Source organism: Drosophila montana, unplaced genomic scaffold (genome assembly GCF_035044405.1).
Source record: "Drosophila montana isolate Dmon_TW-CO22-7 unplaced genomic scaffold, ASM3504440v1 contig_3200_1, whole genome shotgun sequence".
Taxonomy (NCBI): Eukaryota; Metazoa; Arthropoda; class Insecta; order Diptera; family Drosophilidae; genus Drosophila; species Drosophila montana.
In genome coordinates this window covers 1,649,590-1,710,537 of record NW_026998080.1, presented here as the reverse complement: position 1 = coordinate 1,710,537, position 60,948 = coordinate 1,649,590, and the positions used below count along the sequence as shown (strand labels likewise).

Below are 60,948 nucleotides of genomic sequence, written 5' to 3'. Positions count from 1 at the left end.
GATTTAAAAAAAAAACTAGTTGAATTTACATGTGTGTGTTTACACAGGATATCAGAATATATATATATACACATACATACGTACATACATATATATTTAAAGATAATCATTTGGTGAAATGCACTTGTTAATTATGCACAGATTGAAATCAAAAAACAAACGAGATCTTTGTTAAAAATTTACAATATATAAAACATTGACAATAAAATTTGAAACTGATTTTCGGTTTGTACCCAAACGGCATTGAGAATTTATGAAACGTTTTACATTGAAATTTGTTGAATTGTAAAGGAAACGCAGTGAAAAGCTGCTGACTTACTTATTTTTGCCAGGGATTAACCAAATGGTATAGAGCAATCCCCAAAACTGGCCGTACAATAACTAAGAATGTGCATAAATCTAAGTGTAACTACACGGACACAACTCACACACACACACACGCATAACCAACTAAATGCTATAAGCAAAATGTCATACATATATACATACTATATACTTACATATATAAATGTTGAAAAATAAATGTATAAAACTATAAAATGCAATAGTCTTGTCTTTACATTATTCTTTATATAAATTGTATAAAAAATGGGGTTTGAACGGGAAATTTTGGTCAGCAAACACTTTGGACTTAAGTAATAAATTCTATTGAATATGCATTTAAGCTTATTTCAGGTAACGCTTCACCACATCGCGCATGTCGCCAATGACCTGGCGCTGATCGGCGGCACCGACTACGGCTGTGCCGGATACAATCCAATTGGCGCCAGCCTTGGCACAACAATCGATGGTTTTGGGCCCGACACCGCCATCCACTTCGATATCCAGATTGGGATAGTTGGTGCGCAGCCATTCCACTTTGGGCATCATGTCGGCCATAAAGGATTGGCCACCAAAGCCTGGCTCCACTGTCATAACCAGCACAAGATCCGCTATGTCAATATACTTCTCAATTTCCTGCACCTGCAAGCAACATGTGCCTCAATTTCAGAGCGCGTGCAAACATAACCTCAATTTACCTTGGTGCCCGGCTTAATGGCCAGGCCCACCTTCATGCCGGCCTCCTGTATCAGTCGAGTAACCTTGCACACATCCTCAACAGGTTCCACGTGAAACGTATAGAGGTTAACGCCTGCATCTGCCATTGGAGCTATCCATTGCTCTGGATTCTGAACCATCATGTGCGTCTCAAAAAACGCCTTCTATATAGAGTATATACAAACATATAAATCGAAGGTAAGACGAAAAACTACACCACAATTTATACGAGCCACAAGCTTACCTTGATATTATTACGCAAACACTTCACCATGGGATGGCCGAACGTGAGATTTGGCACAAAAGTGCCGTCCATAACGTCCAGATGTAAGTAATCCGCACCATTGTCCAGCAATTTCTGGGACTCCGCTGCCAAATTGGCCAAGTCGGCATTTAGTATAGACGGACCGATTTTGGCTTGAATAGGCATGTTTCTGGCGTTTTTGCAAGCGCAACTGTGCGGTCGCGCCTCTTGGCAAGGGGGCAAAGCCGTTGTGTCTGTTAAGGTCAAACTGAGGGGAGCTGAAGCTCGAAATTTTGACGTTTTGAAACGTAAACAAGCCAAACGAGGGCGGCACAAATCTCGTGACGTTAACACGTGAATGGCCGAAAAAATTGGGTACATGTTCAATTCAAAGTTTTCAATTTGTTCATTTTTGCGCTTACAAAATACTTTACATGAGAATGTCGTTTGGAGTGCTTAGATACAATGAATACTACAGTTCGTCCTTAACGTGTACACCCGGATATTCCTTATTTTCGATGGTAACGCCCTTGCAACGCTCCTGCTCCACCAGAAAGTCTTTTGCCTCCCAGGCCTGCGCACCGTCTTTGAACAGGAATATCGCTCGATTGTCGTCGACCATGTAACGTTCCGCTTGGATGTGATTATTCCATAAACTGGTCTGCCAAAGCTTGGTGATCTCTTCGCCTTGCTCTCGTGTGGGATTGCCGGTGACTGAAACAAATGTCATTAGCGTGCGGCCCTTTTTCGATACTTTGAGCAGGTCTTCAGGGTTTTTGCTGTCCAAATTTGAAAAATCTAGTTTTGGCTGTGGCCGCAAATGCTCCGGCAGCTCATCCGGCTCCAGTGGATCCTCATCTTCCTGCAAAAGCCAATTTTATTATAGTGATCTTGATTTATTTAAAGCTTTACGCACATCCCACTGGTCCAGCAGTCGCTCCAAATCGGCTTCGCTGTAATCACGTATATCTTTCTTTGCCCACTCCGGTTTCTCCTCATCCTTGAACTTCTTGGACAGCACAACGGGCACAAGGGCCAGCATAAGCAAAATAAACCTTGTTTGCATTATTAAATTTGATTTTATTTGCGCCCGCAACTCAACACGTCAGCTTGCTAAATTGGCATTCACCAGGAACTACAACATGCCGATACTCATACATCTGTTTAATAAAAATGGCATTCTGAGGCAAGCGCGAACAAAACAAACGCTAATGTGGTTTTATTAAATGTTGCCGCATTTTTAAAACAGCGGAAACCATGTAATATATGTATTTGTGTTTGTAGTTACCCAGCGTGGGAGAGTATTTTGTGTAATGAGAGTTCGCCCAATCAACCATGCCATACGCTGCCTGTGTTAAATTGAAATGGGGAGAGTGTTAGAGAGAGCGCGCGCTGCTGTACTTATTGAGCGACTCTGGCGACAGTCACCTTAAAGGCCCCACAGCACAGCTGTTGCCTTTTAGAGTTTAGTTTTATCCCATCGCTGGTCGGTGTTGCGCGTGTTTTTTTACTGCGCAGTGAAAATGTGACACTGTGCAAGGTAAATTTTCTTTGGTGTTGTTGTTGTTTTGTACCATTTGGTAATTTAAGATAAAGCCTTGCATATGCATGGCAAATAAAAGCCAGTGAAATAAAGTGCGCAAGAAAAAGGAATAATAGAGGTGGTTTCATATCGGTTATAGTGGTGTTTTCACACACACACACACACGCACACATACGCTAATTAACGTAATACTTGAAAACAATGCCAAATGCTTTGCTCTTTTTGTTTTTATTGTTGTAATGCTTGACGAATCATTTAAATACAGTGGCTGCCTATTCTGTTGGCATGTTTTGGTTGTTTTCTCTGCCGATGGTTGTTGGTGATGACATCATCTGCGCTAAGTTTTATTTTTTCTCACAAATCCATTTCCATTCTGTTTCTGTTCTAATGTTTAGAAAAGGCTAAATTCATACAAACCGAGAGCGTTCATCAAATCCACGCACACGCAAACACAAATTAGTTAAACAATAACAAACACATACGAAAAACTAAAAATCAATAAGCAGCCGATTTCTTGGCTGCCAACAGCTGGACTTGAAAGGCGCTGAAAACGGCACATCTACGACTACGACGCCGGCGACGACGACGCAGACGGCTTCAGGATGGTATTCGAGGCCGTGGTGGTTGATGTGCTCAACAAGGTGCTGGGTGACTACATCGAGAATTTGGATCACAAACAGTTGAAAATCGGCATCTGGGGCGGTGAGTTTATAACTAAAAAAAAATACTCCCAACTGCCTACTAAAGTGAGCACAATTAAATGTCACGCAACTGGCGCATTTGGATTAATTAATTACCAAACACCACGCTATATATATTGCTCTTGATCTCATCATGTCTGCCCGCGACCTTATCCTTCTGGCTTTGCACAGTGACCCAATTGCAAAATATTTGCATGGGGGCGTGAGAGCAGCGAGAATGCGCTCTCCCGTGTCCGTTTGTTTGTGTGAATGTGAATGCGTCTGCTCTTTGAGGCTGTTTATCTGTTGCTTCTGCCGCTTCCTCACCCCCCCCTCTATCAACATTTATGTGGTTTCAGCAGTATTTATTTACTCTTTTGAAAGGTATTTGAATTTTGTTACGATCCCACAGACAATATATATGTAGAAGACAGCCATAAGGCTGTCATAAAATGGAATCTTGAGCAATTTTAGCATTTATACATCTAACATATGGTATAAATCCTATGTGCTTACAGCTTCTATAAGTCAACTAGTTGGGAAATAGAGGTTATTTAGGCTTCTACTTGTTTCGTTTCTTTCTAGTTTCGTTTCACCCTTATCTCTTTATAGCCTTGTAGTTGGTATTATAAATTTGACATATCCGACAGTATTTTCATTAACTATAAAAATTTTTTTTTTTTACATATTGATGAAACTCTGTTTTTAAGGTGTTCACTATTCCCTTGACCTATCTGCAAAGCCTTAAACCATTTGTGTAGAAGGGTATTACATTTTCGGCGCGCTAATATATGCGTTCTTACTTCTTCAGTCTGTAGCTGTGTATTATTTCTTGGTTTTGCTTATATGACGAGAAACAGAACATTTATCAACCAGTTGCTTAAATTACACGATAAAAATATATATAAAACGCAACGTTTGCCTTTTCAGTTGATGTTCATGACATGAATGTGCCAAGCTGAGATATATGTATATGAAGTTATACTGAACTGTTTATGTAGCCTAAACAAAATGTTTTATTAAAAGGTTGACCTAACTTCTACATAGATTGATATGAAAATGCCTTAAGTAATAAATATTTATATTAGACAGTCAACACAAGTTTTACATAGACAGATACATAGACAGAATGGTATTCAAATGTTTAGTTACTCTAAACAACTTTTTCGATTATAAAGCTGAATTAATCCAACCTCTTATGGGCCCTGCCCATCCTAATGTGGCATGTAAGCCCCAAGAAACTGGTTTGTTTCGTCTGTTTCAGTTCCAATGACAGCCAAACACATTTGAACTTGAACTTGATGACATAATGCGGCTCTGACAAATTATATCTTTGTCAAATAAAAGTTTTTATTATATGGGTTGAAAGGTTATAAAATACACAGCAGCAGATGCATAAGTATAAAGCTAGCCGTATGGAGTATAAAGCCATATGTACATTTGACATATATATATTAATTAATTAATTAAGAGGTTAGATACTATGATGAAATAGTTTCTTAAATTTGTGTTGGAAAATAATTCCTCCAGTCAAGAAACTTTCTCTTTCTCCTCAGACAGATGTACGAATCTATATGTATATGTATATACTCATTCATGCTAACCGTCAACACTCTATAAGAACATTTTCTTATTTAGGCCGCTAACTGATAAGAGCCAGTCGCTGGCGATAAGAGCTCAAAAGATTCGAAAGAAAAACAATCGTAAAATAGTATATTTCCCTTACGCTGTAATACCTTGCAGTATATAAAACCATATATATTTAAAAACAATAATTAAAATTCGCTTTTACTGTATATATGCATTATTATAAATATGCACTTGCATATACCCGTATTTAAATAACAAAAAATACCAATTGAATGAGTTTTACAAAGTACAAAATACAAATTTATACAGGGTTTATAAAGTGTAGTATATAAGCTCTACCAATTACACATGAATGGCACAACAAAAGCTCGTCGCAGGGTATCTAAAATTCGCAATCAAGATTAAGACGTTACTGACTTATGAAATTAGTTAATTGCTCAGAAATAACATTTGCTTAACACTCCAATGTTCTTATCACGGCAATTGTATATAATATTGAAAAATCAATTGTTATTGATTTATATAGGGGACTATAACGTAGGCGTTGTATTTCTGCTCTCCTGATCGTTAACTAAATTGACCCATATACGTAATTTAATAATAAAATATGCGCTGCCTGAGGTTAATCGCGCTTCTTCGCATTCCGGGCATAGCAAACAATCGAAATGCCAGACACGGCTAATTGGCAGCCGTTATAAAGCCATGTGTTAATGATATGGTACGGTATATAGATATATATGTAGGCATTCAATATAAAGAAATTGTGGGCCATACTTTTACCGCTAACTCTTTGTTTATATGCACAATTTTCAACGCATTTGCTGTAATAAATCAATTTGCCAATCGCATAATATAATAGAGTGCATAATGACTAATTGTTGTCTATTTGTATAAATATATATATTTCTTTCTATTCTTTTAGGCGATGTGGTCTTGCAGAACCTCAAGATACGCAGCAATGCGCTGGATAGCATGGATCTGCCCGTTCAGCTTATCTATGGCTATTTGGGTAAGTCAAATAATTAAAATAAAGTTAACAAAATGTTCAACTAATGCCATTCACTTGTTATTTAGGTAAACTGGTGCTGAAAATACCCTGGAAAAATTTGTACAGCCAGCCAGTGATTGTTGATATTGATGATCTCTATGTGCTTGTTACGCCCAACAATAATGTGCGCTATAATGCCGAAAAGGAGGCCAAATATGCGCTTGCTTCCAAAATGGCTGTACTGGATGCTATGGAGGCAGAACGCAAGAGGGAATTGCAGAAGGGTACCAAAAATACAACATATTGTTAATGTAAAAAGCTAAATTATTTTACAAATTGTTGTTTTTCAGACCAGCCCCGCGGTGATGCTGGATTCACAGAGAAACTGACCGCACAAATTGTCAACAATTTGCAAATAAAAATCTGTAATGTTCATTTGCGCTACGAGGATACCACAACGACGGGCAGTCCGTTCTCCTTTGGCATCACACTACATGAGCTGGAGCTCTACACAACGGATAGCAATTGGGACAAGTGCTACATGACGGAGCGTTTGCCCCAGGTTTTTAAAATTGCGAATCTCTCCTGCCTGGCAGTTTACATGAACTGCAAGGCTGCGCTCTATGCGGAACAGAACAGGGACACACTAGCTGAGACGTTCAAGGATCGTATAGCACGCAAGGACTATAAGCCCGCAAGCTACTTTTATGGTAAATGACTCAGTTGTACATCACCTTATAGCAGCTAACAGTTTGTTTTACCTTTGCCTAGTTCTGGGTCCCATTTCCTGCAATGCCAAGCTGAAGCTTAACATGAATCCAGAACTGGATGTACCGGCTTTTGAGAAGCCCAAGATTGATTTAAGTTTGGAAATGGAAACCCTAAATGTGGGTTTGACCAATACACAGTTCCACAATATTCTGCAACTAGCTGATTCCATGAATCGCATGCAGCTGGGTCTGCCCTATCGCCAATATCGACCCTACAATATACGTAAGTGTACCGGGCTGATATTCCCATGGTTCTCTTCTTAAATTCTTCTTCTTAACTTAACATCTACACACACATAGCTTACAAGGGTCACTACAGGCAATGGTGGCAGTTTGCAATAACCGCCGTGCTCGAGCATGATGTGCGTCGAGTGAATCGCACCTGGAACTGGGAGTACATCAAAGAACATCGTGAACTCTGCAATACCTATGCAGAGGTGAGCATTGAATACAAGTTTTAATTTAGAAAAACCTTCTAATAACATGCCATTTGCTTGAGTAGAAATACAAAGAGCGCGAGCTGAATAAAAAGCCGCCCAAAATTCTGTTGGAATCGGTTAGTCTGCTGGAACAGAAGCTAGATGTTTTCAATCTGTTGCTAATACGACAACGCGTCAGCATTGACATTGCCAAGTCACAAGAAAATGAGCCAAGGGCATCCAACGGCTGGTTCAGTGGCTGGTGGTCCGGTGATTCTGCCAAGAAAGACGAATCCGACGACAATGGTGCAAATTTCGGTAATATAATTGCTTTAAATATTACAATCCCTACGTTATCGAACATCTTTTTATAGTACGCAAATTTGAGGCAGCCATGACGCCCGAGGAAAAGGCAAAAATGTATAAGGCCATTGGCTACGAGGAGAACGCCAAGCCAGGAGATGTTCCTGAAAGTTACGTGGCCATAAAAATGAACTTTAAGCTCATTGCACTCGAGATAGGCCTGTACCAGGAGCTACGTGAAGTCGAATCAAGACAGAACAGCTCATTTGACTATTTCAATTTGCCATCCATAATACTGTTGAAATTTTCAATGGCCACGGCATCGATTGCACAACGACCAGCCGCTGAGGCTATAAGCCTGACAGCCGGCATGAAAGAGCTCAAGATGACGGGTCTCACTCGTGAGAATTGCACACCCATGCTTGTGCAGTCCATAACAACCGATGAATTCAATCTTTTGGACATATTCTTTGAAACGAATCCCCTAGATAAGGAATGCAATCAACGTGTCAAAGTTATCGCGCGTCCTTTACAAATCATATACGATGCCGAGACCATATTGAATCTCATTAGCATCTTTCAACCACCAACCAATGTAAATTTATCCAGATTCGAGGAAACGGCTGCCACTAAGCTAGTCGGCATCAAGGAGCGCTCGGCCACGGGCATGCAGTATGTTATTGATCAGAAATCGGTTTTAGATGCAGACATATTGCTGATGCCAAACATTATAGTGGTGCCCCATGGCGGCGCCTATGTGGCCGAAGAGAAATCTCTGATTGTGCTTAGCCTTGGTCAGGTGCATGTGACAACGAAGCCCCGCCATCGCACAGACCAGATTAAAGCCATGTACACTCAGGGCCAAGAAAGAGATGAAATATTAAAAAGTGTAATGGAAAATGCCTACGACAAGTTCGTTGTGGAAGTTAATGATGTACAAATTCTGGTGGTGCGTCCGGAAGAGCAGTGGCAACGTGTGCTTAACATGGCCGTCTCGACAGAATTGCATGTGCTGCAGCCCACATCGATGCAGATAACCGCCGCGTTATGCGTTTTCGACAATGATCCGCGTATGCCCAAGGTCAAAATCGATATTGAATTGCCAGCGGTGCAGTTGAACTTCACCGAGGATCGTATGCTGGAGGCAATTGATGTGGCCACTAGCATACCGGTGCCGCAGAGTAATACCGTAAAAGCCGCACCGATTCTGACACGCTCGCGCAGTTCAATCTCGAACTTTTTAAATCGTGAAATAAAGAAACGTTCCACACCGCCAGCTCCCTCAAATACGGTGATCGAGGAGGAAATCATACAGTACACCAATGTCGAGCTAAATTTCTCGCTAAAAGAGATCTCCCTCACACTTTTCCAGTCGAACGCGATTTGCGAGACATCATCCGGCACAAGCACTGCATTCGCAACACCAGAACAGGAGAATGTATCCAGTATGGACACATTTGGCACAACATTGGAAGAAGTTACCACAGATATGCTAGTGCGTCGCTTCTCAAGACCTTCGGAGCATATACTTTCGATGAAGGTGCTTCAGGTAGAAGCATACATGGCCCAGCGCACCTACGAAACAGTTGCAACCGCCAAGTAGGTTATATATAGATTATAAAGTTGATAAACCCAAAGTTAATCTATTGCCTCTCCTCTTTCAGATTGGGCAGTATTAATGTAAAGCACTTCGACTGTGTAGATAATACGGATCAAGTGCTGGACATCATTGACACGCCCGGCTACGCTAGGGATTTGAAATATCTGCTAACAGTCTCATATACGCAGGCCGATAAAAGCTCACCCGAATTTACCACAAAATACAATTCCACCGAGCAGTTGGTGGTGGCCAATTTTGAGATCTTGAACGTTGTGCTGCATCAGGAGTGCCTGCAACGTCTGTTGAAATTGTCGAACAATTTTCAGAAGCGTCTTGATGTGATTTATCGAAATTTAAAGCCACGCGATCGGTATGCCTCAGCCGGCGATGGTGACGGCCTGAAACACAAGCTGCACGTCATAATAGAGGATACCGAAACAATATTAACCACACAAGTTAATTTACGTCGACCCAAGGGCCCCAAGCGGAACGCTGTCGTGGATAGCGTGAAAATGCGCATGGTTTCGAATATCGAAGAGATTGGCCTCAAGCTAACCACACGCCGTCGCCCCCTGGCGGCGATGCATATAAAGAACTTTGTGTCGAACGTGACTCTAAAGGAGTCCTACACCGAAGTGAACATTGGCCTCAAGGATATTATGGTGCTTGATCTAAATCCTTTAACAAAACATACGAGAGTGAGTCGACATCTATTTTATATTAATAGATTTAGATGATGAACTATTTCGAAATCCTACTTCTAGATATTGAGCATTGTGGGCCAGGATGCTTTCAATTGCCAGGTGGTGCTCTACAATAAGGAATTCACGCATGACTACAACTCGGATGATATAAAAATTACAGTGGATATTGGCTGCATGAAGATAATGTTCCTCAACTGGTTTGTCGCTGGCGTTTTGGTAGGCTAGAGTGCAAACAATTCAATCTGTAGGTATTTACATTGCTTTTCTTATTTGGCAGCACTTCCTGGGCAATTTCCAGGCGGCTCAGCAGGCGCTAACCCAAGCCAGTGCCGCGGCTGCCCAATCTGCGCGTCAAAATGCAATCGATGCCTATGAGAAGGCGACGCGCATAAAGCTAAATGTGCGCATCAAGGCGCCTATTATATGCGTACCTGTGGACTCCCAAAGCAAAAATGCACTGGCCATTGACTTCGGTTTGCTAGAGATAACGAACAACACCAGTGAGGTGAAAGTACCTGATAGGGATGAGAATGCCGTCATCGATGAGATAAAGGTGCAACTGAAAGATGTCAAGATTACCAAGGTGATCATTTTGGATGAAAACGACGATACCTCTGTTGATGGTGAGCAATTGACTCAATAATCAAAGAATTTTTATAGCTTCGGGTATTATTATTTACATAATCATGATAATTGTCATTTCTGCTTAAACACAAATTAACAAAGATGTGGACGCTCTTCTCGGCATGAAGACCTCACTAAATATGATGGATCCAATGAGTTTTACGTTAAGCGTCACGCGCAATCTGTCATTCAGTTGGTATAGGGATATACCAGAGATCAATCTATCGGGTCATTTGAAGTTTGTTGAGGTAACGTAGGGCTTTCCAAGAACAAGAATGTTATAAATATTTGTATTAATTTAAAAAAACGAATTGCAGCTAACACTCTTCATGGAAGACTATGCACTAGTTATGTCCATATTGAGTCGTAATCTGGGCGAAGGCGTCAAAGAGTTTCCGCCGAGGGAACCTGCGGTTCTTGAAAAAGCTTCGTATTCTACCGTGTACTCTGAATCACGACCGACAAACCGATCGCCCACCTCAAGCCTGCCTGAAAAGATTTTTGAGACGCTCAAGTTTAATTTTCAATTTGATGGTGTAGTCATAAATCTCATGGAGGGTAAGTTCAATCAAATCAATCAAATTCTTAGCTAATTCTAAATCTCATTTAGATCATGGTAGCGGCTTGGCCTGCTTTGGCATCTATTTTCTGTCTGTGAAGGGAACCCAGCTGAACAATGGCACGCTCAGTCTTTCCATTGTCCTTTGCAACGTTCAATTGGATGATACGCGCACTTCGAACAGGAGCAAAATACGACAGTATCTTAGCTGCAAGGATTGGGATGAGGTGAAGTCCAGAAAGGCAACAATCGTTGATACCTGTCAAAATGAGCCCAACTACATGGTCGACGTTACGGCCATTATAAAAGAGAACGATATCTTTGGTAATTTACTTATAAGCACCATTTAAGAGACTTAATATTAAACACATGAATATATGTTTTTATTGCAGCCGAGGTGCGTGTACGGAGCTTCGATTTGATCGTCTGCATTGATTTTCTGCTAAAGCTGACAACGTTCCTGACACTGCCCACTGAAGATCAGAAAGTGCCGACGTCCATTGTTACTCCAATTGTAGACACAGCGGCACGCGGGACTGCACGAATGACAGTCAACACCCTGTCATGTATGAACAATATTATATTATCTAATCTATTTGGATACCTTTCTCGTCATAGTGCACCTCTAGTTAATAATTTCCACATTTTACAATAATTATCTGGTTCTCTTTCTACTATTGCAGCTGGTGGCGCTTCAGTGAAAAAAATGAATCTGATACTTCACATCGATCAGCCTGATATTATATTGGTAGAGAGCCTGGACGATCTGAATACCAATGCAATTGTCTTTAATGTGAGTTTTGAATATTTCGAAATTAGTTGCTTGACAGTTTATATATTTGGATTTTAACAGGCAAAAGCGCATCTCAATTACCGGTCGATTGGTGACAAGCAGCTTATCAATGGCCAAATTGATGGGCTCAAGATATATATGTGCTCCTTCTTGCCGGAGCGTCGCGAGTTAACGCGTCATTATATTCTACATCCGGCTGTTATTAGTCTTCAGGGCTCCACACCCGAAGAGGAGGGCATGCACATCAGCCTGAAGCTGAGTGACATTATCATCAACATATCGCCGGCCACCATTGAGCTTTTGAATAAGGCGTTTGTGAGCATTTCAAGCGGTGCCGCTAAGAAAGCGGCCATTGATAAAGATGCTGTGGATTATTCAAAAATCTGGTATCCGAAATCGTTCCATTCAAGAACCTATTGGTTTACGAAAGTTGAACGTGCCATCGAAGCCATAGACGTGGATCCTCTAGGCGAGTATATGGGTAGACAGAAGACTGAGAAATGTGTGATTGAGGTGCCCAGCATTACCATTGTGATTGAGTCGGGCATGGGCTACTATACAAAGCCGCTTATTTCACTGGACACACGCATGACGGCTGTATTCAATAACTGGAGCCGCAATCTCACCGCCCACGGCTCCCTAACGCTCAACATGGTAGGGACTTCTGTTATGAAACATTTGAAATTCATTTACTAAGCATTTAAGATTTGCAGAACTACTACAATCAATTCCTGGCTGAGTGGGAACCCATTATTGAGCTTAACGAGGTGGTGGGTCGCAACGGCATCAGCGAGTATATACCATGGGAACTGCAGTTCGATATGGACATTGAGACGTCACAAAACGAATTTGATGAACTAACTGAGGAGCAAACGATGAACATACGAATACATTCCAACGAGAATCTGGAGATAACCTTGAGTAAAACATGCGTGAGCCTGATCAGCGAACTGACCGAGGCCTTCTCGCAGGCCATCGACAGTAAGGGCCTGATCAAGCCAGACGTTGTGGCTCCGTATATTGTGCAGAACGATACGGGCTTTGACATAACATTGGATCTGAAGAAAGGTATCTTTACTCTACACGAGGCGCATCGCGGTGGGAATGCCGCTAACAATTCAATAATTCTGCATTCGCAATCCAATGAGCAAATGGTTAATCCTGCAGACATACAGGAGTGTACCATTTCGTCTGGCGGGCGCGCTTACCTGCAAACTAAGGACTTGAGCACAGTGTCGGAGGACCAGGCCGAAGATTACAATCTCTATTTGGAGGTAGAGTATATAATGTGCTAAATTATTATTGATTTTAGATTAAGAGATTTCAATTCTCTTGCTTGCAGATCCCCGATCTCAAAAACTTTGTTGAGCTGCCCGTTAGCAAGGCCGACACGCGTTACTTCCCGCTGAAGCGCAACGTGCCGCAGGAGCAGTGGGCCATTGTATCACAGGTCACGCTGGAATATGGCACCACCATAATCAACATACATGGCGTTATAAGCGTGCGTATTTCGGCTAATACATTTGTAATCTTCTTAAATATGTTTATTTTTGTTCAGATCGTTAATCATTTCACCACACCAATCAGTGTGCATCGGCGCAGAAAGACTGATAACAGCGTAATACTCGTGGGAGTCGCGAATCCTAATGAAGTTTTTAATTTGCCGCTGCACGCTATCTATGCGGAACACAAAGAGCTATTCTTTGCGATTAAGGGGTACAAAACGTCAGTTCAAGGATTCCTCTGGAATGCTTATCCCTCGGATGAAAACTATTCGCATCAAGTGCAATGCGATCCCATCGATGCCTTTGAGCCGCTCAACATTAATGTCAGACGGAAAAAGCATGAGATTTACTTTGAGAACACCACTAAGTATCGGCTGCTGAGCGCATATTATACGATTCACCTACGTCCGCCACTTTATCTCCTCAATTCCCTGCCCATTGGAATAAAAGTCTCTGTGGCCGGTTGCCTGGGTCGCCAAAGTACCCCAGCTCAGCTAGTACGCGACACAGTTCATCTTCCAGGAGGAGAGCGCTTTCAAAAAGAGGACTTTCTTGACTATGGCGAGAAGGAGGTCAATCCCGGACACGTGCTGCATTTGCCGACAGTGCGTATGTTCGAGAAGGGCAAGGAATCAAAAAGTGTGCTTGTGGTGCGCGTAAGTATTGTCCAATGAACACCTCGTCACCTAATTGTGAAGCCGGCTAAAAATCATATTACATTTGCTTACAGTTATTACAATATCTTGAGAAGGATTGGTCATATGCCACTGAAATTTGCAATGGCGATAGCGGAGTATCCATTTGGACATTCGCGTCTTACGATTCTGAGTTTAAAATGGAAATGGATCTCTATGTGCGGTAATTTAATTATTGTGCTTTTAGTTTAATTTCAAATTTTAAAACATATTTTAATATTTAATTAAAATTTTATTCGACAGCTCTAATAATCGGCATGGAAGTATTGTGTTGACACTGTACAGCCCTTACTGGATGATCAACAAGACGGGCATGATGCTCACCTACAAAACGGACTTCTCGTCTGTCGAGGTGCTGTATCATCCGCCCGAGTATTCCGGTCCCATACTGTTCACCTTCCGCGACAAGCTGTTCTTTGACAAGAAGAAGGCCTCCATACGCATCGACAGCGGCGAGTGGAGTGAGAAGATACCGCTGGATGTGGCCGGTTCAATTGGTGGCGTCACCTGTGTTGCTAACGATCAGAGCTATCAAATTGGCGTGCACAACCATTTGACGCACAACTCGCTGACCAAGCAGATTACGTTCATACCCTTCTATATAGTGCATAACAAGTGCAAGTACTCGATCGAATTGCAGGAGCTTAAACGTCCCGGCGATCCTTGGCTAATACTGAAACCCCAGGAGTACAAGCCGCTCTGGCCCAAAAACGACTCCACGCACAAGCTAATTGTACGCGTGGGCGACCAAACAACGCCGGCCTTTGACTACACCGAGGTGACGTGCACGTTGCTCAAGCTGCACGACAGCCGCTATGGCGGCGTCAATGTGGACGTGCAGACCACTGAGGGTGGCATTTATCTAACATTCACCGAATACCAGCCATCCGAGGCGCCTGGCCTGATAATCAATCACACCAGCAAGGATATTGTCTACTATGAAAAGAACACAAAAACCGAGAATATTTTGAAAGCCAAGCATAGCGTTCTGTACGCCTGGGGCGATCCAGCGGGGCCCAAGCTATTAATCTTTGGCAAGGACAAGCAGGAAACCGATCTGAAACGCGATCAAATCGATAATGTTATGTAAGTATTGAGCGCAAATAGAAGATAGCGGCTATATTTCATATATATTCTTTACACAGCCTACAGGACGGCAGCAAGGCCTATTGGGTGTCCTTCCTGTACGGAATGCAGCGAGTGCTGCTCTTCACCGAAGTCGAAGCGATTGCCAAGCGCACCGAGAGCACCGCTGCCCTGCAAAATATCACTCGTAGCATAGACCTGCATATACACGGCATTGGTTTCTCTTTGGTTAACAATGAGACTGGTCTGGCCATACTCTATTTGGGCGTTACCAGTTCGGGCATTATATGGGAGTCAAGAAAACCAAATAAGAAACGCTACAAGGAATTGACCATACATGAATCAGAGCTCATCGAGGCTGAATATCAGCGCTATCTGGTGCATAAGGCAGTCAAGGATGTGCAGACCTATGTTTTGGATAACAAATTTCCGGTACGTGCAGCAACAACTTTTATTATATATACTTATATTTATTATACATAATCCACGCTCTCTTGCAGATCAACTTTGGCACAATGACGCTTGTCAAGCACGTGGATCGGCGATTGCGTCGCAACTTTTATCCAGCCATTTGGATGTCAATGAAATCATCACCGTTCCAAAATCAATTGCACGTGAAAATTAATCGCATACAGGTGGACAATCAGTTCCTTGATCCCATATTCCCAGTGGTATTGGCGCCCATAGCGCCGCCCAAGAGCGTGGCCACAACCACAACAATGAAGCCCTTCATTGAATGCAGCATGGTGCAGCGCATAATACCCAATTCGGATGTCAAGCAATATAAGTACGCGACTATATTGATACAGGAGTTCCACTTTAAGGTGGATATAGTCTTTTTAACGGCCATTGCTGAGATGTTCGCCACTGAGGCGACCGATGAACATGCAGCCAAATTGTTCCGCAGCGATGTGGACTCCATTGAACTGCCGCTTTCTACATTCTTTGAGGAACATTCGCAACAGGAGCAAAAGAATTTCTATGATAACTTGCATTTGAGTCCACTGAAGATACATGTTAGCTTCTCCATGGCTGGCTCCGATACCAAAGCTCTGCCTGGTTTCCTCGGCAGGCTGGTCCAGGGTGTAGGCGTAACGCTTACGGATGTTAACGATGTCGTCTTTCGTTTAGCCTTCTTCGAGCGCGAATATCAGTTCTTTACACAACATCAGCTCGTTAGCGAGGTTACCTCACATTATACGGGCCAGGCACTGAAGCAGCTCTATGTGCTGGCCCTCGGTCTCGATGTGCTGGGCAATCCCTATGGCCTGGTGGTGGGTCTTAAGAAGGGCGTCGAAGATTTGTTCTACGAACCGTTCCAGGTGAGCTATAAAAATGATACAATATGTGGTTCATCTTATATCCCTCTACTCTTCCTTGCAGGGTGCCATCCAAGGTCCAGGTGAATTCGCAGAGGGTCTAGTGCTGGGTGTCAAGTCTCTCTTTGGCCACACCGTGGGCGGCGCTGCTGGCGCCATGTCCAAGTAATTCTTAAGTTTAGTATCCCTTAGATTTTTTGGCTTATTTATTTTTGCTCTTTAACTAGAATCACTGGCGCCATGGGCAAGGGTCTGGCCGCCTTAACCTTTGACGATGACTATCAACGCAAACGACGCCAGGGAATGCATAACAAGCCAAAGAATTTCCATGAAGGACTAGCGCGAAGCGGCAAGGGTCTGGTCATGGTGAGCTCCAGCACATCCACGATTAAATAAATATCCAAGTAACTCATATATTGTTCCCGCAGGGCTTTGTGGATGGCGTGACTGGAGTGGTTACCAAGCCCGTCACTGGCGCACGTGAGGAGGGCGCTCAAGGCTTCTTCAAGGGTCTGGGCAAGGGCGCCATTGGTTTAGTAGCACGCCCAACCGCTGGCGTCGTTGATTTCGCCAGCGGCAGCTTTGAAGCAGTCAAGCGCGCCACCGTTGGCAGCGAGGATGCCAAACGTTTGCGTCCGACGCGCTTCCTGCATTACGACAATGTCCTGCGTCCCTATTGCTACAGCGAGGCGCTGGGCAACAAGATGCTCAAGTAGGTTTCTATTAACACTAAATACAAATGAGGCATTCATAGTTCCATAAAAAGCTGCATAAAGTAGACTTTAATAGATTTTTCTCTGGTTTCAGTATGGACAACCTTTTGAAAGTTCTTCCATTCGTTTGTTTAGATTTATAAATTGTGGAAATTTAACACGAGTATTAAGCGCCAATTTTAAAATTCGGCTCTTCTTCATTAATTTTAACCGTTCAATTGATATTTTTGGTAACAAAATGCCTTTTAGATAACAGATAAAAGATAACACATAGTATTGCATATCAGAACACAGTGTTGCGTACCGCGAACGGAGTGTATTTCCCAACCCTATCTTTCTAAATCTATAGTTAATAACTAAACTAAGGTCTACTTCATACAGATTTTCCGGGAATTGTGAAGACTCCATATAAATAAATATATATAATAATGCTTATCTCACTTCGTTGCAGGGAGCTGGATAAGGGCAAATATGCGAGCACCGACATCTTTATACACTGTGAGGAGATTGTACAGAAACTAGAGTATCTGATAGTCACCAACCATCGCATGCTCTACACACAACGAAACGATATGTTTGGCGTTTGGGTGGTAAGTGAACCCTTCGCTTTATGCCAATTGGGCAAATTATTCATGCACGCTCTTCATATTTGTTTAGTCCTTGTGGTCGTATCAGTGGGATGAAATTGAATCGGTTCGGTCCACCCAACGCGGCGTACAATTCAAGGTGAAACGAAACGAAGGCAAACGCGTCTTGGGTCTGTTCGCTTCGAAGGAATCACCACACAAGCTGGTGCTGGTGCCCGATGAGCGCAAACGCTTGGCTCTGCTGGAAGTAATGGAATCTCATCAAGAGGATAACACCAATTTGCGTTTACCCAGTTCACGATACACAACTCGTTCGACTACGTAAATCTAATAACTAGGTCTATTTTATAATCTCGCTTTGATAAACCCAGTGTAAAGCTAGCTCAACAGCATGGCAGAAACTACCTCTACATTTCAAGCTGTTGTGCGGCTAAAACACATACTCAAACACAAACACACACACACACACACATACACACGCACACACCCCACTTCCCCCCACACTCATATACATTTAAAGTATGTATATTAACAATTTATGTTTTGATATTAAAATTTTATGTCAATGTTGAAGATAAACATGAAAATATGCGTGCACGTGTTTTTGTCGCTATCCTTAATTAAATATATATATATATATAGATGTGTATAAGTGCTATATATGCGTGTATGTTCCAGCTGCGGGACACCTGTTACACCTCACAGCTACACCTTTTTGAGAAAGCTGCTGGGCGTCGTGGCCAGCGGCATGATGGGCTCATAGTTGTTGCAGTTGTCGCTCTCGCAGAAGGAGGTGAGCGAGGCCAATGCATTGGCAGCCAATGCCTCCACGCTGAACATGGTGGACAGGTGGCCGCTGCTCTCGAACTGATTGATGATCATGTTCACCTTGCTCTTGGACTCCGATTTGAGGCAGGGAGATGTGGGATTGCTGCTCGGCTGTTGTTCGTTTGGCGCCCCATCGTAACTGTTGCTGCCATCGCAGAGATCGAGTCCATTGAGCAGATTCTCCTTTTCGCTCTGCTTGCACTTGGCATTTGACGGTGTGCTGGTGGTCGGATTGCTGGCAGCGTTGGCCGCAGAGCGTGCGTTCGGGCTCTGACTGGACTTGTTCAGCCGACTGAGAAACCAATTGCGCGCCAGCTTGTCACAATCCTTGCCGGGCGTCTTCTGTGGACTCGTTTGGGGTGTCTGCGATTTGCGCTGTTTCTTCTGCTCCTTGAGTGCAACTGGACTGCCGCCCAGCGTGGGATTGGTGAGCGAGAGCATTTCGGGTTCATTGTTGCCGCATGAGTAGGTCTTCTTGACGGCCTTCTTCAGGCGCTCCGGACTCGTCAGCTGACTAGAGAGCTCGCTGTGCACCGTCTTCACCTTGGCCTGAAAGTCCATGGCCAGGCTGCCGTGCAGGCTGGATGGTTGCGGCTGTGCCTTCAGCTCAGTAGCAGTAGCAGCAGCAGCAACAGCACCACCATTGAGCAGCTCAGCGGTTTCCACCTCGCCGCAGGCCATTCTCTCATCGTCCATGACCAGCGGCTGTGGTGGACACTTTGGTATGTCATATTCGAAACGTTTGGCCAGCGCACTCGGACTGTTGCACTTCTCGGGCAGACGCGGGGGCGTCGTTCCCACCTCACCAAAGTTATATATGGGCGATGGCTCCTCGTAGATGCTGTCGTTGATTGTTCCCGTTGTTGTAGCTGTGGGCGTGTAGCTGTTCCTCTTCATAACTGGCGGCGTGGGCAGCTTGCGCAACGTTTTGAGCGTCGCCTGGGCAATGGCATCTCCCCGGATGGCCGCCTCAATGGCATGTATCCACTCTTTGGCATCGACCTCATTGTTCGCCTGATACACAAACTTCTTGCCGGGATCAGCAGTTGTGATCTGAAAGCAAACGTCACGACGTTTACCCTCACCGAAGTGCTCGATCTCAATGGCTGAGCTCTTCAGGTAAAGACTGCTGCTGGGCCGACAGGAAGTTGGACCATCCGCATAGCAGAGCATCCAATCGTTCAATATGCCGCAATAATATTTCTTGCTCTGGTCAAAGAACAGACGCTTCTCGATCCGATGCAATTGCCCGTATTTGATGGAACGCTGCAGCGCCAAGTGACCAGCCGGCAGATCCGCATACGGGCAATTGATGAACAGCTCGTGTGCAAAGACCTGTTGGGTCTCCTCCTCGCCGGGCGCCTGGCAAACATCGTACAGCTGCTGCGGCTGCGACTGTTCCAGTTCCGAGTGCTGCGTTTTATCACTGTTCAGCGATGGATTGCTGCTTATATCGATGTACTCCCGCGAGGCGGACACTGCAATTAAAGTCAATTACTGTCTGCTGCTCCAAGATAACTACATAAACATATAGCCAGGCACTTGGCACTCACATGAGTTCCTCGACGAGCTTGTCGGTGCCAATGATGCTGCTGCTGCTGCTGAGGACAACATCTCCAGATAGCAACCGGTCTCAGCGCCCACTTTGTTCTCCACAGATTCGCTGCAGCCATTCAATTTAATGGAGCTGCTTGATGTTGTTGCTGCTGGTGTTGTTGTTGTTGTTGTTGCTGGTGTTGTTGTTGTTGTTGTTTTTGTTGTTGCCGCCTGCTCGTCTGCAATGCTGGCCAGCAGCTGGTCGCAGCGCTCGAGCAGCTCCTGCGTCTGCTCGGCGGCTGTGACATGAAACAAATTCGAGGTGTTCTCATACTCGGATGTTGCCAGCGAGGCTCGAAAGTGGGCACGCACATCTGCCATGAAGAAGAAGAAGAAGAACGATAAGCATTAAGAGCTATAGAGAATTAGTTGAGCTACAATACTAATGGCTAAATATGGACATCTATTGGCCATTAAATTGGAGTGCAGCAATTTCCATAAATGCCCAGCAAGGCAGGGCGGGGCAACTGCAGCTTGGGCAGGGCGTGGCGCTGGGACTGACTCATGCGGATCGCCGGCTTGTAAAGTAAGTGTATATTTGAGTCGCCAGCTACTTATGACCTCATAAAAAGCCTCGCAAGAGTCAACTGCGAATTGACCGCGGCAATTAAAAGCAATTTCACTCAACAGTCCAGTTTCCAGTTATTGCCCCCCCCCCCTTCCCTACCCGGCCGTCGCCCCATCTTCCGCTGCTTAAGTAGGTTTAACGGTAAAGATGAGCACACAACAAAAAAAATAATAAAAATAAAAAACAAAAAATAATGCCAAAGAAGTTTGCAAGAAATCTTGTTAAAATTGAAACACGCAAAGCTCTGTCCAGACAAAACGTAATTAGTATAAAGAGGCCGAAACAGGCGCAACTGCAACGAACTGCAAATACCCTATATTCCCATTGTTATTAATATACAAAAAGAAAAGAGCATCTGCAAAATCAAGTTATTAGGTAAGAAGCTTACGTACTCCAAAGTTTTCGCAAAATATTGATTTTCATTTTTTTTAATTTAACCAGAATTTACATTTTTTTGTGTGTTCAGGCGTAGATATAAAATTAAGCTCAAGTTGCCAAAGGCCAACTTTGATAAACATCAAGTATTTCAACTAGATTTTGTCAGTGAAAAAATTTGAGTTTTATTAAAAATTGTTCAAGTAATATGGAGTTACTGAAAGAAGGGAAACCAAGAAAGCTCTTGAGAAAAGTCATGTTTATTAGTCAACAGCTTCTTAATGTGAAATCACAATAGAAAGATTTATAAAAGTTGATCAAATTCAAAGATTGGAAAGAGTAGCAAAGGTTTTTTATAGTCTAAAGTATTTCTAAGTTTGAGTATTTGAAAAGATATAAAAAAGGGAATTATAAAAATATTTGAACTAAACAAAAAAGTGAAACTTTTTAGCAGAAATAATGTACAATATTGACTTGATCCCACTGTATATATATATATATATATATATGATTATGTAATATATATATATATTATATATACAAATAATGAGCTGTGGCATATGGCCTCATTGAATCGTTATACCCTGCCAACTGCAATAAAGCTCACAGGCTTCAATGCCGGCGCGTTAAGAGAAGGGCTTAAAACAAGCGCTTTGGGCATAGTTTGGCGGCATATCCAATCGTCTATATATACATATGTACACGTTTCTACAGAGAAACAAATGTACAAGAAACCAGCGAAAAAGTGGCCAAAAGACAAGACCCGAAAAATGGTTTCAATAAAATATACACAACATAAACACGAGAATGAAAAGAACAAAGCGCATTAAACTCAGCCAAGTTAAGAGTTATTTTAGCCACAAACTCAGCCTCAGTTTCTCAGCTTCTCAGCTCCAGATACGCGACGGTAAGGCATGAGTCAATAAATATGTGTATATATTGTGTGTCTGGGGTTATTAATGTTTCTGTACAAGAAAATTATATGCCCGCAGGGCCGAGCAGCATGAATTTGTACAAGTATATAAATTTTGCTCATATTTGGGCTTAATTAACAATGCCTTCTAAATTATCTAGATATACATATATGTACTTTAATTTCTGTCTAGCTGCGCGCATAATTGTTTAATGATGTTGATTTTTTCCTTATACCCTAAAACGACTATTTAATGGGCATAATTAAGTTGTGCCCGAGCACAGAGACATCTCTAAGCCCATAAAGTACATACATATGTGCCTGATATAGTTTTATGTACCAAGTTACTGTATATGTCCGTCTATAAGATTGTCTGTCAGCATCTATTAAATGAAATATGTTTAGATTTACATTTAGTTTCCTTCTATTTTCATATATCTCTCTATTTAGCAGGTTAGGCACGGAGATATTTGAAATATGGCAAAGCTAAGGACAGCAAATATGCGTTAAGTTTGATTTTCGGCCATAAACTTTCAAAATTGATTTCAAAACTCATTTTTAAGACAGTTTCGCACATGATCTGAAACACATCTCAAGCAAATTATATTCGTAAGAAAACTTTAATATCTGCTTACAGGGTATTCGCAAGTGGCGCACTCTCACGTTGCTAGTTAATGATTACAGTTTAGTTGATTGTTTTTTATTTATCTAGTTGCTGTTAACTTACCCAACAGAAATTGTTCAATTTCGGCGCGTTTAGAAGCTTTTAAGTCGACATCCATGATATAAAGCGTTAATTCGAAGCGTTCAGTGTTAATGTTTGTTTATATGGCTTTTTGTAGATCGTTTGATTTATTTGTTGTTCTTGTTGTTTTTGTTGTTTTTGTTGTTTTTGCTGCTGTCATAGTCAGCCACTGACAATATTTTTGTTAACAATTAACAGTCGAGTGTCAAAATAAAGTAGCACATTCTATTAAATCACATGCACCCGGAGCACTCCATAAGTGCAGTAAATAAGTATATATTATTACTGAAAATAAATATTATAATTATTTTAAATGAAAAGTTACAACGGGCAACAACTCCCGAAAACTCTTCTCTTGCCCGAAAGTGAACGAAATACAAAAAGAACACTGAAAGATGAAAAAATATATAATAACTCTCCCACAGCGCAGCCCAAAACGAAACCAGACCGAAATCAATCCGCGCCATGGTCTGTTTAAACTGGGAATACGAAGTTGGATTATTAATAGATGGAATATTCGTTTATTCCAAGAGCTGTAAATGCGTATTTGCCCCCGTCGAAATACAATACAGAATCGTATTGTGCTCAATTCTAGCTTCGAATAATACCCCGTAAACAAGCCAAAGGGTTCGCTTGTGCTCAGACTCTGTATATGTATGAGATTCATTTGCAAGACAATGACAGCTGTTCGCCATATATGGTGTGTACTGTACTTAAGGCCAACTGATTTTTAATGGAAATTAATAAGGTTCAATGACATTCAAAAATGATTACAGCCATTTATGCTAATGAGATCTGAAAACATGAGAAATATTTCTGTTATTTGTCAAAAGTTTAAAAAACAAGTTGATTCTCTTTAAAGAAAACTCTTTAATTGATATATCTAATAATAGAATATTAGATCATGAGTTAAGTTCTTGAAAGATTTGGGTTTTACTTCGTGCTCTTCAATTATCTCAGTTTTTATCGTTTCTGGCATTCTTTAGTGGATATCTGATGGATTTATACGCTCGTTTGTCGCATTTTTAAATTTCGTATTTTATTGTCTGTTTTGTTGTTGTTGTTGTTGTTTTTTATTTGGTTGCACGCTTCGCTTGGCGCTTGTGGAAAATCAACGCAGCCGGCGGCGACGGCGGCGTCGGCGCTGATGACGTTATTTTTTCATCTTTTTTTTGTTTTTGTTCATCACACACTATATGAAAATGTACACATATGCACACACATATACATACATAGATATGTATATCTATAATTGCAGCCTGTATATGTTTGTATGTGTCATTAAATGTTATTACGAAATGGCTTTGGGGCCGATTTTCATAATGCGATACTTGGTTTATGCAGCGCCGTTTTGCACTTGCTTGGCGCGAGGGGACATTGGCGGGGGGGGCTTGGGTGAAATTTTAGCATGCGTGTGTGTGTGTGTGTCAGCCTCTGAGCCGTACAGACATTTCTGTCGGTGCGTCTGTTCCGTCTTTATTTTGCGGTTTATTTGTTTGTTTGTGTCGCTTTTGTGGCTAAACTAGGGATAGATTATATACACACACACACACACACACACGCACGCACGCATACACCTGGAGCTAGTGACTGTTGCTACTTAGCAAGCCCCACCAATGTTTTATGCGCCTGAAGCTGGACCCGAGCTCTGGCCCAGCCTTTCGATACTGACTCATCCAAAAAGGCGACGCGTGTCGTTGCCCATAAAAGAAAGAAATTTATATTCATATATGTATGTATGTACGTATATGTATATGTGTGTGTGCAAACTGCCATACATGCAAGCGAATAAAAAGCTAAACATTTCTGTTTGGGCACTTGCCAAGCGGCGGGCGCCGGGAAAGAGTTCTTTTTAGAACTTTTACTTTTTTATGGCACGTGAAAGGTGCAAATTGTAATTCGCAATGCTGCAGCCGTGAACGGTTTTTATTTTCATCAAAGAGTCTATAAAAAAAAAGCTGCAATAAACAATAGCGTCTATTGATAATTAACACTTGTTGTTCGATATATTGAATTTCCGTTTATTGCACTTTGATCAGCTCTGCCGAAGGTATTTTCAATCTAAATATTTGATTAAAGTTTTTGTTGGCGTTCGTTACGAACGGCATTTTCAAATTGTTTATGGCCAAAGCGCAGGCGTGTCTGCTGTCAGGGTTTTCAGTGCATTTCCGGTCATTTTGAAATGCAACCAGCATTTCCTGCGCCGCCGAGCCCAGAGTCTTACAACTTTGGCGTTCGATTTGGTTATTCTTTATTTCTTTGATTTATGCTTTTAATTTTGCATCCGGTTTTTCACTTTATTCTTTGTCACTGCCCCTTTGTTTTTACCCATACACTTTGCGCTTGCCGTTTGCGCTAACGTCGACGTCGACGTTGACACCTTTTCTGCTTAAGCTCGACAACAGCTTTTCTGTAACAGCGCTCTCCGTAGAACCAATGCAAACGCAGACGCAGTCGCACTCGCTTTTCATTGCGAATACGTTGTGTGCGAGAGGGAGAGAGAGATAGCGTGAGAGCTTTGCGCGCCGTATGCGATTTGAAGCGCGTCTTTGTGTGCGCGGCCGTGAATCACACGAACGCAACTGACTGACAGCAGCGCAGCCAGAGACTAGAAAGGCCGCTGTCTGTTGGCTTCCTCATGTTCGTGGGGGAGCCGAAGCCGCAAACGCATGCACGAAGCCAAACAGGCACACACGAAGTTGGTGAGGCCTGCCCTGTTGTTGTTGTTGTTGCTGTTGTTGCGCACTTTCTTTGCAGAACGCAAAGTTTTTATGCTCTTTACCAGTTTAAAATAAGTAATAGAGTTTGTAATGAGGCTGTGCAAGTATATGTATCAGACAGCAGACGGCACATTTAACCCTATTAATTATACATATTCTTGGCCAGCATTTACAGCTTAATCGCAAATCGTATAAGAGCGAGAAATTTCAAATATGGAGCAATGAATGTTAATTTGGCCTGTTTAATTTTTTATAAGTGTCAGAAAATCTCTCGATTAGTATGCATAAGTATTAATAATACTTGTTGGATATCTCTCACCAGACGCAGTACAGGGTATCTCGTGGTAGGGAAGCAACAAAGTACGTCTGTTGCATAAAGCCGAAAATGTGAATTTAAATGCACGTTTTTGCTATACAATTTGAGCACCGTTGCCGTCTTCACCAATTTTGGCGAAATAATAAAAAAACAGGCTCGCCAACCCGAAAGAAACCAAAACACAGAAACCAGAAATCTTCTAATGTGCGCAGTCAGCAAGAAAGTGGCTGCCAAAAAGAGGCACAATGTGGCAGATGCTATTCGCCGTTGTTGTTGGGGCAACTTAGAAATCGGAGCCTTGCTTAAAAGCCAATCTCAGGATGTTGCGTGCGTGTGCTCTGTCTTTTTGGCGGCAGATAAGCACAAAACAACACACAGCTACAGATACAGATTGAGATACAAATACATGGCCAGTTGATGCCGCAGAAGTCTGTGTTGCCTTTTAGGGCCTGGCCTGAAGGACGTGCTGCACAGCAAACAACTCAATTTTAATTAAATATTGCGCTATGCTTGATATAAATTAAGAATTCTGCTGCAACCTGGATAACCTTGGTACCTGGGAGTGTGGGGAGCGCCGACCACTGCGTGACTACCTGTGTGCGTGCACTGGGCTCAAAAGCAGGGCCAACAACAGGTTCCCAGCTTGCGTTTATCGGGCCAAAAGACAAGACTCTGATTCCCCAGCAGCAGCAGCAGCGGCAGCAGGTTGCAACAATCAATGCTGCTGATTCATGCCACAATGGCTGCTCTTATTTACACGTATTTTGCTAACGCTTAATTATGCGCCATAATACAGGTCTTTTCATTCAAAGAAAACAACAATTTGTTCGTTTTTCTGGGTACTTAAATCTCAAAATTTTACTTGAGAAGCGCTTGCAAGCGATTCTGTTGCGTTTTATTGGCGTTTTGCGACGCGTGCGTTTTTAACTGCGCTGCCAGCTGCAGCAGCGCGTTTTGCTTTTGTGTTTTCGATTGCATTTTTTGCGGATTGCTGGCGGCGGGCGTTGGCGCTGCTTTCGATTTCTTCTGTTTGTTGCTTTGGCCCGTCGTCGTCGTCGTCGTTGCTGTTGTTGCTTTTTTTGCTGCCGTTGTTGTTGTGGGCGCTTTCGGCGCCTTTTGTTTTTGTTGGGCTTGGGCTGTTGGCATTGGTATCTTCAGCCCAGCATTGACGTCTTTATTTCTTTGCTTCTTTTTCCGTTTGCCCATCGCGGGCGCTGCGACTGTTGTTGTTGTTGTTGTTGTTGTTGTTGCTGAAGCTGTTGCCATTGTTTCAACCGTTTCGGATTTAGCTCGTTTTTTAGGCTTTTCCAGCGGCAACATGGTTTTGTGCCCGCAAAACCCGCAGTCCACAGCCTGCAAAACGAATTGTTGTTTAAAAAAAAAGTGACATAAGCTGAAAACAAAGGATTTCCAGGCCACTTACCACATGGCTGGCCATGCGCTTCTTCAGCCAATTGGCGCGCTTTCTGGCCCCGGTGCTCAGCATGCCCCGCTGCTGCTTGGCCTTGACCGCGTCCAGCTGGGCGATCAGCCTACGTCGTTTGGCATTGTTCGCCAAACGCTGCGGCCGCAAGTGGAGTTCATAGTTGCCGTCGCACCATTGATTGCCGCAACGGGCGCACATGCGAGCCGGGCCCACGCTGTCCTCGGGCAGTTGGACATTATGCCGGGCCAGCTTGCGGCTGATATTGCTGATAAAAATAAAGAACACGAGATTACTAAGGTGATTGTTTTTGTTTTGAGAGGCGTTGCTGGACTTACATGTAGTATGATTTGAGCAGGCGCTCGGCGTGTGTTTGCGTGCTTAACTCCTTGGCGCAGTTCCACAGCAGGTTAACTCTATTTTGTTCTTCCATTTCAGGAAATAAATTTAGCTTCTTTGTGGCTTAAACAGGCAGCACTGACAGCAACTCACGTTGCACGGCGCACATAAGCGCCACACGAATCGCAGGCAATTCACAGCAAACCTGTATATGTACTAAATTTCTATAGCTACCTATATATGTTTATTTATCTAATTGTTATTGACTGTTCATTAAAAGTGTTTTTTATTTAACTGCCTACAGCTTGTCGCGTTTGTTTTGGTGCTGCCACTAAGGTATTGCCACCTGAAAAACATCGAGCCCACTTGACGCTCAAATAATATTCAGTAATCGATAGCTGCGTAAAATGTTATGTTAGGATTCTGTTAAGTGTTATCAATTGCTGTACTCAGTTGGCAACAGTTACATTCAAAATTATAACTAATTCAGTTATTTTCTATCAAAAACTATGCCGGCTGTTAAATATTCGCATAATTTTAAATTCAATTAAGTTTATATAGTTATTGTGTCAATGAGAGCTGCTGTAATTACAGGAATACAGTAAAATGTTAAAATACAGTATGCTAAATTAACAGGAACCGTAACAGATGCAGATCGATAGCTGCTGTCCTCAGGTGCTATGGCAACTCTAGCGATAACACGGGCATACCGACGCTTGCGCATTTAAAATTTCAACGTCGCGAACGAGCGAAAAAAGAAGCGTCGCGCACAATTTCGAATGACGTGCATCCATGAAAAGATACTAAATAATCGTTTTAAAAGTGTATTCGACTAAATAGCAGGCAGCTAAAATACAAATAAAACACGAGTGCAAGTGAAACTGAATAAATTAAACATAAGTGCGCGCGCAATTTGCATTTTCACAAGCATTTGCAGCAACAACAACAATGGATCCCTTCACTCAGGTACAAAGTAACATATCAAACAATGAAAATCATTGTCTAACTGCATTTGATATGCAATTTGTATATAATATAATTTGCAGCGCATGCTCGAAAAGGCCGAACAGCGCAGTCGCGCACTCGGCATAACAAATGCCAGCAAATTTCCACTGGCGGAATGCAGTTTAACAACGGAAGCGTCGGCGGTCAGCAAAGCGACGCCAGCAGCGTCCGCGACAGCCTCAGCGTCAACTGGCAGCAGTGGCGGCGGCGGCGGCAAAGTTACTATCTTGGAGAAGGCAACGCTGGCGGCATCGCCCACAAAGCCGCTGCGCCACTATGCGGCGGTAAACAAGGAGAACATGGAAATGGGCATCGAGATAAACATAACCACCGCCCAGCCAATTGGGGTAAGTTTTTAGCGCATTTGCCTTCTGCTTTATTCGGTGGTGTTTTTCGGTTGTTGTCTGCTGCCTTTGTCTCTGCATTTGCTACATCTGTGTGCGTGCGTGTGTGTGTTTGCATTTTTCGCGCGCTGTCGCCACGTTTAGGTACAAGTTGAGATACAGGAGCAGGATATGACGAGCAGCGACGAGGACGATGAGCAAAGAGCTGCTTTAATCTCTAAGCCTGGTGATGGGGCTGCTGCTGATGCGGAGGCGCCTGTCAATCAGCCCCTGGCCCGACTGCGTGACACATCGCGCAGCCGTCTGCAGCGCATGGGCGCACTGTACTCCAATACGGACGCTTTGTCCTCGCCCATACATCGCACCGAGGCGCAGTTTCATGCCGGCGACGATGATGACCGGCCGCTGTCGGCGCGTAGTCCGCGCAGGGGCAAACAACGCTTTGGCAAGCTGGCAGCGCTGGCGGACACAATTAACCAATGGGAAGACGATACGGCACATCATGAAGTCCACCGACCGCTGCTGGATGCCGTGCCGCCGCCCAAGCCAGACTTGCCCAGTCGCCCAGTGCCGGAGCCGAGAGCCAAAGCGGATGTTGTGGATGCGAGCAGCAAAACCAAACAACTGAAATGGGATCCCAAGGTATTGAGCTCATTGGAGGCGCAGGGCTTTCAGCGACGCGATTCGTCCACGATTAAACATACCTATGATTACGCCAAACAGGAAGAAGCGTCAAGTGCAACAACAGCAGCAGCCACAGCCACAGCCAAGCCGCGCGTGCCGGAGAAATCAACGACGGTCAGTAAAGTAGCCAAGACCTTTGGAACCGTGGCGCCTGCGCCGGCAGCCGCACCCGCACCCTCCAAGCCCACAGCAGTGGCCGCTACCAGTGTCAAATCCGGCTTGGTCTCTGGTCGCGCAGCCATTTTCGAGAATAAGGCCAACGGCGGCGGCTCTCAATCCCAGGCAGCACAACGCAACCAAAAAGATCCCTGCGAGCTGTCGCTGAAAGAGCGCATGAAACTTTTTGAGACCGGCAATTCAAAGGCCATGCTGCCCAAGGCGCCCATAGGCACAGCGCCCAGCATCAGCCAGATTAGGGCAGAGGAGCCCAAGGGTAAGCCTTAAGCAGCGCTTGCCACAACAGCCATGACTAATTTTCTGCCCTTACAGCACACAGTGCGCCAGTGCATCCGATTACAGCAGGCGCTCAGAGCGCAGCCAAGCCGCAGCCCAAGCCCGAGAGCAAGCTGCGCGACAAAGTAGCCGCCTTGGTGGCCTCTGCTCAAAGCAGCGCTGAGAATCGCATTAAGGACATTGATCGACAGCGTCAGGAGGACATGCAAATCATAGCCAATCGGTTTAACAAGCAAAAGGACCTCTTCACGCCACAGACAACGACTGCGGCAGCAAAGCCAGCGCTTGTGCCAGCGCCACCCGTGGTTAGCAAAGTGGTGCGCCCAATGCCGCCGCCACCACCGCCGCCCATGGCAAATGTCAGCAGCAAGCGGCGCTCACGTAAGTAGCTGGCAAAATAAAGATGGAATTCCCAATTCCAACTTTTTGTGTTTTTACAGCTGGCGATGTGATTGACGAGGAGTCGAAGCGCGCACGCAAATCACAGGGGGATCGCCTGTATCCCGCTCTGTCCGATCTTGACTCCAGCGGCGACAACTGCTGCGCCACGGCTACCGCCTCGCTCAACGATGACACCGAGGAGGAGCTTGAAAGGTGCGCTGACAAATGCTATTCTTGCCTGCTCTTTCTGCTCTGCATTGAGTAGACGCCCAACCGATAGAGACTGACCTTAGACCTTAGACGCATAGCTTTAAAACTAGACAAGGCCAATAAATGTGAATAGCTGCTTAAATCTAATCTCTTTTAATTTGTAGTTGCATGGATGAGTCGTTGGATGAGGAGGAGGATCAGTCGCAGACTGAGGACAGCAGCGCGGGCATGTGCAACGGCAGTCTGGGTCGCGAGATATTGCACACGGTGCAACGCAACGAGGCCGAGCTGCAACAGCAGCAGCAGCAACAACAACAACAACAACTGGGAAAAAAGGTGAGTTGCAGGTAGCTAAATCTATGCACAGCGGGTGGTTAAAATATGTTCATTCCACAGGTACGCTATGCCGAGCAGGATCACTATTACAGTAACGACGGTGATAGCTCTATGAATTCTTCACAAATCTCTGCGGGCATTGATGATTACTTGGACGAGGCACTGGTGGGTGACTATGGCAGCACACAGGAGGATGACAGTGAGGACGAGCACAATGCCAGTCATCTATCGCTGGGCGTGAGTACTGCGTGCCCCGATAATCGTTTGAAACTGTTTATAATATGACTTTTACTTCCACAGAGCAAAGGCACCACCGCCTCCAATAGTTTCTCCTTTCGCAAAACACCAGCTGCTGGCGCCGCCGGCTCTACTGCCTGTCAGACCATTCAGGAGCAGCACGAGGCGATGGATGTGCAAACCCCGCTGCTGAATGGCGCACAACCCGTCAAGTCCGAGCTGAGCGTCAATCAGGACAATGATAACTTGGTCACGCTGGTGCACACCGTTAGCTTCTATCGTCGCCAGCAGAGTGCCGTAAGCCATAAATGTGAAGCCACGCAGCATAAATCTCAATTTTAATTCCTATATTTAATAGAACTCCAATTCAACGCCCGTGCGCAAAATTTGTCGCGAGCAGCAGGTCATGCGCTCGGCGCTCACTAACGATTGTCATGCCAAGCACAAGCTGGAGTATGATTCACCGCAGCATGGCGAGGCGTCTGCCACGACTGCAACCAGTAACGATGACTACAGCGAGGACGATGAAGAGCTGCACAATGCACGCGAGTTGAATGAGTCGGCACAGGCGCAGGACAAGATCAAGAAACTGCTCAGTGAGGTCTGCAAACAGCAGCAGGTAATAGGCCAGGCCAGCCAGGCGCTAAATCTGTGCGCTGCCACCGTGGAGTTTTCCGGCTCCACTGAATCCGTTGAGGGCGAACGCTATTTACTGCTAGCAAGTACGTGGAAATTGGCAATTCTTTTACTATTTATTTAATTAAACACTTAATCGTGCAGCTCATCGTCGTCAGGCCTGTTTGGATGAGGTGCAGCGGCTGCGCGTAGAGAACAGCGTGCGTCCCGTGGGCGCACCCAAGGAGAAGGGCTTGCTGACCGTCAAGGATATTACCATACCGCTGAGACAGGAGTATGTGCGCAAAATGGCTACGGGCAACATAAATGGCCATCATTTGGTCTGCCTGCTCAAGTACAATGAGCACGTGCTGGCCACCAAGACGGTGCCCACAATGCCAGGCCTGCTCTCTGTCAAATTTCCCGATGTGCTGCAGCTGAACAATGTCTATGCAGATTTTCGGGTAAGTTTAATCTTTGGCGGTCTCATCCGGCGGCTGTTTTAAATACCCTAACGCAATTGCAGGTTACCCTTGAGATTTATGGCATGCTAGCGCAGCGCGATCAGCTGCCACATGAGCTCAAGTATCACATTAATCTGAACAAGAAGGGGGGCATTAAGACGCCCAAAAAGAAGGGCGGCGAAAATCGTTTGGTCATGCCCCCAGTACAGAGTCCAGCCGGGCCGCATGTGGTGCGCACACCGCAGCTGGTGCAATATGGCTTTGCCATCTTCTCGCTGCGTGAGATTCAGCGCACCAGCTGGACGCTGACGCAAGTGCTGGGCGTGAGTCCGCTCGACGGCACCGTCCATATGAAAGTCAATTGCGAGCTGTCCGTGAGTGTGGAGTACAAGGGTTTCCTGACTATGTTCGAGGACATATCCGGTTTCGGTGCCTGGCATCGTCGCTGGTGCTATCTAAATGGCTCCGTGCTCAACTACTGGAAGTATCCGGATGATGAAAAGAAAAAGGCGCCCATGGGCAGCATTGATTTAAATGCGTGCAGCTCACATAAGGTCAGCACAGCGCCGCGTGACATTTGCGCGCGTCTGAACACCATGCTGCTGGAGTGCGAGCGTCCGGCTTTGGATACCGATCAGGAATCGTTGGTTATAGTGCCCAATGGCCGGATGACAACTGTGCGGCATCTGCTGTCCGCCGATACCAAGGAGGAGCGCGAGGAGTGGTCTGCCTATCTAAACAAGGCGCTGACGCTGCTGCGCGCCTGGGGCACAACGCATTAATAAGGACACGAGACACGACGGGTGGACTGGGAGCAGTAGCAGCGGAAGCAGCAGCAACACATCTGGGGGCGGGGATTTTCCTAAAAGTTTTTTATGTTTTATGTTTTTAATATTTAGTTGATTTTTATTTTTCATATATATTTTTTTGGCTTCTATTGCGTTGCTTGCTGTTTTCCATTTAAATGATAACCGCATAAATGTATTTTAAATTCAAGCTTATAATGTATATGTTCATGTTCAGCGTCAAAGTATTGTTGAGATACCCGTTTAATACTATATTATATTATGTACTAACTTTAAGCGCGTCTCACAAAAAAATTATACTGTAAAGAAAAACCCAGTGAAAATCGTTTTGTTTCTGCCCCAAAAAGAATTGTTACAATTTGCTCTATACACGGGTTAAGTTTTATTGAATACTTTTTCCACTATACACATATACATATATTTATATATATTTTCATTTTGAATGAAATAACTTTTGACTATGTGTGTGTGTGTGTGTGGTTACCGTTAGGCATACCATATGTTTTCTTTTTTGTTTTGTGTATTCTTAAACGCGCAACTTTTCCGCTTTTCTTTGTGTACTGAATTTTGTTCAAATTGTTTTTCTTAAGGTGGTTGTTGTTGTAGTTGTTGTTATTGTAGGTTGTATATAAGTAGTAACAGCTTTAATGTCAGGTAGTCTCTGGTGTTTGAGAATTGACTCTAGTTTGGTGAGCTATACGATTGGATATATTTAGGTATATATAGTATAATACTGGCAATTGGCCATAAAGCTATCTACAAAAGTGAATACAATTTATGTACCGCAGCTTAAAAGTGTGCTAATTTATATGCATTTACTTGCATTTGATGTTAGTTAATTCAACTATGTCACAACAATGATACGCATTATAAACGTACACATATATTATATATATCGTGTATATATTATATAGATTTGACTTTAAATTGTAAATACTTCAAAATCAACGATAACACATCTCAGATATGATTGCAAGTGTTCAATTGCATAGTGTATGTGTGTGTGTGTGTGTGTGTGCGTGTATTTGTAAAGGTGTCTTTGTTTATATATGTACATAATACAACATTTTAGGGTTTAGCTTACAGTTGGCTAGTTCGGAAATTCTCTAGAAATATGTACACAGCGGAACTTTGTGAAATTTTGGTGTAGATTTTCTTTGTAGTCTGGACTACATTTTCAACTATTTATGTTTGGAATCCTTTCTATAAAGCGTGCACAAAGCGTCCAACTGTTTTCCCCCAGTTGCTGACTGATACCCTACATATATTATGGGAAGTACAGTCGCACTTCTCTATAACGAATGTTTTTTTGACACATATTGTTTCAATCTCTCTATATAAAGCTTTCTCACAGTCGTACCTATAACTCTGAAGCTCAGCTAACTTATCCCTCAAGTATATAGCAGATGACAGCTTGGGTTTAAGTGCAAGCTCTTAACTAGATTTCCAATCTGTTTTTACCAGGGATCGTACCGAATTGAAATCTGTTTTCCTTTGCTGCCAGGAGCACATATATGCATATATATTTGTGTTTCCCCTAAATATGTTGTGTAAGTGAAAAAGATTTCAACAATATTTTGCATTTTTTCTAATTATCAATTAGATTCTTGTGTCTAGTTTATTTGCCAGTTTATCATAGGGCAGTTTGACTGTATTAACTGTTTGCTGGAAATGTTTTGCATTTGAATAATTTCATAATTTCATAGACATTCATAAAATTGGGCTAATAATGCGCATGGAACTGGCTAAGATTGGAAAAATAAAATAGAATGCGCATTGAGTTTTTAACATTGGCTATATAAACATACACATATTATATATATATATATATATATATATATATATGATTGGCTATAATACTGTAGGATTATGGAATATGCCTGCAATATGGGGCTTAAACAATTTTCAACTACTTTAACGTACATATTTGTAACAAGTGTGTGTTTGTTTATATTTTAGGAATATGTTTTAGGAATAGGATATAATTTTATGCTTGTTGTTGTTGTTGTTGTTGTCGCAAAAGAACAAAGATAAAGCTAAAATTTTACTCGACAAGTCTTTTGGAATTGCAACTATTCAAATATACAACTTACGCTAAAAATTTATTTGTCCAATATATAAAATTGAAAAAATAATTGCCTAAGCTAAATATATATGTATATATATATGTGTGTGTGCAATTTTTAATAAACAATCCAACACATAGTTCACTTAAAGCTACAACAGGAAACATAAGTATAACAAACAAATGCAATAAATAAAAAAACAATTTAAAAACGATATGCATTAAAAATACAACTATCCAAAATTCTTAAACGCGACCCAGGTGCACTCTGTGCGTGTGTGTGTGTAGGTGTGCGCGTGTATGTGTGTATTTTCTTATTCCTTTCGTATTTATTTCTTCTTTTTTTTTTTAAATTTACGGATTGACAGCTGCAGCGCTGGGCGCCACCTGGGCATTCTGTCGCCTCAGATCGGATCTGGTGGCCGCCGTGATGGCCGTGCCGACGATCAGCATTAGGGCCATGGCCACGTTGGCGGGCACATCCCCGTACGAGTAGAAGAGCTCCGAGTAGAAGAGCGTAAAGCAAATGCCGAACGTTTGCGCCGACGCATTCAGCAGGCCGGACGAGGTGCCCTCCGGCTCGGGAAACGTTAGCTCGGCGCCAAATTCAAAGCCCACCGGCAAATAGCCAGTCATAAAGAAGCTGCACCGGAGCGTTATCGATAAGAGCTGTAATTGTTAACTTAATGGCCAGCCAGGCAGGCAGCACTTACCCCAGCAGCGAGGCTGTCAAATAGACAACCGCAATGTGTCCCGTGTCCAGCGTGAACGTGAATATCCACATGCCCACCATGGAGAGGGCATAGACCGCCAGCGTTGTCTCCCTGCAACACCAAAGGAGTAGAGTAGAGTAGAGTAGAGTAGTTAGCATGGTTGGTTTGAAGTGAAATTGAAACCGAATTATCTAGATAAATAGCAATCGAGCCTGATCATGGACCTTATTATTCTTAAATCAAGCAAGCAAGGATATCTTCGGCATGCCGAGGGCTTTGCCTTACGGGTTTGCAGATATGTGAGAATAGTGAGACTCGAAAAATACTCAGTCTGATGAAAATATCTTGGAAATCGGAATATTTTTTCTAGCTGACGAAGAACCTAACCTTCGACTGATCGTTCCTATGCCAGCTATATGATATACATGTCTGATATTGGTATCTGATATATTAATTATAGAAAAAGTTTACCATACAAGAGCTTGATTCTCGACCGACTGTTCCTATGGTAGCTATATGATATAGTAGTCTAATGTTGATCAAATTTGGTACACATATGCGGAACATACTGAAATGAATAAATGCCGAGCTGGGACAAGATATATATGTTACAATTAATCCGTAAGCTTGGTCAAGATATCTTGATCAGCCAGCAAGTTTTCTATACAAGAACCTTCTTTTTGACCGATCGTTCCTATGGCATCTAGATGACATAATAATCCGATCCGGCTGGCAAAGTTTCAAAACGATAGCTTTAAAACTGAGAGACTGAATAGACAGACAGACATGGCTATATCAAGTCAATCGAAGAATTCTTCTTCACCCAATTTTAACCAATATTATTTCCAAGGCTACAAATGATTGGCCATATAATATAATCAATATTGGGCTGAACCGGCTCGGGCCATAAATTCTTCATTATTTGCTACCCGAAACTGAACTTTGAACCAAATCGGTTCGAACTATTGGATTTACTTAACCATTTGTATGCCAATTGCGGTAAGGGATCAAATTTTTTATTGAAAATATTAATTTAATTTGATTAACTCTTAGTTTCAGTTTCGTAAACGGAACGTAAATGAAGGAAGTTGATTTAAACGGTGAGCCGAACCAACTATCCATAAGAATGTCAATAATTACCTGATTACGATAGAGAAAACTATGTAAGTAGGACATCTACAAATTTAATTTCTAACTAGTTGCCTGCCTTTGGTAGTTGGAGAGTGTGCTTGAAAAGTTTGTTAGCTTCTTGTGGCATCAAGTTGTGTGTGGCGCACGCGGCGTATGCGTAATGAATTGAATTGCTTTGCACTTACTTGAATTTGTGCGTCTTGTCCAGGACTATGCCGGAGACAACGGAGCCCAGCATGCCAGCCAGGACAATGCTCAGACCAATGCGGCCCGTGTCGACCTCATGACCCGGATAATACTTGAGCACCACCTGTGGGGAAGGAGGAAGAAAAGAACAAACCAAAAATAGTCACAGTTAGTTTTGTTGTGTTCATCTTAGGCAGTGCACACTGTACCGGATTGAGCAGCGTTGAGATGGCATAGAAGACGCCCACATTGATGCCATAGGAGAGAAGCAAGAAGATGAAATTCCGATTGGTCATCAGATTCTTCAGCGACTGGAAGAAGCTGACCTGCTCCTCGACCATGCCCTCCAGGCGCTGTGACGCCTCCTGTGCCGCCGATGGCGGCGTCGGCGGCCTATCCTGGAAGACTGCAAAAGGAAACGCCAAATGCGATAAATGCCAAAGAGTTGCTGCTGCCGCCTTCGCTTACATATGGCCATCAGGACGAGCAGTATGCTGGTCAGGCCGGCCACCAGGTAGAACATCAACTGCAGATCGCTGCCCACCTGGTTAATATCCTCGGAGTTCGGCACCAGCATCGGCGGCAGCACAAAGCCAACGGCCACGCCTAGCTGCAAGCAGAAATAACAATTTTATTAGGTTTTTTTTTGTTTATTTCTTTGTGCAAACTTGATTCAAAACAAAGCTTCCGTTTCCGCTGCAGCAGCAGCAGCAGAAACATTCTTCGTCACGTTTTATTTATGCTCGCTTGATTTATGTGTCCTGCCACACGCCACAAGGATTTCGCAGTTGCTGCTGCATTTTTGTTTTCGTCAAAGTTTGCGCGGCCATTTCGTGCCAAATAACATTTCAGGACTAAAAGGGGCAAAAAATTCCTCCCGGCCAGCTGCTGCGTCGAAACTTGTCTCATGTATTTTTCGCCAGTTTTTCAGTTGTGGCACAGTTTTTTATGCGGTGTGCTGCATTCTGTTTTTTTTTTTTTGTATACCCTGTACTTGTGACAGGCAGTAAAAAAAGCCTTGAATGCCCTGCACTTAACAACGAGAAAAGACGAGTCGATCTAGCCAAATTGGGAATGTACCAATTATCTAGGGTATGTTCAAGTTGAAACTACGCTCGACACCTTCCTTCTGTCTGGCCTTCTGCACAAATGAATTTCCTGAGATATATCCAAAAGGCACTAAAAAGTCTCCTAGGGTATCCATAAGTCGAGCAAGTATCAAAATAGATAGAAAAAGTTTCAATAGCTAACGTAGGGTATCTACTATGCGAGACACGATCCAATATAACATAACAAGTAAAGCCACGTAGGTTTTACAGGGTACTTTCTAGTCCATCCCGCTCTAACTTCATTATTTGCCTTTTTCTATTTATGGGCAATTTTATTTGCCCCATAAATCGGTTTTAGCGAATGGCGGAAAATAACTTTTGACATCGAATTGTAAAGTCCATTAAAATTGAGAGCGCTTTTTCAAATTGAATTTTTCCATAGTTTTATTTTTCCACATGGCCGAAAGTCGCGAATTTATTAATGCTGCTTTTTGTTTATATAAATTGCATTGCGTAAAAAGTAAAGTCAATTTGTATAGATTTCATTTTGAATAGTTAAATGAAGAATGCATTCAAAATAAGCTTTAAATGGCTTAAAAGCTTTAAATATGATGGAAAATATGCAAACAGCTTTAATTGTCGAATAATTAAGAAAATTCATCCATCAAAGAACTTTTATTAATGCTGTTTTTTGCTTATATAAAGTAAAGTAAAGTTAAGTCAATTTGTATAGATTTAATTTTTAATAGATAAATAAAGAATGCATTTTAAATAAGCTATAAATGGCTTAAGAGCTTTTAATATGATGGAAATCTGCAAACAGCTTTCATTATCGAGTAATCAAAAATATTAATCCCTTAAAGAGCTTTTGTTAATGGTGCTTTTTGTTTATATAAAGTAAAGTAAAGTTAAGTCAATTTGTATAGATTTAATTTTGAATAGTTAAATAAAGAATGCATTTTAAATAAGCTTTAAATGACTTAAGAGCTTTTAATGCAACAGCTTTCGTTGTCGAATAATCAAGAATATTCATCCCTCAATGAGCTTTTATCAAAGAGGTTTTTAAATTTCTTTGAGCACACTTAAAGCACGCTCTTAGCTTAAAGCTCATCCAACTGTAAGCTCTTAAAGCTCTTTACTCTGCTGCAATTGTCTTGAGTTGATGTTAAAGCGATTGCTTGTAAGAAACTTAGTATTGTTTGCTAATTGGCATTAAAATTATGCTAAAACCGACTAAAAATAGCTTTGATATGCAACAGCTTTCGTTGTCGAATAATCAAGAATATTCATCCCTCAATGAGCTTTTATCGAGAGGTTTTTAAATTTCTTTGAGCACACTTAAAGCACGCTCTTAGCTTAAAGCTCATCCAACTGTAAGCTCTTAAAGCTCTTTACTCTGCTGCAATTGTCTTGAGTTGATGTTAAAGCGATTGCTTGTAAGAAACTTAGTATTGTTTGCTAATTGGCATTAAAATTATGCTTAAGCCGACTAAAAATAGCTTTGGCCTCAAGTCTCTTATTTTCCAATTTAGTTTGTGTGCAATGCAAATGCTCTCGATTTCCCGGGAATTGTCAATGCAAGAATCCGCATAAGTTAAATTAATAGCAGCATTCGCATAAGCTTTGCCTTGAGGGTTCCGGTTGGTGGAGGGGGGGGGGGGGGGGGATTGGGCGCCTATCATAAATACATATTTGAGACAATGCCTCGGCCAGCAAATTGAAAGAGCAGTAAACTAGAGAAACCTAACAGCTATGTGCGACTACCAATACAAAGACAAACACAAACACGGGATGCACACGCTGGGTGGAGGAGGCGCAGGATTTGGAGGATTTGGCCTAGAAGCAGGGCGAGGCATTCATTTCCTGGCGTGTTTACATATGCGTATGAGCAGGGCTTGTTGTTGTAACAGCTAACAAAAATAACAAAAAAAATGCTGATAAAAGTGCCATAGTTGAGAGTGTTCGGCTGGCAGATACTCTGCAAAGCGCAGAAAATATTCAAAATATCCTCCAACTGTTTGTGCTTTAAATCTTGAAAGTTACGGAATAAGCACAAGAAAAGAAAGCTGCAAATCGATAATTTTCGATTTTGGTCGAAATGGGTGATCGATACTTATCGATTTTGTTTCGCTGGAAGAACGTATATTAGAAATCCTTGGTCCTTAAAGATGCCTCTATCTGTAAGCTTCGCACAACTGCAACACACGCTATTCAACCCAAGGTGTACAGGGTATAAAAATGGAAAATAGTCTAGAAAAAGAAACTATGTTTGTTCAGCACTTTGGCAACAGCCACAGCCAAAGCCAAAACCCATGTGCTCAAAGCTTGTTTCTCCACCAAATCTGCTTGTCCGGATTCTGTGGAAATGGGGCTGTGCCATGGCTGCGCGGCTGCTTGGTGCGTTTTGTCCTTGCCAGATAAGGCGACAAGCTCAAAAAAGGGGGCGGGCGTCGGGCGTCGGGCGGGGCTTCAATGTCAAGCGTCAAGCGAGTGCCGCCCGCTGCTTGGTCTTTGCTTTAGATTCTCTTTCTATACCAAAGGTATAAGGGTATTATAATTTTGACACAAGCTGTGTAACGCACAAAAGGTGGCAACTCTGACTTAATTCAGTATATTAATTTAACAGCCGACTCGCTAAAGCCTTGTCTGCCCTCGTCTGTCCCTTCTCTCTCGTGTAACTGTTGATGGTAATTTACCGTTCCACTTTTGATCTCTTTGCTAATTTGGTCTGCAGGCTGCGGCCAGAGAGCGAGCTCTGTAAATGCTAAGACTGCGGGAAGAGGGTAGATTCAAAAAGCTACTGCGTTCACGCTATTGGTCGTAGCGCCTTTGATTCCGTTACCTTAGTTACGCGAGAAGAGAACATTGTCCATGATGTAAGCGCAGGAGTTTTAAAAGTTACGTGCTCTTTGTTGCATCTGTATTAGTGCGAATGCCGGCTTAACGTAAGCGCGAGCCTTAAGAGCAGTTTTAGTCTGTGCGCGTCTGTCCTGGCGATCGGTTACTTATTCTACGCGTGTGAATATAATCGTTTTATATGAAAGATAAATAATCGAAATGGTGTTAAATCTGCTTAGCACATGATGTTTGTGTTTGCAATGTGTAATTTATTTGTCTTCTACTTGTTGGAAAATATTTAATTGTCGTTTTGTTTTTGGCGCGGAGTTTTTTTTAATAAGAGCAAATTGGCGCGTAAAACTATTCAGAGAGAGATAGAGAGAGAACGAGAGAGAGGTGAAATACAGACAGAGTGTGAACGGGCGAGTCTTATAAAGCTTTTCTTAAGAGCAACTGTGCTGTTGTTTAAGTGTTTGTATATATTTCTTAACGATCTCTTATACACTTCATCGTTTACTGCCTTCTTATACCCTTTGAAATAATATTATAGTTTTATCACGAGCTGAAAACACTTTTCTGTATTAAGAGATAGCGTATACTTGTTCTCTGTTAAGGGTATTTCATCTTCGGTGTTTCGGACTTTACTGTTTTTTCTTGTATTTTTTTTTCTCTGCCCGCAGCCATTCAGCGCTTTTGGGCCACAAGTTCGACTTGTTCGACTGTTGCCTAGCAACGCTTTAAAGCCAACATTTGCGTTTGGCTTTCTCCATTGAGCAGGCACTTGACCTCAGCCAATGCAGCATGGGCCAGCCCTGCAGGTGGGCCATGCACATTGACGTTGACGTTCACTATTCGACGGCACTGTATGGTTACACACACACACACACTAACACACTCTTATACACATACAATGAGAGAGGCATGCCTCATATTGTGACATGCACATCCCATTGAGACTTCCTGCCGAGGCGAGCCTGGCGAAAAACAAGCGGAAATTATAAGCCTTTTCAGCGGCACTCGAGCGTATGGCAAATATGACGGCACACACGCACACGCACACGCACACCCACACACACACGCACACAAATCGCATATGTGTCAGACCGTGTCATTCGCATGACTATTTCAATGTTTGTGCTGCATATTTGCACGTACAGCAGGTGAGTTGCCCTCATTTTGTCTCAGTTGCAACACGTTGCGCGTAATGTGCATTATTTGTTCGTAAATCATTATTAAGGGTAGTCCCGCACACAAACACACTATCTCTCTCTCTCTCTCTCTTAGCTCTCTTTGGCACCAGGTAGCTTTGTACTCTAATCACAAAGCAAGCAAACTAATTGTTTTGCTTTGTTTGGCGTCCAAAGACTGCCAGCGCATAGTTAATCAACATACTGTCAAAGGTCAACTAGGTAAATATGTGTCAATAATGTAATGTAATGGCTTACAAGTTGCCAAACAAAGTGCTAGCTAACAATAACCCTAAGCGATAGAGCTAAGTTTCTGAGTTGTCAAAGTAGTTGGTTTGGGGAAAGTTTCAAATTTTGAGACTAAGCCAACGAGGAAACAAACTCAAATGCCCAAAGTTTTAAGTGTCCAGCTGAAGTAGCTTTAAGGAAACATAAGAATTGTGCTCATGGGACCTTTAACGAAGCGAACCACATGCAGATCGATATTTATCGATGAAGTACTTAAAGAAACTATTAAAAAAAAAGACACTTTTTTTGCGTATGGTATACAAAAAGATATTACATGGCGTTTAATAAACAACAGCGAAAAAAAATTGATTGCATTTTAAGCAAAATTAAAAAACTTATTGGGAAACAATGTGTTTTCTGTATTATATACCAGAAGAAATTACCCGGCATCGCCCGGTTCAAAGTAATAATGTTCAATATGCAAATGATTACGTCCATGCATTCGCCCGACAACAAGCAAATCGAAAGAAATATTTTAATTAATGTTAAAATCTAGAAATTTTCGATTTTTACTTCCAATCCTAATCTACTGTGTATTGCCTTTTTTGCCATACAAAAACAAATTTAACAAACAAAAATACAAATAAAATCTGTTGAATTTGAGTCGGCGACCTCTCACTTGCTAGTTCGACGCTCAGGCAACTAAGTCTTTATTGAATGATTGAATGATTGCGAACATGTTGCCTTATATAGAGCCTGCGTGTACCTAAGAAAATTGAACTTGAAAATGTTCTTTTACAAGAAAAGTATTTCAGGAAAAAGTGAATATTTAAAACTTAAATTACTTTTTGTTCCTAACTTTTCTTAGTTTTCGGTCAAAGTTTTAACGGCGCCGCAAAATGTTTCATTAATTATTCCTGCAACTTTGTGGCATCAATAATTGATGCAATTATGCAATATGTGGCAAAGCCTGCGTGTTGACAGTAAATGGCTTTTGGCATAATAGAATTTTAGTACTTTGGCATTTTGGCCACATGCTAATTACATTATGGCCCCAAAAACCGAACACGTGGCAACCACAATTGATTGCGAATCTAGCGGGAAGCTGCAGGTGCCTAAGCTCAACCTCGACTGTGGTCAGCTGCTGTCTGGCTCAGCCGAGAAGTTTTGCAACTTGACCCGAAAGTGACATTGGTGCCACCCTTGCCACACTTGCCACACACGACACTTGAGGCAGGTCAATTCGTTTGTTTTCACAGTCGAATAAATTGAAAATGTGCACAGACTTTTTTGGCTTTCCACTTTATTCCTCTCCCTCCCCCATCTATTTGCATTAGTGTCCGATGCAGTGAGATGTGCAATCAGTTTGCTTAGTTTCGCCTAACTTACTCTAGCTGCTTGCTCTAGTTGCTTCCTTTTATACCCTGTAGCTGCTTAAAATGGGCATATTGGTTTTTACTTTTCTGTTAATAACTTTCACAATCGATAAATATCGATTGTTTGTTTGGGTTTTTAGCATCTGAAGTACTACAAGGCATTCACACACATTTTAGTATCATTTCCAAGTACTTAAAAGTTCATTACGATCGCAGAATGAAGCCCGAAGTTATTCCAGAATAAAAAACCCATAGTCCACGCATTTAGCGGAGTACAGGGTATATTCTAGTCAACCCCACTCGCTCTATATTTTTTATCTGTGCATCCCTTGGCAATTTGGCGATTGCACGCGTCGTGTAACAGAGAGAGCACGGGGCGGGGGCGGGGGCGGGGGCAGGGTCACTTTCGCTGGCCGGAAATGTGCAAAAAGAAAGTAGTTAGAAAAGAAACGCACGAATGTCATTTTGGCGTGTCAGCTTAACATTTGGCATCAATCTGGCCAAAATGCTGCTGCTGCTGCTGCTGCTGTGCAGCCCTTTTCTTGTTCATGCAAATTTAAGCCCACTTTTAGAGCAACCCTTTCCCCTCCCCCCTTGCCATATATCTAGCTTGAACAACTGGGCGTATGCGTAATTTAAGCTTTAAGCCAAAGCAGGGCAAAGCTTCTCGCTTACCTGATTCCCAAAGACGCCAACACTGGTGGCGGATGACACCTGATCGGGTCCGAACCAAACGGCAGCCAAGCGCGCGGGCAGCGACAATATGCACACCTGTTCGTATAAATGCAACTCGAGGTGTTTTAATTAGCTGAAAGTTGATTCGGTATTTTATTTACCTGGGCGAGCGCCACAATTGACTGTCCGATGAAGCTGACATAGAAGAGCGACGGATCCACCGAAAAGACCTTTATCCAGGCGCCTATGCAGGTGCCCACAATGCCAACGAGTGCCGTTATGCGCAGACCCTGATTAAAAACAAAAAACCAAACCGTTAAAACAAATAAACAATTGTTTACCTCCCCGTGCGCCACTCACCACTTTGTCCAGGAACCAGCTGCCCGGAAATATGAGCGGTATATACAATATCATATAAATCATGGACGTCCAGTCGACCCACTTGTCACTGATGCCATAGTAGCTGCATTGGCGAAACATTAAAATGGCAAATAAATAAATATATACTTTCTGATTGCCCACCACTGTGCACTTTGCTGGTGGAAACTTGCTACTTTGCAACTTTTAATTAAATAAAACCAGCTTTAAACTGGGCGAGTTGAGCTAAGCGCACACAACATCGCATTTGAGGCACCTGGCCAAACATCCTGCACCATCCTGCACCACCCTGCACCACTCTAAGCACTCCCAACCACTTACCGCGTTATTATATTGTTGATGATGGTGTATTGTATCCATTGCATGGCATTCGAGGCTGAATAGAATACAAAGAGTATGAGCACCGCCCAGCGACGTGCATAGACTTTGTAACCTGAAAAAAAACAACAGATATGTAAGCAGATATATTTATATATGTATATATAGATACATAGTATACATAGTTAGCAGCCACTTGTAAGATTAACTGGATTAGTTGCCTAGTTCCTTATGGCAGCAACTGTCGTAAGGGATCCTTTTATATACAACAAGCATATGTTACCTGATAGTTTGCAAAGGTTGACAGCGGATGTAGGTGTCTAAAGGTTTTATTACCCTTCCTGAGAGTATTTTAAGGGCGCTTTATTTATACCACATATATATTGTATCAGACATATTCCTTAACGATTTTGTAAACTTAAGGATCAACATTTTTTTGAGTGTAGTTAGGATTACATTCATATAATTTAATTATTTAATAATAATTATCGATATTTGAGTAACTTATAAGCTTCCTCAATATTTGACTCTTGTATTGATTAGTTAAAAACAGGCATTTGGTTTGCAGAAATATGTTCCTTTTTTGATTTTTTTCTCTAAGTGCATATTGTATATGCATGCATGTCTGCAAGAGTATTCCAATTTCGCTGGTTCAAAGGTAATTGGTCTTTTCTATTTATACAATTTTCCATTATAACTTTTGTGCCAATCGAAAATGTTGGAACTAAAACGACAATAGTTCACATACCCTGTATAACAAACATAAAAGGGTACGTAAGAGAGAAATGAGGGTATGCATAAAATGCCATACCCAACTTCAAGAGAACGCTATAGTCTCTAATTTATTGACTTATGTATAGTTTTTAATAAGTATAAGCCATATATATTTAATAGATATGCCTTCGTTCTAAAATAATATAGAGAGACTACTTTATCAAGAAAGTTTTTCATAAATATTGATCTCCGCTTTAATGCATTAGCTTATAAGCCACTTTACAGCTGTTCATAGGGCATCAGATAGTCGTTCATTTTGAGTCTAGCCTTTTTTGACGTGTCTTTACCATTTTTAGTTGTTTGGCATTGAAAATGCAAGAAAAAGAAGCGCTTTTGATGTTTTTTATTTATAGTTGACAGCACACACACATGCACAGAGCCATACATATGTATATACATACACAAACACACTTGCACACACACACATACTCGCATGCACACATATTAGATGCGGTGCACGCAAATCAGTGAATGCAAACAAAACGATTGCATACCTTGAGGTGCAGTTAAGTCAAAATGGCCGCTTTGTAAGCATGTGTGTGTGTGCTTAAAGTGTTTTGCATATAAATGCTTAGTTACCGAACACACACACACTAACACACACACACACATCTGTTGAGCGTAGTAAATGGCCCAAAAGATTTGTGTGGTAGCCGTGACAGGAATTGCATGGCATGTTAGCCAAGCAGATAACATCCGAATAGATAATTACGCTTACGTGAGCTCTATAAGCGTTTTTCTAACCTTTCAGAGGGTATTTTAATATTGTTACGAGCCGTGCAACGCATGGAATGTGACAATTCTTGATCAATGTCGATAGCCGAGTTCATAAAGCCTTGTCCGGGTGTCCCTCTCACTCTCTCTCTCTCCGCCTATCTGATTCTATACAAACTCAACTCACGTTTGACTGTGAATGATAATTTACTCTTCCACATTCACTCTCTTTGCATATTTGGGATGCAGTCTATAGTTAGAGAGCGAGCTCTGTAAATGCTAAGACTGTGGGGAGAGGGTACATTCATATAGCTACTGCGTTCACGCTATTGGTCGCAATGCCTTTGATCCCGTTACCTTAAACTAAAGAGCGCTTACGCGAGAAGAGAGCATTGTCAATGATGTGAGCGCAGGAGTCCTAAAAGTTGTGTGCTCTTTGTTGCATTTGTATTTGTGTGAATGCCGGCTTAACGTAAGCGCGAGTCTAAAGAGCAGTTTTAGTCTGTGCGCGTCTGTCCTGGCGATCGGTTACTTATTCTACGCGTGTGTATATAATCGTTTTGTTACAAAATAAAATTAACTTAAGTTTCAAAAACGAATACTTTGGTTATATGTCTGTGTTCGCAAAGTGTTAGTTATCTTGTTTATCTACGTGAATGTGCTTAAAACAATATAAATACTGGTTAATTTTCGAGCTGAACTTTTTTACTTAACGGGAAAATGGCGCGCATTTTAACATAATCCAGAAAGAGAGAGCAAGAGAAAGCGAGGGCGAAGAGAACGCTGTCTTGAGCAAGGGAGTTGGTTCTCTCTGATGCAGGTAAGCGTAATAACTAACTCATTAATTGCTAGGTAAATATATATTGGGGTATTTCTGCACTTGCAAGGCTATTAAAATTTGCTATATATATTCAATCATTTCACTCTCATGATATATGATATGCTATATGTATATGATTAAACTTTGCATAGATTCGACTTATTACTGCAGGCTTATAAAGGCTCTTAAAGCTTATTAAGGATCAATCTGTGAAATATAAGTAGTATATGCGTGCTAGGGTATTCAATCTTCGGCGTGCCGAAGCTAACTGGCTTTTTTCATTTAGTTTGCAACTAACCTTCGGCTGGCGCATTGGCCGATTTGTTGTTTTCCTTGCTCTCCTTATCCTTGGGCGTGATCATGTCTGTTGACTTGCTGCTGGCTATATATGAATCGGCGCTCTCGACGGCGCCGCTGGCGCTATGTTTCAGATCCATTTCGGATATATATATATATCAATATATATTTGTGTATATAAATTAGCTTCTGATTTTGGGCGGTTGTTTTGTGTGGCTTTGGCTCGCTGATAGTTCGGTGGTGTCGTTGAATATCTACTGTACTTTAATTGGGCAGTTTGTTTAGTTGATAAAATTCTTAATAATTGCTGAAAAATAAACAGAAGAAGAAGTAGAATCTCAGTCAAGTGTATTAAATGTGAAGCCTAGAACTAGGCAATAATCATATTACAGCTTTTTTATATGCCGCAGCTGCTGCGCATTTGGCGCGGCTTTGCCGTGGGAAATTGTTAAAACTCTTTGGCAGCAACACAGACACACACCCACACCTACACCCACGTACATACATACACCCACACACTCACACATTTATATACCCCAAAATACGCTCATATGTGTGCTACACGTTTGCGGCGTGCCTAACAACTGGCATAAACATTTCTTGTAGCCCTCACAAAACCAACTTAATGCGAATTCACATTACCCCAACCCCCCGCTTAAGCCCTGCTTTGCACCGACTGCCATACCTGGCTGCTGTTTTTTACTAACCAGACATAATATTATTGCTTGGTTTTATATGCCCTGCTTTTGTGCACCTTAAATTTAAACGAGACTTTTCGTCAAACACCTAAGAGTCTCATTTTTCTCTTGAATATAAAGCAAAGATGACATATACTTTAAGTTGTTTTTACTTAGCACAGGGCATCTCGCAGTCGAGCACAATATTCCTAAAGCTCTTATAATTTGTACTGTTTTGCTCTAATGTATGGCCACACTCTTTTTGCCATTAGACAAATAGCTTTTGCATACGAAATCAATTGAAACAAGTAAGGCTGACCTAGTCGGCAGTGCCCGACTAGCAGATACACTGAAAGCAGCGCCAAAGATTCTAGCTGCCTTGCATACATCAATACATACATTTATAGCAGCGGCTGTGCCTCTTCTTATATTTGCCTTATACTAGGGGGCAATGCATTCTTGGGACATTTTTTGATTCTATTCGTTACTTATACTATTAGAAATTGCGTATGGGGAAATTTGGCGATCTTTTTGCCTTTGCCTTCTACTATGGGAATTGCATTCTTGGGACATTTTTCTGTTTTTTTCAATTTTGCTTTGTCTTATACTATGGGAAATGCATTCCTGGGGAAATATTCTATATTATTCTTCTTACTTTTGTCTTATGCTATGGGAAATTTATTGTTGGGTAAACTTTGATCCCTAATCTGGACTAAAATTTGTGCATATACCAAAGGACGGGGGTAAAATCTATATTTATCGATTTTATGGAAAAGGGAGCTGATATCGATAGATATATATCTGTAACATGCATTTACACAAAGTCAATATGCCTTTTTTCACATTTGCAACGGTTGGGGGTATATATTTGTAATAGATCTATTAAGCTATTAAAGGGCCATTCATTTGCATTCGCTTTTAAATTCACATTTATTCAGATAGCATTCATTGTTGTTGTTGTTGTGCTTTGACATTGAATTTGCGAGCAACATAAACGAACCCATTGAATCAAATCAGCGCCTGCGATTTGACTGCGGATTCGCGAAATGGGATTGCAATATAATTTCCCATGGCCCAGCTGCGGATGGGTGGGGTGAGGCTGGGGGGTGGAGGGTGTGTGCTGTCTTTTGGTAGTGGCTGCACGTGTCCACTTGTTGCTCCCAAAAAGCCAATCAACTGCCTGATTTTATGAGCTGCACAAAAATTGCAGCTCGACTGGCTCGGGCAATGGATTTGCGGATGATGATTTGATAGCATTTTTTCGATGCATCATTTGGCACACTCACACCCACACACACACATACACACATACACTCACACTGTTGCACAACAACAACAACAACAACAACAAAACAACAACATTTCGAGTGGCATGCTTCGCGTTTGTATACCCTGCACCACTTGAAAGTGTGTAAAAAAGAAAAGGGTACAACTAAGTTCGGTAAGGAAAAGAAGGTTTTTCTGAACCTATAAGATATATCATAGAAAAGGATATATTATAAATATAAATATATATCTAGATAACAAGTTAAGCAGATCGTTCCAAAAATATCTGTCTGTTAGTTTGTTCAAAAAAGTCTCAGATAATATAAGAGCTATAGACTTCTTATATGGAATATATATTGCATATATAATATGAGCTTCAGTTTTCATTTTTTTCGATAGCTACCGATATAAACTGAAAATCGATAAATATTATTTATACACCCATTTGAATTCCATCTTTAAAATCCATAAAATTCCAAACCTATATCAAAAAGAAACATACGAGTTATTTGGGAAAGAAAATTTGTTAATAGAATGTAAGCATATACAAGTTATATTTATATACTTATGTCACAATCAACATTTCAATTATTAAGGAAAGAATTTAATAAAGCAATTGCCTTAAATGATTCTGATTGCATTTACAGGGTATACCATAGTCGAGCACTCTTGCCTGGAGCAGCCTTAGTTATTTTGATAATTTTTTTTTTGCTGGGCCTGCGTAAATTGCCTCTAATGAGGTTTGTGCGGTTGCAACATGTTTGTTATGTGCATGTCATTTGGGGCTTTAATTCGATTGTGATTTGTTTTCGGGCAGCTAATAGACCCTATGTAGAGACATTTTCCAGAAGCTATATGTATAGCTAGGCCCTGTGGAAACTGATTGGAATTATTGTTTTGACTGATTGCAAAGAGATTGAGGGCGAGAGACCAGCTGTGAGGTGGAACCAAACATGATAAAAACACGAAAATAAACAGAGCCAGATACAGAAACAGAAACAGAAACAGAAACAACAAGAACAAGAGGAAGAACAAGAGGAAGAACAAGCATTCGATGAGTGGAACGCGCGATAACAGCGAGACGAAGAACTAAAGTACCTTCTCAGGGTCTTACAACAAAATGAATAGACTAAAACATATATAGACACGATTAGCTAAATGCGACTAAAGTTCAGCTATGCGGGGGAGTTCTTTTTATTATTACCCATTCGAGGTTTATTTTTTGGAAAAGCGCGCACGTACTGTTAAAATATATAATGTATAGATATATATATATATAAATAATAAACAGAGAGTGTGTAAAAACTTAAGGTAGGTTAAACCACGCGTCCGCCGATTCAATCGAGCGCGCGAAAATAATATATCAGTCGGAACCGGGGGAGACGGCAACGTTTTGAGAGCGCGAACACGGGCGAACTGAAACTGAAACTAAATCCGAAAAACTCGCTCAGCGCTTGTCATAAAGTTGATTTTGCAAAATGTTATTGTTGTTGCTGTTATTATTGTAAACAGCTGATTCTTCGAGCAGACATACTAACTACACACAACACACACTCACTCGCACACTCACCCGCACACACACTCGCACACTTGCTGTCACAGTGAGCGTGAGAAGGCAAACAACTAATTATTAACTAAACATTATTATTACATATTTTTGTAAAATTATTTATATAAGCAATATTGCTGATTGTTTAAATAATTTAAATGGCAATATAAACAATTTAATTCTGAAGCTCAGCAATTGCAGCAACTGCTTAATTGATCCAACTGAACCTGACTTGGGCGACAATTAAAAGAAAAAAATATTATAAAAAAATGAAAGTGATATCAAACAGAGCTAAAGCCCTAAAGCTATAAAATAACACGTACTTACTTCCAAACAATTTATGCTTACTCTAAAAAAAAACAACAAATCAATTTATGTCATACATTTAAATGAAGTTCTCCACAAAAATCAAGCTCTAGAGTTCCGTCTGAGCTTTAAGGTAAATAAATAAATGCATTTGATTACACTTTAAGCCCAAAGCTCAGTATTAATTGCATTGACACTAGTCACACAGTTTAATGAATCTCTCTCCCAAAGCTTTTAAGCTTTAAGTGCACTTAATGCAATTAATCTCTCGCTGAAAGCTTTTAAGCTTTAAGTGCAATTAATTGCATGTGCTCAATGCAATTAATCTTGTCAGCGTCGTTGTCAATGCAAATATATTGGTCGTAAGCTCGTGCGCATACTTTTCGTACGCACTGTGGCAGCATTGCGTTATGTGCGACATCTGCACATGTCCACTTATATATCATATATGTAGATTAACTGTAGTAACGACCGTCAATGAGAGACTTGCTCCCGTTATTGTCTGCTGTTGCAAGTGCGCATACAGTGAAGCTAGCCTAGGGCGAACCAGCTGCAAATCTATCTGAACTGTAGCCCGTTTCACTTAAGGAGCGACCACTGTAGCCCACATTTGTCGATTCATGCGCCCCTCTAATTGCAGCTGTAAAACATTTTTAACTTATTCGCTTTATTTTTTCCGCATACCTCGCTTTATCGCACTTTCTTTAGCTCCCCAACTTCGTCAGACTGCAAACACGTGTATTCAGGCACCTTTCTCTCCTCGTCTCGCCCACCTGTCAAGCCAAGAACCCTTTCACATGTCACGTCTCTCCCTCTCCCCCTCTCGCTTCAAAATTTATTTGCATTCAAGTTTGTCGCTGATGATTTGTTTTTCTGTTGTTTATTGAATAATTTGCCTGGGGGAACTTCCTCGTTTGTCGTGGCGCAATATTCCCGGGCCAGACAATGTCCAAATCTGAAATCCAGCAGCTTTTTATGTCCAAGTGGTTGGGGGTCATTATTCGATTAAGGCAAATTATTATTTTTTATTATTTATAATGCAAATCATACTCTGTCGGGCAGTGGTGGAGGGGGGGGTGGAGCGGGGTGGGGCCCACTTTCATTTGGCCGTGTATACGACACTCAACTCACCCCCCCCCCCCCCTCGCTGCCCCTCTGCCATGGACTTGTCCTGGTTATCTACTCAAGAGCCAAAAGCTAATCAACGTGTACTTTGTATATGGGCTGACCCACGCGAAATTTCTCGCACGATTCTCTGGCGAAAGATAATGAAATCGGGCGGCGACAGCTGATAAAGCCATTGTATAGTTCTCTTCCGTTTCTACTTAATCATTATTGAGCCATTATAGATATTATTAACGTGTATTATTTATTATTAGGCATCTCGTTCAGTGGCCAGGCAAGCGTGAATCCCCCCGCAACTAAAGTAGTCACGTTTTCTAGGTATATGGAAACTTTAAATATAGTTCGCGTATGTGCTTCGATTAACTGGCTTGGTTGGAGACTTCTCATTAGCTGGCCTCAATAATTACACGTTTATAAAAAGATACCTGACTTAACCTGTCTGGTAAGTCCCGTAATTAATCCAAACTATTTTAAGATACTTGCCATGCAAATCGTTTACAACTATTTATATAAGTTGCGAAAAATTAACCACACACAGATATAATTATATATGCATAAGGTTGCTATGGCAACTCAGACCTTGAACAGGGCCTTTGTTCAGCTTTAAAGTCCACGTTAAGGCTGTTGTGTTTAACACTGTGAAGGGAGTTTTTCTAGACCAACCTACAATTTTGCCTATTTAATATGGCAAACATTCTGCACAAATTTGATCCAAGCTTATCAAATTTGGTAATCAAAACTTTAAGAAACCACTTTCAAAAAAAACCTTAATACTGAGAGACTGCATGAAATATTACTGCTTGAATGTAGTTCAGTCTACGTGGGCTATTTACTGGGGTTTTGAGAACTTAATGTGTCATAATTAAGTCAACTTTTACAACATTTATTACAGGCAAAATTAAATGCATAAAAATACTTTAGGATGGCACCCAAACCTATTTAAAATTTAGATTGTAAATTATTTTTTTAAAAACAACTAAGAGGTATAATATTAACCCAAAAAAAAAAAACATGGAACTTTTATATTTTCAAAACCCGACAAATTTTGAATGCAGAATCTTACTGAACGATAAACCATGCTTTATTATTATCTTAGATCTATATCTGTATCTAATTTTTCCATTCTCTTCTCATTCGGAGCGTGAACCAAAACTCGTGTGTAACTAATTTATTGAATATATAACATATATATTTAATTTAGAATTTTGTGGTAATAGCAATAATAAATATTACAATAATGATATAATATTGTTATTATTATTAATAATAATAACTTTAATAATAAAATCAAATTATTATTATTATTAACAAGAACGCTGATAATAATAATAATTATAATGATAATGAATTTACAATTTAAATATAAGTATTATTTATTATTTACGTTTCGATCCAAGTTTATTATCGATGAAATCTTATCTTAGTAATGAACAGCTAATAATTGGGCGACAGCTACTTGAGAGCTATATCTATGCCAACTCATCAATCTATATATTGTTCCTAATACAATCTAACTATATTGTTGATATCGCAGTTCAGATAGTAAGCGTAGTATATATATTTAAAGCGTTAGAGTCTCTTGTGCAGGTGTTTCATAGTTGAGATTGCGGCCGCAGCTGAGTCTGCCTAATGGACTCTAAGTGTGTGTGTTTGTGTGTGTGTGCTTGTGTGTGTGTGTGTGTGTGGCATCAACTGGTAATCATTTTAATGTTTACAAAAAGAGCCCCCAAAACACCCGCGACTGCCGCCGCAGCTGGCAGGCAGCCACTCATTAGGCGTGCAGGGAGCACAAAGCGTGCGTCCTGATTGCCACATTTCTCATGCACTTTCCACTTGCCGCTTGCCACTTGCCGCTTGCCACTTGCCACTTGCCGCTGGCCAGGGGTCGAGTGCTGCAGCGCTTTGTTCTCGATTTCAATCTCACATGAATTCCAAATGCAATTTGTCGCTGCGTAAAGCCCGCCAGCCAATTGGACTTGGACGCGGATGCGGATGAGGATTTGGATGTGGATGTGGATTAGCCAGCGCCCAATTAGCCAGGACTTGCCAGTGGCAAGTGCCCAGCGGCCTTAAAGGCTTCAGCTGCAGCTGTTGGCCTTAAACTGTTGCTCAAATATTAATGCCAACAATTTGTTTAAATGGCCTTCTCCGCACCTTTTTTTCCCCATTTAGCCTCAGCCAAAGTATTACATTAAGCCGGGCATTTAATCAAAACGTGTGAATCGTCCGCCTCAAGCTCCTCCTCGGGGCAAAAGTTAAGTGGATATTTCTTTCATCAAATGCAAGGCCACAAAAAAAAACAACATTACGAGCGTCTATATTTATATAAATAAATATCATTAGAAATTAAGGTGTTTGCTTTACATACCCTGCACACAAAAAATGGACAAAGACTTGTTTATGAGGCCTTGTTTTGAAAATTGAACGTTAAGGCAGGATAAAGTTATAGGAATATAGATATAAATATATATAGGAATATAGAATAGAATTGCATTAAGTAAAATTATACTTATTACAAGAAATTGCATGCTTGAAACAAGTACAAACAATATATTTTCAATGATAAGCCTACATATCTTGCATTGAAATCTATATCTAAGTCTTATTTGGAGAAACTTTGGGGATTACAAAGAAATTCTTAAGCGAAGATAAACCTACATATCTTGTATTGAGATCTATATCTGAGTCTTATTTTGAGAAACTTTGGGGATTACAGAGAAGTTCTTGAGCTACGAATTATTCTTAATTCAGGAACTTAAGAATCTATAAAATGTTCTTTACACAAGAAATGGTTTTTATCTGGCATAAATAAGGAATAAAAGAGTTCTTCAAAGGAAGTTAATATCTTGTATTGACATCTATATTATTTTGAGGAACTTTGGGGATTACAATGAAGGTCTTGAGCGAAGAATATGTCTTAATTGAGAAACTTAAGGATCTACAAAATGTTCTTCACACAAGATATGGTTTTTATCTGGCATAAATAAAGAATAAAAGAGTTCTTCAAAGGAAGTTAATAACTTGTATTGAGATCTATATTATTTCGAGGAACTTTGGGGATTACAAAGAAGTTCTTGAGAAATAGTTTTTATCTGGCATAAATAGGGAGTTAAAGAGTTCTTCAAAGGAAGTTGTGGGCAGCTCAGGATCACGCAGGATCAAAAAGTGTGTCTTGTCTATCGACTTGAATACAGGGTATCTGTCGATTAGATAAGTTCTGCGAGCTACTTGTTTGAGTCGTCTCATTAATGGGAGCTAGGGAGCTGTTGCTGGAGGCGGCGTCTGCGTAATTCCGAGTGCGATTACCGCGGCACGCATTTGTCGCGCGACTCTTAAGCCGCAGCAAATCGCGTAATTATGGGCGAGGCGTACTCCTAAGTGCCACATCATTTCCGCAGCATTTATTTATTAATTAAAAAAATTTGTGTGCAGGCGCTTTATCTGTGCTCTCAGGCTTTCGCCGGGCATTAAGCCAGATTAATTGCCATACATTTTATTTAATTTGTTCAAAGTTTTTTTCGTTTCGTAGCACACACTTCTGCGCGCCGCAATTCTCTAGTTCCCTAATTCTCAAATTCTCAGATTCTCCAATTATCAGGCAAGTTTCGACACAGCAGGCGACGCCGCAGAGTTTGTCCTTTTATTTCATGGACAGCTGACGTTCTGGTTTTTATTATTTTTGTCCCAGTTATGGGCGTAACAATACCCTGTAACCGAACAATTTACATAGGGTATATCGATGGCGTGCTTTGAGAATGTTCAACTGATTAGCAAACTTTATTTATTAGTCTTCATTAGTTTTGCCTTAGAGATTTATTGTTGCTGCATCTTTTTATTGTCTTGTGATATCACATCAAGATTTCTTAAATAAATTTTGTTTATATTTTCGTTCTAATCTAAGTAAATAAAGCCACACGACATACGATGTGTTAATCGACTTATCTGGAGAGCTGTTTAATTAAAGCTTTGTCTAAAATTAGTTTGCAAAACTAAGAAAATAAAACAAAATTTTTTATGGCGTTCTTTACACAAGTCTGCTGCCCAGAATTCTAGACAGGTCTGATCTACTTTTTATTACCAGAGTTTTCTCTGTTTTGAATCGAGCTGAGTTTCCACAATATGAGTCAAATTTATTAAATATATATTACAACGAGCGGGTATACTCCGGCCTTGCCCGTATAAAATAAATTCTCTCAAAGATCTTTGAAAATGAGTTTGAAACCGATCGGAAGATAAACAAAAAACTTTCATAAAGCCGTATTCCACCAATTTACCACTGTTACGGGTGAAATTTATCAAATCGCTAAAACACGTGTTCTTACGTAGAGCTTTCAAAATAAGTTTCTTAACTATCTTAACTAGTTAAACTAGCTTAATATAGATATAGAAATACAATAGAAGAGCAATCCCTATGAAAAAATTTTAGTATTCTCTGTTTGATTTGTTTCATATCTTTTAATTAAGAACTATAGATTTAAAAGATTTAGGAACAAATAATAATAAATAATCTAAATTTATACGAAACTGCACAAAAATCTCGCAATAGCTTTATCATATTTTGTTTAGCGAAAAGCTGAAGTTTAAAGAAGTTAATGATCTTAGAAAAGTAAGTTGATTAATTTTTTTCAGTGTAAAACGAAACTAAGAGAGCTCATAGTTAGAAGCGAGCAGAAAAAGTGCGCATACTTTTAGGCTGCACTGTGCGCTGTTGACTTCAAAGCATTTGCATGAAATCAACATTCAAATTTATTCAGATATGTCCGAATATTGCAGGATATTGCCGTCTCGAGCAATGAATATTTCGTGTGCTCGAATGGCCAAGAGATGTCGTATTATGCAATTTCTGCAGCTGCGGCTGCATCTTTGGCCGCATTCATTTCACATGCGAACATCTCGATTAGTTAGCAGTTTTTCAGTTTTTCGGTTTTTCGGGGGGGGTTTTTCCCCGCCTAGATGCATTTTTAATTGCAAACCGTTTGCATTTGATGGCCGCCACTTTGCTGCCGTTGTCAGTTTCTTAATTGGACATTTTGTAATTAACTTCAATGGCATTCGCCGCTGCAGTTCGCAGTTCGCAGTTGAGTTGAGTTGAGTTCTGCCGAGTTTTTCTTGTTTTTCTGCTTATCAGCTTCCGCTTGGCTCATTTTTCACATTGTCCAGTGGACTTTCATTGGGCGCGCGCGTGTCCTTTTTGGGGACAACAGCACACTTTGCTCTTTTGTTTTTTTATTTATGTGCCGCTCGTTAGTTTCTTTTGGCGGTTTGCTTATTTATTGGTGTTGCTGCAACTGTGTGGCAAGGTCGCATTTAGCTGCAGATTTGCTGTAATCGGTCAATTGATTGCACGCTGCACTCGAGCGTGTCCTAATTGATAACAATGGGCGCTAGTTTATTTATTTCAGGTTTAAAGTTAAGCTAACATTTCTGCCGGCTCTCTAACAGGAAGTGTCCTAGTTTCCAAGTCCAATCAATGATTTGGCCCAGCCATTGTGCTCTATTATTGCAAGTGCCCCTAAGCTACACTTTGCGAAAATTTAACAGGGCTATAAATGTGCTTAAAATGCAGCCCAGGCTTAAAATTCTTAATCTGAGCACTAAAATCTTATGCCAAGAAATATTTTAAAAACAAAATTCCTAATAACAAGATTAAGTTTTTCTTCTTAATTGCAAGAATGCTGTAATTTTATTAATAAATGCTTTTTTTTTGTAATACATATCTTTAGAACCATAAACCTTGTCAAAATGCAATCCAGGTCGAAAATTCTTAATCTCAGCAATAACATCTTCTGTGAATAACCTTTTTTGAATACCAACACCCATTATTAAAAGATTTAAAGGATGCTCTCATTTTACAGGAATAACTTTTACGCTTGTTTCAAGCATCCTTATTACTGTAATAAACATCTTTCACGTCATATAAGAATTTCCTCTTAAAATTACAGCTCATTTATTAAATCAAAGCTGAAACTTGCTCAGAGAATTTTCCCGTACGAAATAAACTCGATATTTTAAGGAGAACGTCGTGTAAATTGTATCCTGGTCAAGCTCTAATTTATAGCATTACTTTTCGCAAAGTGTACGTGTCAGAAACTTTTACTTTACAATTTGCTTTTAGTTTTTCGCCCGCTTCCAATTTGTTTCCTTCCTGTTGATCTAAGCTTATTTAAAGCCCTTCGCTTGCGCTGCTTTAATGTGTTTAGCATGCGATACCTAAGCGCCGCAGAGAGAGCGAGAGAGGGAGCGCGTTTGAAAGTACTTCAGTTCAAAAACCTCCAAGCATTGCGTCACAAAATTCACGCCACAGACAAAACACGCACACACACACACATTCAAGCGCTGCTGAAATGCTGCGGGCGCTAACACACACACTCACACACAAGCACACACATAGTCAGACATACAAAAAAATAAACATACGGGCACACAGGCAGCAGACTATGTGTGAAGCTTTTCATAGTTGCGACTCGCCAACAGTCAGCCGTTCGTATGCGCGCGCGTGTGTGTGTGTGTGTGTGTGGGGAAGGGAGCGCTTGAACACACACACACACACGCACACGCACACACACAGCCAACAACCGGTTGGTCTGTGCCTGTGCTTTTGCCAATTGTCTAGCGTCGCCTTTAAGTGGGCTTTTGGGCTCTGCCTAGAAAGACGGCACCTGGGCAACTGCAATGCTTGTGCTGCTTCTTAATCTTGTGCTAAAAATATATATGTACGTAAAATAAAAAAAAAAAATAAGCAAATGAATGCACGTAAAAAAAATCAATTTATGGATTTAGTTTTAGTTGTCTGAAGAAAAGAAACACGTGTTTTTGTTATTATTTGCTTTGCTCTTCTTTTGCCGTGTACTCTGTAGTTTTTTGTTTTTTTTTTTTGTTGCCGCGTGCGTTTGAACACAGTCGCCGCCATCTTTATATGAGCGCGCGTGCAATTAATGCAATTTCGCTTAATTGCGAGCAAATGAAATGCAAAGCACTCAACAAAGGTGTAGGGAGGGGGGGTTGGGGGAGACGGGACTGGGCAGGGCAGGGTAGGGGTTGGGGCTAAGGGACACACACTTAACTTACCCCGTTTGTTGTAGCTGTCGCTGCAGCCGGGACACACAACACAAAAGCGCGCTAAAATGCCTGCGCATGTGTGTGTGTGTGTGTGTGCGAATGTTTGTTTGTGTGTGTGTGTGTGAGCGTGCGTAAGTTTACAGGCAGCCGCGCCACTTTTTGAATGAGAATGATATTTATTTATTAAAGTTTGTCCCAGACAGAGATTTATTCACATGCCTCACATTCACAATTTAAACGTAATTCACAATGCACACGACTCGTTGTTTGTTTTTTGTGCACAGGAGCTGCAGAAATCGCTGTGTAGTAAAACGCTTTAATTGTCCTTTTCTTCGGGGGGAGGGAGGTGTGAAATTGTTGTCTTAGCTGCTTCAAGCGCTGGACCAGGACTACTGCAAATGCTGTTGCCTTTGGCCATTTTATAGGACCTTCTCAGGTTCCACAACAGCTGTTGGATGCTGTGGATGCTGCGCTCTGCCCGCTTCTGCTCGCCAATGCGCAGGTACAAACAAGGGAACCAAAACCGAATGAAGAGTGTCTCCTTTTACTGTTATTATGCCAGCATAGTTGCTAATAACTTGGCTTAAGGATATAACTGTTCATCAATGTACTTCATTAAACCGAGAGGCAGGCAATTTCCGCATATTCAATAAAAGCTCTTTAAAGTCAGCGCCTAAAAGTATGCTGTTATTTTTTACGTGGCACAGGGTGTGTCGTGTGCAGAGGCCAACAAGCACTTGTTGCTGCCCTTAATTCAATCTTTTTTTATTGCAGTATGTTGCCATAAATCATACTTTTTTTTTGTCGAAATAACTCAAAATCTCCCAAATTTAATTTCCCCCTTTCGAACAACTTAAAATGTGTGTTTGTGGTAGATCCCAGCTTGCTTTAATGCTTGCAAAAGTGTTTGAATACTTAAATACAGCTATGGCCATAAAAAAGGGAGCAAATTTTAATTTTTTTAAAATTAAATATTAATCTTGTATTTGTATTTGTATTGTATAAAACAAAAGTTTTTTTAAAAACAAAAACACGTTTAAAATAGTTAATTCCTTTACATGAATATTGTTTAATCAAAATTATTCAGTTTCAATCTTCT

At 41.5% G+C, this 60,948-nt stretch overlaps 7 protein-coding genes across 10 annotated transcripts; 2 read left to right on the top strand and 5 right to left on the bottom strand.

Moving 5' to 3' along the window:
* Positions 1 to 550: 550 nt before the first annotated feature.
* Positions 551 to 1,663, bottom strand: Rpe (Ribulose-5-phosphate-3-epimerase). The gene is made up of 3 exons (XM_064688088.1): positions 1,283 to 1,663; positions 1,020 to 1,202; positions 551 to 963 (listed from the first exon to the last, which is right to left on the bottom strand). The coding sequence occupies exons 1-3, from the start codon at positions 1,661 to 1,663 to the stop codon at positions 667 to 669; spliced, it is 861 nt and encodes a 286-aa protein (XP_064544158.1). The 3' UTR covers positions 551 to 666.
* Positions 1,664 to 1,669: 6 nt separating this feature from the next.
* boca (LDLR chaperone boca) lies at positions 1,670 to 2,449 on the bottom strand. Its single transcript, XM_064688093.1, has 2 exons — positions 2,199 to 2,449; positions 1,670 to 2,144 (listed from the first exon to the last, which is right to left on the bottom strand). Exons 1-2 carry the CDS (start codon positions 2,346 to 2,348, stop codon positions 1,755 to 1,757), a joined length of 540 nt encoding a protein of 179 aa, XP_064544163.1. The 5' UTR covers positions 2,349 to 2,449; the 3' UTR covers positions 1,670 to 1,754.
* A 235-nt stretch (positions 2,450 to 2,684) lies between these two features.
* Positions 2,685 to 18,349, top strand: Vps13 (vacuolar protein sorting 13C). Of its 2 annotated transcripts, XM_064688057.1 has the most exons (30): positions 2,685 to 2,822; positions 3,221 to 3,527; positions 6,018 to 6,104; positions 6,170 to 6,367; positions 6,434 to 6,793; positions 6,855 to 7,076; positions 7,154 to 7,290; positions 7,356 to 7,590; positions 7,647 to 9,174; positions 9,240 to 9,873; positions 9,940 to 10,095; positions 10,157 to 10,502; positions 10,606 to 10,751; positions 10,821 to 11,061; positions 11,114 to 11,386; positions 11,455 to 11,628; positions 11,746 to 11,855; positions 11,916 to 12,509; positions 12,569 to 13,129; positions 13,198 to 13,356; positions 13,414 to 14,016; positions 14,091 to 14,218; positions 14,299 to 15,141; positions 15,201 to 15,573; positions 15,642 to 16,463; positions 16,525 to 16,625; positions 16,688 to 16,826; positions 16,889 to 17,172; positions 17,625 to 17,763; positions 17,831 to 18,349. In XM_064688057.1, the coding sequence occupies exons 2-30, from the start codon at positions 3,428 to 3,430 to the stop codon at positions 18,083 to 18,085; spliced, it is 9,948 nt and encodes a 3,315-aa protein (XP_064544127.1). In that variant the 5' UTR covers positions 2,685 to 2,822; positions 3,221 to 3,427; the 3' UTR covers positions 18,086 to 18,349. The 2 variants fall into 2 exon arrangements, with proteins under 2 accessions (XP_064544127.1, XP_064544128.1); XM_064688058.1 differs by lacking the exon at positions 2,685 to 2,822 and having other exon boundaries at positions 3,067 to 3,527.
* blow (blown fuse) lies at positions 18,296 to 22,898 on the bottom strand. Of its 2 annotated transcripts, none has more exons than XM_064688082.1 (3): positions 22,768 to 22,898; positions 20,142 to 20,498; positions 18,296 to 20,066 (listed from the first exon to the last, which is right to left on the bottom strand). In XM_064688082.1, exons 1-3 carry the CDS (start codon positions 22,820 to 22,822, stop codon positions 18,466 to 18,468), a joined length of 2,013 nt encoding a protein of 670 aa, XP_064544152.1. In that variant the 5' UTR covers positions 22,823 to 22,898; the 3' UTR covers positions 18,296 to 18,465. The 2 variants fall into 2 exon arrangements, with proteins under 2 accessions (XP_064544152.1, XP_064544153.1); XM_064688083.1 differs by lacking the exon at positions 22,768 to 22,898 and adding an exon at positions 21,145 to 21,285.
* Positions 22,899 to 26,643: 3,745 nt separating this feature from the next.
* LOC135432398 (uncharacterized) lies at positions 26,644 to 27,922 on the bottom strand. The gene is made up of 3 exons (XM_064688089.1): positions 27,583 to 27,922; positions 27,245 to 27,512; positions 26,644 to 27,174 (listed from the first exon to the last, which is right to left on the bottom strand). The coding sequence occupies exons 1-3, from the start codon at positions 27,675 to 27,677 to the stop codon at positions 26,680 to 26,682; spliced, it is 858 nt and encodes a 285-aa protein (XP_064544159.1). The 5' UTR covers positions 27,678 to 27,922; the 3' UTR covers positions 26,644 to 26,679.
* Positions 27,923 to 28,286: 364 nt separating this feature from the next.
* On the top strand, positions 28,287 to 33,381 carry scra (scraps). Of its 2 annotated transcripts, XM_064688079.1 has the most exons (12): positions 28,287 to 28,549; positions 28,630 to 28,935; positions 29,077 to 29,574; positions 29,656 to 30,049; positions 30,106 to 30,450; positions 30,510 to 30,663; positions 30,825 to 30,996; positions 31,057 to 31,233; positions 31,297 to 31,530; positions 31,592 to 31,955; positions 32,014 to 32,312; positions 32,375 to 33,381. In XM_064688079.1, exons 1-12 carry the CDS (start codon positions 28,532 to 28,534, stop codon positions 33,092 to 33,094), a joined length of 3,681 nt encoding a protein of 1,226 aa, XP_064544149.1. In that variant the 5' UTR covers positions 28,287 to 28,531; the 3' UTR covers positions 33,095 to 33,381. The 2 variants fall into 2 exon arrangements, with proteins under 2 accessions (XP_064544149.1, XP_064544148.1); XM_064688078.1 differs by having other exon boundaries at positions 29,077 to 30,049; positions 32,375 to 33,380.
* Positions 33,382 to 33,476: 95 nt separating this feature from the next.
* Positions 33,477 to 51,207, bottom strand: HisT (Histamine transporter). The gene is made up of 11 exons (XM_064688085.1): positions 51,015 to 51,207; positions 47,869 to 48,174; positions 45,266 to 45,377; positions 44,927 to 45,029; positions 44,728 to 44,856; positions 44,567 to 44,662; positions 37,682 to 37,823; positions 37,423 to 37,619; positions 37,213 to 37,337; positions 35,897 to 36,007; positions 33,477 to 35,826 (listed from the first exon to the last, which is right to left on the bottom strand). Exons 2-11 carry the CDS (start codon positions 48,005 to 48,007, stop codon positions 35,538 to 35,540), a joined length of 1,443 nt encoding a protein of 480 aa, XP_064544155.1. The 5' UTR covers positions 48,008 to 48,174; positions 51,015 to 51,207; the 3' UTR covers positions 33,477 to 35,537.
* Positions 51,208 to 60,948: the final 9,741 nt, after the last annotated feature.

What these genes read in the sequence shown, in the direction of transcription:
- Rpe (XM_064688088.1), bottom strand. Translation starts at nt 1,663, where the DNA reads ATGTACCCAATTTTTTCGGCCATTCACGTGTTAACGTCACGAGATTTG. An exon ending in GTTTGCGTAATAATATCAAG is followed by an intron (nt 1,203 to 1,282) that starts GTAAGCTTGTGG and finishes TACTCTATATAG; the next exon opens with AAGGCGTTTTTTGAGACGCA. An exon ending in CCATTAAGCCGGGCACCAAG is followed by an intron (nt 964 to 1,019) that starts GTAAATTGAGGT and finishes TGTTGCTTGCAG; the next exon opens with GTGCAGGAAATTGAGAAGTA.
- boca (XM_064688093.1), bottom strand. Translation starts at nt 2,348, where the DNA reads ATGCAAACAAGGTTTATTTTGCTTATGCTGGCCCTTGTGCCCGTTGTG. An exon ending in GACTGCTGGACCAGTGGGAT is followed by an intron (nt 2,145 to 2,198) that starts GTGCGTAAAGCT and finishes TGGCTTTTGCAG; the next exon opens with GAAGATGAGGATCCACTGGA.
- Vps13 (XM_064688057.1), top strand. Translation starts at nt 3,428, where the DNA reads ATGGTATTCGAGGCCGTGGTGGTTGATGTGCTCAACAAGGTGCTGGGT. An exon ending in TCTGCAATACCTATGCAGAG is followed by an intron (nt 7,291 to 7,355) that starts GTGAGCATTGAA and finishes TTGCTTGAGTAG; the next exon opens with AAATACAAAGAGCGCGAGCT. An exon ending in ACATACATGGCGTTATAAGC is followed by an intron (nt 13,357 to 13,413) that starts GTGCGTATTTCG and finishes ATTTTTGTTCAG; the next exon opens with ATCGTTAATCATTTCACCAC.
- blow (XM_064688082.1), bottom strand. Translation starts at nt 22,822, where the DNA reads ATGGATGTCGACTTAAAAGCTTCTAAACGCGCCGAAATTGAACAATTT. An exon ending in AATTGAACAATTTCTGTTGG is followed by an intron (nt 20,499 to 22,767) that starts GTAAGTTAACAG and finishes TCTTCATGGCAG; the next exon opens with ATGTGCGTGCCCACTTTCGA. An exon ending in AAGCTCGTCGAGGAACTCAT is followed by an intron (nt 20,067 to 20,141) that starts GTGAGTGCCAAG and finishes CTTTAATTGCAG; the next exon opens with TGTCCGCCTCGCGGGAGTAC.
- LOC135432398 (XM_064688089.1), bottom strand. Translation starts at nt 27,677, where the DNA reads ATGGAAGAACAAAATAGAGTTAACCTGCTGTGGAACTGCGCCAAGGAG. An exon ending in CTGCTCAAATCATACTACAT is followed by an intron (nt 27,513 to 27,582) that starts GTAAGTCCAGCA and finishes TATTTTTATCAG; the next exon opens with CAATATCAGCCGCAAGCTGG. An exon ending in AGCGCATGGCCAGCCATGTG is followed by an intron (nt 27,175 to 27,244) that starts GTAAGTGGCCTG and finishes TTCGTTTTGCAG; the next exon opens with GCTGTGGACTGCGGGTTTTG.
- scra (XM_064688078.1), top strand. An exon ending in CCAGTCATCTATCGCTGGGC is followed by an intron (nt 31,234 to 31,296) that starts GTGAGTACTGCG and finishes TTACTTCCACAG; the next exon opens with AGCAAAGGCACCACCGCCTC. An exon ending in ATGTCTATGCAGATTTTCGG is followed by an intron (nt 32,313 to 32,374) that starts GTAAGTTTAATC and finishes ACGCAATTGCAG; the next exon opens with GTTACCCTTGAGATTTATGG.
- HisT (XM_064688085.1), bottom strand. Translation starts at nt 48,007, where the DNA reads ATGGATCTGAAACATAGCGCCAGCGGCGCCGTCGAGAGCGCCGATTCA. An exon ending in GGCCAATGCGCCAGCCGAAG is followed by an intron (nt 45,378 to 47,868) that starts GTTAGTTGCAAA and finishes GTTTTTTTTCAG; the next exon opens with GTTACAAAGTCTATGCACGT. An exon ending in GACAAGACGCACAAATTCAA is followed by an intron (nt 36,008 to 37,212) that starts GTAAGTGCAAAG and finishes TTGGTGTTGCAG; the next exon opens with GGAGACAACGCTGGCGGTCT.